Genomic DNA, 72,089 nt, shown 5'->3' on the forward strand with positions numbered 1-72,089 from the left:
GTCTGACACAGTAGGAGGCCCAGTGGGAACGAAGCGGCTCACGTAACAGACTGCTGGCCAGAGGGCCAGAAGCAAAGATAAAGGAGGAACGCGATGAATGCTGAAGATGCCGAGAAACCCCAGTGAGCCCACGGAGAATGAATGGGTTACCAGGGTGCTTCAGGGCAAATACCGTGTACCACACCCAACACAAGAAAGCCCAAATGAAGAAGGCGGCATAATTGATACAAATAAGAACATTGTAAAACGCTGAAGTGAAGGCGATAGAATCAATATGAACATTGTGAAATGCATAACTGAAGGAAATAGAATTGATACAAACATTGTGGAAAGCCTAAGTGAAGACAGTATAATTGATATGGATACAAACCTTGTGAAAAACCTGAGTAAAGACAATAGAACTGAGGTGAACATTTTGGAAAGTCCAAGTGAAGGCAGTAGAATTAATACAGAAGTGAACATTGTTGAAAACCTGAGTAAAGACTTGTGAAGAGGGGGTGTGTGACACAGTACTGGAAAAGTGTTGTTTTGTGGATACAAAAGAGACTGGCACGATAGTGAACCAAGCAAACATTGAGTCTGGGACTCGCACCCAAGAAAGTTGTAACACCCGGGCAGGAGCGTATTCGAGGGGTGAATGGAGAAGCGAGCAGAGAAGCAAAAGGAGTAGTGAGAAGAGACAAAGGGGTTAAAACCCCCATCTTGAAAGTGTGGACCTGTTAGGCGATCCTCTGCACACCAGTCCACTACACACCAGAACATTGCTCACATTTCCCCAACATCTCCTCCCACGGTTCGAGGCTCAAGTGATTCGGTGAACCCAAAGGACCGAAAACTCTGTACCAGCTATGGTGTACGGGCTCGATTGCAACCCTTTCTGCATTGGCAATTGCCTTGGAGAACATATAGCAGAAGGGGCGGGGTTACGTCTCCACGTCGATCACGTGATCCAGAGTGGCGTTCCTCACGTGACCTTGGTGGACGTCACATGACCCAGAGACGTCACATGACCCAGAGACGCACAGTATAAAGGTCTGAGAGACAGAACACTCATTGCTTCTCAGCTGTCTTCAGACTCTGTTTGGCGTTACGTATTGCTCCACTGTTACCTTTGATCAGGGAACTCTACCTCGGACCCGTTCGGATACCCCTTTGTACCTTTGCTTGGAACTGTTTACCTGTTGCCAGATTTTGGATTATATCCTGACTTGTCTTTGGATCATCCCTTGGTACCTCACTGAACTCCTACGCCATTTCCCTTCTGGGGATTCAAGTCACGCCGTCACTCCTACAGGTGGCTGATCCTACATCCACGCTAACCTACGGTTCTACTATTTCAGGGACCGCCGCATCATCTGAGTCTCGAACCTCTACTAGGTTTCCTGGGTTTTCCTAACACCCGATAGGTAAGACCTTTTAGATCCTTTGGTTTACTTAATATGTATTGTAATTGCCTGGTACTTAACCTCGTTCCTCTTTGACAGCAGCATCAGTGTTCCAGAGGTTCCGTGGATCTGGGAAGTCATCTCCCACCTGTGGCCTCAAAGGTCGTACAGCGGGTTTCTTTTAGTTCCCCTGTACGTCACTTGGGGACGGAGGTCTCATCGGTCTACACGACACTCAAGTCAGAACAGGACCAGTAATCAGTAAACACATGGAAAATGTCACAACCTTAGCCTTAGGCCAAGGAACTCGGGCTCTCTGGCCCTCGCCACAGTATTTTAACAAGGCCCAAGGGCCCTACTTTCCCCCTCTCGGGTCCCTTGGAGTCAGTCCTGGCGCCGTTGGCATCAGGCTCACATGGCAGGTGTGGGTTTCAATGGGCAATGGACTAACATGGCAGCCCCCACAAGGACCAATGGGGAACTGCAACCAGCAGTCTAGCATCCAGGGCAGGGCCCGCCCCGAAGGCACCTGGGATACCTGCTGGGTATTTAAACCACGCCCAACTCGAGGCACGCGCTTCACGTTATTCTGCTCTTGCAGCGTGACGTTCACCGGGTCCTGCTCAGCACCTTGGCCTGAACGGGCGAGAGATGGCGAAGAACCTCAGCCATCCTTACCTGCCCAGCTTCAGCTCCTCCATCCATCCGGAGTCTTCTTGGACATCATTATCTTCATCCAGCAACATCCCTGGGAAGAAGGACGAGAATAAAGACATCAAGTAAGCTTACTTACCAAACTCTTCTGGAAGGTTATAGCCCCTCGAACATCGTCCACCGGCGTCTGGTTCTGGTTGATCACTTCTTCCAGGATTCCTCCCATGACCTGCAAGGAACAACAGCACAGGTTAGACAACTTACAAGGACGCTCTCTGCGCAGCGCTTTCGCATCCTTACCCTTCCCGAGCTCTGCCACCAATATCAGCTCGTTTTCACCATCATCCCTTCAGCACCTGCAAGAAAGAAGGAGAAGGTTATTCGGAGCGACTACAATTACAGACATTTATTCTTAAAATGAAAGACTTACCTAAAAGTGGAGTCGCAGCCGGTCTGGATTCCAGGTCCACGCCAGTGAAGTAACTTGGCGGAACGTGGCCCGGCGACAACGCGCCCCTGCCCAGAACTGCAGGACAGAGAGCGCGCCTTAACGGAAACCAAGGTGAGAGAATTCTCAAGGGGAACCACAAGGGGAACACAGGGAGGTGGGTCTCGAGGGAAGGAGTAGTAGCTAAATCCACCTCTGTCTTCTAGAACTGATCTCTGGCAGCACGAACTCCGGAGAAGGTGCAGTGTTCCCAGAAGCATCCCTGACCAGTCGAGCGGCGTCCCTGTGGATACAAGGTGAGCGTTACAGAACACAAAGCCGTACTCAATAATCCACCCGGGCGCCTAGTATGGAAACCTCGGAAACAGACCAGTTGGCCCAATTGTTGGGGCAGTTACGCGCTGAGGTCCACTCAGCCCGACAGGAAACTAACGCCTTGCGGAGAGAACTAATTGTGGCCAAAGAACAAACTGACTACCTTGGCAGACAACTCCTTCAATCGCAAGCCGGACCAGCCCCGTTGCCGGGAGTCGGCCCCTCAACGCCAACTCCAGCCAGCAACCCGGTCCAGATCAACCTACCTGGAACAGTACCATTATTAGCTCCACCAGAAGGATTCTCAGGGGACCCCCGACGATATGCAACCTTCATGAATCAGTGTCGCCTCCATTTTCTGTGTAGACCTGGGGCGTTTAACACTGACCAATCGTGTGTGGCCTTCGTTTTATCCTACCTGAGTGGAAGTGCAGCAGATTGGTCGGTGCCGTTTATCAGCCGAAACGATCCCCTGTTACAGGACTTCAGAAGTTTTTAGCAGGAGCTGGAAAAGCTCTTCGCCCGGCGCCACCGTGGACAGGCTTTAGATAATGAACTCTTATCCCTTCATCAAGGAAATCAGGATCTGCTAGCGTACATCACTACTTTCAATAGACTGATGGTCGAAGCAGATTGGCCAGAGGACAAACGGACCACCTTATTCCACTGGGGTTTGTGAGGAGAGCTAAAGGACGTTTTGGCTCAAGTTGTGGACCCACCCCGGGATTGTGCCGAGTTCATTATGTTGGTGGTGCAACTGGATCGGCGACTGCAAGATAGGAAATTTGACCGTAGTAAGACAGATTCTCGTCCTATAGTCGTGCGACCCAAAGATCAAGCCCCACGGGGATCCGAAGGTGCCACCGAACACATGCAAATAGGAGGAGTCAGGCCTCGCTTGACCAAAGCCGAATGAGAAAAGAGGAGAGAGTTGCAGCTGTTCCTGTACTGCGGGAAAGCTGGCCACTTCCTTAAGGAATGTCCTGTTAAACCACCAAGAAGAACCGTCGGAGCGACGGATAAGGAGACCTCCGGTGAGGAGTCGGAAAACTGCCAAGCCCGGCAATTGTAGGGGTCCAATTGTCGAGCGAGGAGATTCAACTACAGACCTCCCATTTTGCTCTCCCCGTGATCTTAATCACCCACCAGCAGCCATCTAGTATGCACTCATTGGAAGCTTATTTTGATAGCGGAGCAGTGGGGAATTATATAGATCAGGACGTTGCAGCAAAGATGGGGCTACCACTCTGCCCTAAGCCAACCACTGAGACTGTAACCACCGTTGATGGCACCGAGATCGCCTCGAGTCCTGTGTCCGAATGCACCACCGAGCTCACTCTCCTGTGCGAAAATGGGCACCGCGAAATCATCACCTTTGATCTTATCAAGGCACTGCAGTTCCAGCTAATCTTGGGAATGCCGTGGCTAGTCGCACATAACCCATGGATCAACTGGCGTGCTCGCAAATTGGTTTTCGCCCACGGCTGCACACATACTTGCTACCCACAAGGACGGAAGGGGAAGCATGCTAGTTCTCCCGTTCGAGAGGGTATTGTAAGTGTCCTTGGAGGGGTCGCCACTCTGCCGATCCAATACCAGGACTTCCAAGATGTTTTCCAAAAGGAGCAAGCGAATACCCTGCCACCCCACAGGCCCTACGATTGCCAGATCGACCTACTACCTGGATCCCGGATTACATGTGGGCGTCTTTACGCACTCACTGAACCTGAAAACCAACACCTGAATACGTACCTGAATCAATACCTAGCCAATGGTACCGAAGAAGGAAGGAGAATTGAGAACGTGCATCGACTACCGTGCATTGAACCAAATCACCATCAAGAACCGTTATCCCCTACCGTTGATCCCAGAGTTATTAGATCAGGTCAAGGAAGCCCAGATTTATACCAAGTTGGATCTTAGAGGTGCCTACCATCAAGTGCGTATTAAAGAAGGGGACGAGTGGAAAACGGAATTCCGTACCAAGTACGGCTTATATGAATATCAAGTGATGCCGTTTGGCCTGTGCAATGCACCAGCTGCGTTCCAATACTTCATGAACAATGTTCTTAGAGAGCTCATTGATGTCTGTGCGTTAGTTTACATCGATGACATCCTGGTGTATTCGGCATCTGAGCAAGAGAACGTTAAGCATGTACGGGCAGTCCTGGCCAAGCTCCGACAACCCCACCTCTACGCCAAGCTGGAGAAGTGTTCGTTCCATGTTATGGAAGTAGAGTTCCTGGGCTTCGTCCTTTCACTTAGGGTATACAAATGGACGCTCACAAGGTCGATGCCGTCCTCAACTGGCCAGCGCCTAATTCAATCAAGGGAGTCCAGAGTATGTTAGGCTTTGCGAACTTTTACCGCCGTTTTATCCCCGGCTTCTCTCAAATAGTACACCCGATTATTTCATTATTGAGGAAATGCAACAAGACGTTTTGTTGGACAGAAGAAGCTGAAAAGGCCTTCCAGGAACTCAAGGCGAAGTTCATCACCGCTCCAATCTTGCGACATCCACACCCAGACCTCCCTTATATAGTGGAAACGAATGCATCCAGTATGGCAATGGGAGCAGTTCTACCACAAAAGGGACCCACACACTGGCCAACTACATCCAGTGGCCTTTTGGTCACGAAAGTTCTCGCCGCCGGAGCTCAACTACGCCATCACAGACAAAGAGTTACTAGCCATTAAGGCCGCCTTCAAGGCTTGGTGACACTACCTGTTGGGAGCCAGACACACCATCACCGTAATAACAGATCACCGAAATCTCCAATATCTAAAGGATGCAAAAGCTCAATCATCTCGGCAGCTACGCTGGGCCCTTTTTTTTGTTTTGCAGAGTATGACTATGTGATCAAATACCGACCCAGGGTTAAAAATGGCAAGGCTGGTGCCCTCTCTCGCACGGGCATCGATGAGATGGCGCACGTAACCCACGGACCCCATGGCCATTATCCCAGGGGACAGAATCTTGGGCATCACACCCACCATGACTCAGGACGAGCTTCTATATGAAGTCCGGCAAGTTTTTTTTTATTAGTGGCCACAAAGATACAGAACACAGTTACATCTTCATATTGCAGTTAAAATAAGAAAAAGGCGGAAAAAAATGTACATGATATATATCTCATCGAGGTGGTAAGTTTACATAGTTTCATCATCATCAGAAATCATGTCACACAAGTACATTCTGAAGGGTCCCCAAATATCTTTAGGTCTGCTCGCCGCTGGGCGGGTGAGGACAAACTGCTCTTCGGCCTCATTGACATACGTCAGTTCCCGAAGGAAATGTTTCATGCTGGGTGGCGCAGTACTCTTCCATTGTTGTAAAATGCTTTTTTTGGCCACTGCACATAAAACGTTAAATAGTCTCCTGTTTTTTCCGGAGCACTTGCCTATGTCCCCAAACAAATACTTCTGCTGGGTTAGTGTAGGGGGGATTTGTGTAATTTCTTCCAGCATATCCGCCACCTCCCTCCAGAACCGAGCCACCATCGGACATCCCCAGTACATATGGAATGAACCAGCCTGATCTGCTTTGCATTTGGGACATTCACCGGAACTATCTGGCACAAACTTGTCTCTTTTGGCCGGGGTGTAGTGTAGCCTGTTTATAATTTTAAACTGAATCAGGCGCAATCCAGCGTTCAAGGAAACCCTCTTGGTGAGTGAACAGTATCTGTTCCAAGTCTTGTCATCTATGGGGATTTGAAAATCTTTTTCACACTTATTTTTAACCAGGCTAGTCGTGGGGGAATGTGTTTGGACCACAGCGTACAGACTGGAAATCCCCAGACGGTCTTAGCTGTATACAAGGGTGTGTAGGGGGTTCATCAGGAAAAAACACCCAGTGTTTCTGGAAGGCAGATCTCATGCGATAATATTGAAGTATCCTATGTGGACCCCCACCGAATGCCCCCGTGATCTCCTGCAGGGTCGCAAATTTCCCATCAACAAACATATCGCCCAGTTTCATCTCTCATTGGGATCCCAAGCCTCGCGCAGGCTGCTGTTGTGTGTTGGTGGCATGTCAGGGTAATTCCAGAGGGGAACCTCAGGGTTTTAGGGGGACAACACTCCCAGTCTTCTAAATATAGCTCTCCATGCACCAACCGTGCAGCTCACCGGGTTAAAGTCACATGTGTCTCTATAATGCGTGTCAAAAATTAGGGACTGTATATTCGTGGGGTGTGTGGTAAATTCTTCTATCGCCATGTGGAGGGGCCCTCTGCCTCACAGTACCAGTATCTCGAGAATTGGGCTTGGGCAGTATAATAGTATAATTTAAAATCAGGTGCTGCTATACTGCCTGAGGAGTATGGTTCAGTCATTTTTTCCCATCCTATTCTTGGAGTTTTCCCATTCCAGAGAAAGGTCGCCACCATTGATCTAAGTCTATTAAAGAAGGGTCGTCCTGGCCATATCGGGATATTAACGAATAGGTATAATAGTTTGGGTAGGACTATCATTTTGAGAACTGCTATTCTACCATGTAATGATATCGGCAGGCGGTCCCATAGCAATAGTTTAGTGTCCAAGGATTGTAGTGTGTTATCGTGATTATCTGTGTATAGCGTGTGCTTTTTTCGTGAAACAAGTATCCCCAGATATCGAATGCTCTTTTCCGACCACTTGAGACCACATAGAGAACTGGGGCACCCAGTTGCCGATGTGAGAGGAAACATTTCCGATTTGGCTTTATTTATGGAATATCCTGAGTGTGCAGTGGATTCCTGGATCTCCGCCATAATCAGTGCTATGTTGCTTTCAGGTTCACGGACATATAAAAGCGTGTTGTCCGCATATAGGGAGATTAGTTCAGTAGCACCCTTCAGATTTATACCCTTATTGTAGTGTCTAAGCCTGATTTCAATCGCCGTTGGCTCTATTGTTAAGGCAAACAGTATAGGCGAGAATGGGCAACACTCGAGCCCCAGGTTTCGTGTACAGTAGTTTCACATATCTAATGAAATTAGGGCCAACACCAAATGCCTCCAATACCGCTAACAAGTAAGCCCATGACACCGAATCGAAGGCCTTCTCAGCATCTAGTGATATGGCTACTGCATTTCTCCCCGGGTCTATTTGGGCCATGATACCAAAAAGTCTGCGAAGATTAAGGGGTGAACAAGTGTAGGGACTGCTGGTAGAATCCTATTGGCCAACACTTTAGCAAATATCTTGGCATCCGTGTTAATAAGAGAAATGGCCTGTAGGACGGCATGTCCTGAGGTGGGCGACGCGGTTTAGGGAGTACAGTTATCAAAGCCTCTCTCATCGACAGGGGCAATATTTTATACTGGAGGGCTTCCTCCCAAACCTGAACCAACAGTGGAACCAGTTCCTCACGGAACTCCTTGTAGAATTCCGCACCCAATCCGTCTGACCCTGGGGCTTTATTGGATGCCAAGTCCTTAATCGCTTCAGCAATTTCCTCAGCTGTGACAGGCTGGTCCATTGCCAGGCGGGTCTCCTCAGAGAGACCGGGGCCGCCATATACTGAATTTCCCTAGCAGCTAGCCTGCCAAATTCTTGCAGATGTATCTGTATCTCAGCTAGTGTTGTCTTATCTTGTGTACGAGTATAAGCCTCTTCCAGCTTCCCTAATTCATTCTCAGTTCGGGTTAGTTCAGCTCTAACCCCTTTTAGAAGACCCACAGATTTGGATAACAGAGTCCCCCTAGCCCAGACCTTAAAGGACTCTCAGACCGTGGAACATCTATCAACCGAACCCATGTTATTGTCGAGGAACTCCGCAATTTCAATGTGTAGCCCTTCCACTACTCCAGAGTCGCCCAGCAACCCCCCGGGCATTCTCCACCTTCTGAGCTGTCTGGGCAATTATGAAATTCAACCTCAAGTATTACCGGGGAGTGGTCAGACAGTGTGCGAGACAGTATTTCACACAACTTCATTGCAGTGATCATAGCGGGGGATACAAACCAGTAATCAATTCGGGACTCGGAATTGTGAACCGAGGAATAATATGTGTATCCCTTTCTGTTCGAGTGTACCACCCGCCAGGCGTCCTCGAGGGAGAGCTGAGGTAGGATGTGTTTCAGAGTAAGAACAGACTTGCTAGGTGCCCTAATGATCGTACTGGATCTGTCTAGTCTAGGATCCATAGCAACATTGAAATCTCCACCCCACAGTATGTTAGGAACATCAATGGCAGCAATTAGTTGGTATACATTTGTATAAAAGGCTGGTTCGTCAATGTTCGGGCCATATGTATTAACCAGCAGCATTTGTTGTCCTGCAATCGAGCCCCACACCAGAACATATCTACCAAGGGGGTCAGTTTTGTGGCCTTCCAGCCGGAATCCCAAGCCTGGGTGTATAAGCGTGACTACCCCCCTGTACTGGGACAAATAATTTGTATAGAACCTTGACCTGCCCCACCCAGGCAATATGCATTCATTGCTAGCGTCCACAGCATGTATTTCCTGTAGCATAACAATTTGAACACCATGTCTGACAATGTAATTCCCCACTTTCTTAGTTTTCAACCGATTGTTCAAACCCCTAACATTCCACGACAGCAGTCTCACCATCAATGCGTGATCAAAGTCCTACATAGAAATGTTTGAATATCATCACAAACCTCTTTGATGCATCTCTCATATGCCATAGATCGTGTCAGAATCTCTGAGACCACTTGTTTAACCAGTAACCAATAAACATTTTCCCTCATAACTACCTCAGGGCTAAGTGTCCTAAGGTGGGGACCCCTTCCCATTTCAAACCATAAGTTGGTATAACAACAACAAACCTATCCATACCCGTTAACCAGCCTACCTCCCTCATCGTCACCCCCAACTTGACGATGTCTGCCCCTCAACTTGTGGAGTATTCCAAGGGTAGTCATGTTGCCTCACATGGCCACCAAACCCGGTTCTTAGCACCCCACCAATTCACAAATAATGGCCGTCTGTAGTATTAGCCTTTCACGGACCATAAGGCAAGGCCCCCAATAACTCAAAACAATTCTGCAAAGAACGTATATCTTAGTCTGCCGGACGGGGTCTGTTGTTTGGCGCCGGTCGGTCCTCTCTAGGAGGAAGGGGTATAGAGGACTCAATATAAGATAAGGCTTCGGTCGGATTTTCAAAAAAGTGCGCCCTCCCTGCATGTTGGATCCACATTTTGGCTGGGAACATCAAGGCATACGTGATCTGCCGTGCTTTTAGGAGTTTTTTAACCGGTTCATATGAATGTCTACTTGCCTGGACAGAGGCGGAGAAGTCCGTATATATGTGTATTCGATTACCTTCATAATGCACTGTTCCAGCCAACCCTTGCAAAATGAAGGATTGTGTCTCTGTCCCTATAGGTCAGGAGGCGAGCAATTATTATACGTGGCAGAGCTCCTGGCTTGGGTGCCGGTGCTAGGGTGCGGTGCGCTCTTTCCACCAGGAAATGTTCTGAGAGCGACTCCGGTCCAAATAAGGTTCTGAACAGTTCTTCCACATGCTTCTCCATTTGGCCCTTACCAAAGGACTCTGCCATTCAAACCACGCAGACGTTGTTTCTTCTTGATCTGGATTCGAGATCGTCACACTTGCTCTGTAGTTTGCTCATCGTGTCTTTTATGTGGGCGATGTCTCGACTGTGGTGGGCAATAGTATCCTCATTCACGCTTATCCTGTTCTCAGTCTCTGTGACACGTGCACTCTCTTTGTCTATTCTGGCCTTCATGGAGCCAATAGTGGCCACTATTTCATCCAGCTTGGTGTTAACTGCCAGGAACCCATTTTGGACTAGTGTGGCCAGTTTATCTTCTCGGTCTGTTCCTTCCAGTTCGCCAGGCGCATTGGCCTCCGGATGAGTGTCCACTGTCACGGTATGATTCGGCGTGCTGGTAAACGTGTCCATTGGGCCTTTTTTCTTACCACCGTGAGTTTTGGATGCCCTGTTTGCTTTGTTTGGTTCCCCCATGCTGGCGCGGAACTGCGAGTGTGTACTGAGTATGTTTTAGAAGCGCCGTAGGGTCGTGGCTTCCGAAGGTGGCCAGGGGCCTAAGTTACACACAGCCCCAAAGTATCAGGTCACCAACGCGGATCCGTAACACACCAATGGATTGTGTCCTCCCACGTGCACAGTGCCAACCGTGTCCAACAACACTCCTAGGCGCCCCGTCCAGCTCTGCAGCATCACCAGGTTTATCTGAGTGTTTAGGGTGCCCAGAGAGAGGCCGCGTGGCATCCGTATGGTGGCCGTGTGACACCCCACAGTCAACACAGAGTGTAATCCATCGGGTTTTTGGATGTGTCTCCCTTGATCACAAGCAATGTTTGCAGGCTAGGCGCAGTACACGGGGAATCAAAACCCCACAGCCATCACAATGTGCAGGAAATACGATGTCCATTGTAGACCGCCCAAACGACCATCACTGCTCGCACGGCCACGTAGCCAGTAGATCAATTAGCGGTGTGGATTCCATGGGCCTCATTACAACCTGGCGTTGGACCATGGTGCTATTAGCACCGTGGTCCATGCCGGATTCCGCCATGGTGGATGGTCCATTCCAAGGTTGGCGGGGTGGTAAATCCCCATTCACCATTGCCCCTTCCCCATTCCCATTTTTGCCCCATAGGGCTTAATGGGGATGGGGAAGGCGCTAATTACGGCACCGTAAATTACGGTGCCGTAATTAACACCAAGGTCGCTTAGCGCCTTGGACTTTAACGCCTGCAAAAAGGAGGCGTTAAAGTAGGAATTTGGCGTTAAGGGTTTAGGGTGCCGCAGCCTTTTACGGCGCCGTTAACCCCTTAACGCCAGGGTTGTAATGAGGCCCCATGTGTATCCGAGTGATGCATCCGCTGGGGCATCCAGCGCATAGAAGCGCTTCAGTTGATAGAGCACGGCAAGGCACCATCAAGAGCCGACTCCGCAGCTATTCAGACATACCGCACCCCTTGCCCCCGCATTGCATAGCCTATTACTTGAGTCTGTGGCTACGCCGTCTACAGGTCCATGAGCGGACTGGCGGGAGATCCGCAACTCTGCGCCGGGGGGGAGGAGGGCGGCGGGTGTTCAGCGGGTTGGTGCCGAGAGGTTCAGACTGTGCCCGGGCACTTGTTGAAGGTATCAGGCACCTTTATACAGCATTGTACGAAGAGCGCGGGCCGCGCAGAAGGGTAAGGTGCGAACTGCCAGCGCAGGCTCCGCCCACCTGCGGCCCGCAGATCCCTGCATCCACGGCACTTGGGTGAATACTCCTGGTGCTGTGTGCCGGCCTGACCCAGCGTGGCATGTCAGCGAATCTTTACATGGCCAGATCTCTGCAATCCAATGCAGCCGCAGGTCCAGATTTTCTCTGGTTGTGGACGGACCAACAGGCAGCCGCTCACGCAGGTTTGCAGTCTTCCAGACAGCCTCAGAACGGATCTTTTAGCGCAGGATATTGTGGTGGAGCAGGAGCTCCGGGACTAGGCAGCCATTTTCCTCGTGCGCAACAGCGCCCCCCCGAAGTCTGGCAAGTTTTAACCTAGGAGCAACTGCAAGAATGGGGTTCCAGAGGGGAACACTACTGTATTAAGGACCAACTGCCTTATTACAGAAACCGGCTGTTTGTACCAGTGAAAGAACTTCAAGAACAGGTCATCTCGGAGTACCATAACTCCCTCATGGAAGGCCACCCGGGAATTGCTAAAACCTTGGCTAAGGTGAAAAGAAGTTCCTGGTGGCCAACATGGCGTAAGGATGTAATTGAGATCATTTCTTCTTGCGGTATTTGCGCCCAGAACAAATGCTCCAAGCAAAAAACCCCTGGACTCTTACAACCTCTGGACATCCCATTGGCCCCATGGCACAGACTATCACTAGACTTTATTACCGATCTTCCTTCATGTCAAGGCTACAACACCATCCTGGTGATCGTGTATTTATTTTCTAAAATGGCCCACTTCTTCCCGTTCAAGGGTCTGCCAAATGCATCCGGTCTCGCCAAAATCTTTCCCGAGCACGTAGTGCGTCTGCATGGATTCCCTTCAGTTTTAATATCGGATCGTGGTACCCAATTTGTGGCCAACCTCTGGAGAAAGTGTTGCACATTGGCCCAAATAGACATCCGATTGTGCACTAGCCACCACCCCCAAACAGACGGTGAAATGGAGAGAACAAACCAGACTCTCAAGCAGTACTTGCGCTTCATGCTTCACCAGGCGGATGGGGATTGGAAGGATCTTTTATGGGTCACCGAATACGCCTATAACAGCTCGTTGCACAGCAGCACTGGGCCAACGCCGTTCTTCACCGTATATGGAAGGCACCCTCGCACTTCCGAACTAGACGTCCCTACAACCCTAGAAATGCTGGCTGTCATTACCCTCCACACGACCATCTCACAGACTTTCAGGAAAGCTCAAGAGCAACTTCAACAAGCCAAGACGTGCCAGAAGAGGTGCGCGGACCAACAGCACACTAAAGCTCCTGACTACCAGGTAGGGGATATGGTGTGGCTAGCCTCCAAACATATACCTCTAAAGGGTACTCACACATTTCGCCCATGGTTTTTAGGACCATACCCAGTTGAGTCCATCATTAATCCAGCTGCTTTAAAGCTGACACTGCCAGCCCACATGCGGATACACCCGGTGTTCCACGTATCTCTTCTGAAGCCGGTCAAGCCGGGAACCCAAATAACTACTCCACAAGGACCCGTAATTGTTCATGGGGAACCTGAATACGAAGTAAGGGACATCCTGGACTCCAAGTATGTGAGGGCAAAACTCTACTATTTAGTGGACAGGAATACGGTCTACAGGACAGTACTTGGGAGCCCAGTGAGTACATCCATGATCCATGCCTGCTTCAACGTTTTCATCGAGAGCTTCCCTCCAAGCCGGTGCCAGACAGGAGAACCACCTTAGGGGGGAGTGCTGGGATGACCTTAGCCTCAGGCCAAGGAACTCGGGCTCTCTGGCCCTCGCCACAGTATTTTAACCAGGCCCGATGGGCCCTACTTTGCCCCTCTCGGGTCCCTTGGAGTCAGTCCTGACGCCATTGGCATCAGGCTCACATGGCAGGTGTGGGTTTCAATGGGCAATGGACTAACATGGCAGCCCCCACAAGGACCAATGGGGAATTGCAACCAGCAGTCTAGCATCCAGGGCGGGGCCCGCCCCGAAGGCACCTGGGATACCTGCTGGGTATTTAAACCACACCCGACTCGAGTCACGCGCTTTGCGTTATTCTGTTTCTTGCAGCGTGACGTTCACCGGGTCCTGCTCAGCACCTTGGCCTGCACGGGCGAGAGGAGAGGAAGAACCTCAGCCATCCTTAGCAGCCCAGCTTCAGCTCCTCCATCTATCCGGAGTCTTCTTGGACATCTTTATCTTCCTCCAGCAATATCCCTGGGAAGAAGGACGAGAATGAAGACATCAAGTAAGCTTACTTACCAAACCCTTCTGGAAGGCTATCGCCTCTCGAACTTCGTCCACCGGTGACTGGTTCTGGTCGATCACTTCTTCCAGGATTCCTCCCTCGACCTGCAAGGAACAACAGCACAGGTTAGACAACTTACAAGGACGCTCTCTGCACAGTGCCTTCGCATCATTACCCTTCCTGAGCTCTGCCACCAATATCAGCTCGTTTCCGCCATCATCCCTTCAGCACCTGCAAGAAAGAAGGAGAAGGTTATTCGGAGCGACTACAATTACAGACATTTATTCTTAATATGAAAGACTTACCTAAAAGTGGAGTCGCAGCCGGTCTGGACTCTAGGCCCACGCCAGTGAAGTATCTCGGCGGAACGGGGTCCAGCGACAACACGCCCCAGCCCAGAACGGCAGGACGGAGAGCGTGCCTTAACGAAAACCAAGGTGAGAGAAGTCCCAAGGGGAACCGCAAGGGGAACACAGGGAGGTGGGTCTCGAGGGAAGGAGTAGTAGCTAAATCCACCTCTGTCTTCTAGAACTGACCCCTGGCAGCACGAACTCCGGAGAAGGTGCAGTGTTCCCAGAAGCATCCCTGACCAGTCGAGCGGCGTCCCTGTGGATACAAGGTGAGCGTTACAGAAAATGAATACCCCTTTTGAGGAAGAAGCTACAGTTCCCTGGCAGGAAAGTATAGCAGGGAAAGAAGGATTAAGAAAGCTCAGGGGTCAGAACCCCTCTGTAGATTCATGGAACAGTGATAAAAAGGAAAAGGGAGAAACCAAATCCTTTTAAGGATAATTGTCTTTTGAGAGAACTGTGTGTTTTGGGAAGACTCAAGGGAAGAGCCTTCCCCCTTGTATAAACTGGAACTGTGAAAAAGTATTATTTAAAGCCACTAAAAGACCTCTATGGGAAGGCAAATCTCCTTTGCTGGTGGAACATTCTTTATTTTTCCTTTCTACACCATAGAACTTTATTTTTGGAACTTTAAGCAGATGCAATAAGTCTATAGCTCCTAGTAATCCCTGCTTTCACCTTTTGGACAGAGTACTGAGGATGCTTTATTTGTTTAACATCCTGACTCAGACTTTCCTTAGTTTTGTTAAGGCAGGGAAACCCCTCATAGAGATAGGGATAGACAGGAATTTCTCAACCTCTCTTATTATTTTTAAAATAACAATGTATAACCAACACTTGGCCAAATCTTAGGGCCTCATTCCGAGTGTGGCTGTCCAGAAACAAGTTGCTGGTACAGTTAGCGGCACCTTGTTTTCCAGACTGCCACACTACGAGTCTGCCTGCCGTGCGCAACGGCCCTTGCAGGCAGACTTTTCACGGAAGCACCAGCACCGTTAGCAATGGTGCCGGTGCTTCCGTCTCCCTACTCCCATAGAGTCCTATGGGACTCCACAGGAAAGGGGAGTTACCAAATCTTCCGCCTGACTTCCGTGCTGCCGGGACTTGTAATGTCCCAGTGGCACCGGATACTCAAGCAGCGGATTCAGTATTTCCGGCTCAGTGGCAACCCGTCGGTTGCACTGGTGGGTTACCGTCGACCTCGGAATGAGGCCCTTAGTCTTGATCCCTTACAATGTTTATGTAAGGATATATATATACATATGTTTGTTTCTTCCCCAGTCGTTGAGAGGCACTTCCCCCTGTAGCAAAAAATTCCTCAGGAAGCCAGTGTTGCAATAACTTCTTTTTATTCGATGATACTGCGCAACACACAGCTAGTAATACAAAACCACACAGATTGTGACTCTCTCACAGTGTATGGCACAAACTTGTTTTGCGGTATCCTTACCGCTTGGTCACAACAAATAACCCACATACTGGTTTGGTTTAAAATATCCCATGTGACATGGTGTTAGTCAAAGAAAGAGGACTAGTTCATGTATATTTTTGTAAGACATAGCGTCGGCCATTTTAAGGTGGATCAGCCTTTGTTTTTAAACTCCAATCTTTCCAAATTATCACCCATACTGTATCTCCAATTATACATGCACTAACTCTCATTTATCATACATGTTACATTAGATTCTTCAAAATTAGACATCAGTAATCATGCTAATCACATTATATACTTTTATGTGGCAGGCAAAAAAATCTGTAGTTATTTTTAAATACCATTATTCAAAAAACATCATACAGTCGTATAAAGTGCATAGTGCAGATATTAAAGTGCATAGTGCCAGCAGCAAATCTATTGTATTGTATTCTATTGTATTTATTCTTGTGTCTAGAAATCCTAATTTGTTTTGCATTAGATATGTCTTACATTTCCATTATAAATGATACGTAATGTCCATCATTTCATCCAGTCACATATATATACACAATGGCCATTTCCACTGTTTCTGAGTATTCCAATTTCCATGTATGTCTATAGTATAAGGTGCATAGTGCTAGCAACACATCTGAAGTGTCTAATGCATCTAGATGTCCCAATTGTAATATTTCGTATTTCCTACAATGTTATTCTAGACAATACATAATACCCATCATCTCATCCAGTGATACACATATTGCATATACAATGCCCATCTCCAATTTATCTCAATATCCCGGTTCTACAAATATGTCTATGGCATAAAGTGCATAGTGCTAGCAGCAAGTCTAAAGTGTATAGTGCATCTAGATATTCCTATTCCTGGATATATCCACATTATAAGGTGCATAATGCTCCTATCTAATAAAAATGCTCAAAACATTTGTAGAAAACCTTCTGCCATAGAAACTCATTAACCAATCACATAGCTCAAATCTAAAAATAAAGACCGGCCTGTATTCGATACTGAGAGAGAGGGAAAGGAATCTGGATAGAATCAATGATATCTGACGGAAGCATATGCTGTTAGTAATAAGATAAAAACTGATTCTGGTGTTAAAAATCATTAATACCTGGCGAAAGCATGTGATGTTAAAATTAAAATATAAACTAATTCTGGAGTTCACATATGGACATCTTAAAGTCCCAATGGTGTATTACCAAAATCTATCTAAAATAGACTTAAAACTTACTCACATACAGACACCTTAATAGGTCTAAAATATCTTCCTCTTTCTAAACAATCCTGTCACATATCTCACCAATAAAAAACAATAATCACCCTGCGTGCCTGTCAAGAAAAAACCCAACAGAAGTCCCAACATTTCGACAAAAGCATCATCCTGTATCCCATACATATAAAAATGAAGAAAGACCTAATGAAAAAACAGACAGATGGGGAACAAGCCCGCCCTGACCACCTTCAACAATTAATCTTTTGATACCATCTTCATATAAATGTCCTATGTGAAATATTCTAAATCACATAGTATAAATTACAAAAGCAAAGACATATTTCTCAGACAAAGAATACAAGGTCGAAATTCGACATTCAGATTATTTGAATTACTGTCCCAAAAAGGTACACATTTCCTTATCGATGTTATGACCATTTGGATATTTACTTTCGAAATCTAAAATACAACAAGTTTCTTTCTGGCAGAGTTTCTTTTCCCTGTCACCTCCTCTTGGTTCCTTATCAATCTTATGAATACCAAAAAAGTAGAAACTCTCCATGTTGCCTTGATGATGGTCACTGAAATGTTTGGCCATTGGGTAATTTGGGTCCTGATGTTGAATGGCCCTCACGTACTGCTGTGTATACTATGTATTCAGTTTCACACGTGATTTTGTCCAAAATCGTAATTGAATTACCCAAAACCGGGTGTTCGTAAATTGCACAACTTTTTGCATGCTTGCAGATATTGCATCTTGTGCATTTGCGAAAACCCGGCTCATGTGTTGTAAGCCACATTTCTCGTGCAGGTGTTACATCATGTGTCAGAAAACTTTGAACCAGAGTATCTTTCAGAGAACAATTACGTCTGAAACTGATTTGCGGATACATTTTCAGATTCATTGCAAGGTCTTTATCCACCAATAAAATCCTCCAATGTCTGCGAAGTATACGTTTTATTTCTGATGTTTCATTGTCAAAGGTCAGGATCAATCTCATCATATCTTTCTCAATTTCAGAGTTGGTTAATGAACGGGATACTGCAAGAAGGCAGGATCTCTCCTGTTGTCTAGCTTTTATGTAAGCTTTCTCACTAACTTTCTTAGGATAACATTGATTTAGAAAGCCATTCGCTGCAGTTTTGCTGTCTAGATCGTAGGCCTTCAAAGTGGAGCTGTTTTGTGTAATTCTTACAAATTCTCCATAAGGACTGCTCCATATCAGATGCTTTGAATGGCTACTGGTTGCGTGCAAAGGTATATTTGTTCCAGTCGGTTTCTTTTGAAGTTCAGTTGTCAATGTTTGATCCACAATTCTAAGATTCACATCCAAAAAGGTTAGAAAGGTACAGCTATGTGTTTCCGTGAATCTTAAGTTGTGCTTATTTTCATTGAGAGGTTTCACAAACTCAAACTGTATCCAAGCATTTTTTGATCCCTTCCAAATTATGAAAAGATCATCAATATACCTTAGCCAAAGTACATCGTTTCAGTTATCGTGTGATTATGATCAGATCAGACTTTTGAGGCTTCCCATGCTCCCATCATTAAATTAGCATAGGCGGGAGCGAAGGTTGTACCCATCGCGGTACCTTGCACTTGTCTAAAAAATTCATTGTTGAAAATGAAAACGTTATTTGTTAAGCACAAGTCAATCATCTCAAGGACCATCTGTGTATGTTCCAAATAGTTCAAAGATCTAGTATTCAAAAATCCTTTGCATGCCTTCTTTCCATACTCATGCCCTATCGATGTGTACAATGATACAACATCCATTGTTGCTATTATATGATCTGATTCGCATGGCATGTTGTCAATATGTGCTAAAAAGTCTGTTGTATCTTTTAGGTAGGATGGAAGGAAGGACACAAAAGGAAAGAGCACTTCGTCTATGTACTTCGACATATTTTCTAAGACCGACCCCATTGATGAAACTATTGGTCTGCCTGGTGTTTTTTGTTATATATCCTTATGGAATTTGGGGAGAAAATAAATGGTGGGTATAACAGAATTTTAGGTCAAGCGAAACTTGCAATTGTCTTCAGTTAGGATGCCCTTGATTGCCCATTTTCAAAGGAAGTCCTTCACTTTTTCTTCCAATACTTTGGATGGATTGTTCTCAATTCTTTCATAACACTTTTTATCATTCAACTGCTTATAAGCCCCCTTCATATAGTTGTCTTTATGCATGAGGACTATTTTATTTTGAAATGTTTTTATTGGCATTTGTATCAAACAGTGCAACAAATGGCATGATTCTCCAGTTACATGCTGCACATATAGTGCAACACACAAACATAAACCAACAACATTTTAACAACAGGTCTTTGCATATTATTCCTCCAGGCCGTATTTGCTGCAAGTGCATTCACGAGGCGTCAACAGAGCGTTAGTGCTTCTCGTGTTGGGGGGCAGATTGAGTCGGCATGCCAGCATCCCAGTAGCAACATTATTACTGTGGACTACTCAGAACCTAAACCATAGCCTCCTGTTTTCACGGGGGGTTTATCATCAGGTGATTGGAGCATTTCCCAGACTAGTGCCTTCCAGGCTTCATATGCTGGGCTTGCCTTACCCCCAGCCTTGGAAACCCCTACAGCCCACACTCTAGTCTCAGCATCCGTCCAGTGCTCCAACTCGTTGTACCACTTTTGATACCGTGGCCCTCCCGCTGACTTCCAAGCCATTGCAATGGACCTCTTTGCTAATATACATGCCATGTGCATGACCTTAATTATGTGTCTATACTTGCCAATCCTCGGGTAGGACCCCAGGAGGCATTCCTGCAGCCCAGTGCTATCTTGTTCCAAAAACATTTTGTCTTTGGGCACTCCCAAAACATGTGGAGCAGCTCTCCTCCTTCCGAACTGCACCAAGGGCACTATGAGGTAGCCTTACTGTTAAATTTAGCAATTCTTCCCCGCGGTCATATATGTCCTGTATAGGACATTTAATTGAATAAACCTGAATCTGGCTTTCCTAGAGACCTCCCGGGGTATACCAGGACCCTAGCCCAGTCCCTTTCCGTTATATCAGTTCCCATATCAGTATCCCATTTTTGTTTTAGTGCAGTGCTTTTGGGGTAAGGCCCATCCATCAGCTGGTTGTAGATCCTGGACACAGGTTTCCATCCATCCCCAAGATTGTGTAGTACTGCCAATAGCGGGTCTATTTCTGGTTTTGCTGGCCAGTTTCTCCCGATCTCCTTCACAGCCTTTTTGATCTTGTGGAACCATAGAAATTGGCCTCTGGGCAGCCCATCTTTTTCTATCATGGACTCAAATTCCCTGAAAACCCCCTCTTCATAGACATCACCCCATGTGTAGACACCAAACCCCTCCCATAGTCTCATGTGTATTAGGTCCTCTTTGACTAGACAGACCTCAGCTGCCATTGGGGTTTCAGGGGAATATGGTCACTTTTTGTCAATTTTAGGGCCCTGTTCCAGACCTTCCTGCCCAGCATCACAATCATTGGTGTTGTGTTCAAGCACTTCAACAAGATCGAGAGTATTTATTTCATGTGCGCGGGGGCCACCAGACGTTTTACCAGTCTCATTTCAGAAGTGGCCTCAACATCAAGCCATTTGGCCACGTGACTGAGGTGCGCCGCCAGGTAATATATCTCTAGATCCGGCAATTGGACCCCACCTTCCTTATATGGCAGCATCAAAGTGGATAAAGACAGTCTGTGTCTGGCAGTACCCCACAGAAGTTCTCTCAGCAGTTTCTCAATCATGCGAAAGAATGAGGCTGGGATGTAATGGTGGATATTGTGGGAAAAGTACAGAAACCTCGGCAAAACTATCATTTCAGTTATAGCAACTCTACCCATCACCGATAATGGGAGTTTTGACCAGAACCACATGGACTTTCTGAGCACCCTTATCGCCAGTTTGGTGTTGTCCTCATGCATCAAGTCCAGGGTGTGCCAAATGTTCACTCCCAGATATCTGAATGATTTTGTCTGCCAGGTAAGCCCAACCTCCGGAAGCTCCTCCACTGGTTTCCCAGCCAATCCCGCTAATGGGAATATTCAGGATTTCTTCCTGCTGAAAGATATCCCAGAGAATCCTGCAAATCTCTCCAGCACTTCCAGCACAACCAGAACATTGAGGTGTGGGTCCCGTAGGTATAACAGCACATCGTCAGCGTAGAGGGACACCACATGGTGTACTCCTCCCACTGTGATTCCAGCGTCAAAAAACAGTTTTCTAAAGTATATTGATATTGGCTCCAGGCCCAGTATATAGAGCATGGGCGACAGGGGGCAGCCCTGTCTGGTCCCTCTCTGGATGTCCCAGGGGGCTGATACTATCCATCCGGTTTTTACCCTGGCCACTAGTGCTGTGTAGAGTAGCTCAACCCATCTGATAAAATGCTCACCCAGCCCAAAATCCTGCAGCGCTGCAATCAACCACTCCCAATATATGGAGTCAAATGGCTTTATGGCATCCAGCGAGACTACTGCATAGTGTTCCCGCCGGGTAGAAGTTTGCTCCACAATATGTTGTAGACGCCGCAGGTTTACTGCTGTATTGTGGTTTGGGATGAATCCACTCTGGTCCTCATGTACTAAAGAACCTATTGTCTGGAGGGGCGATTAGCCAATATAGTTGTCAGAATTGTAACATCGTAATTTAGCATTGCCAAGGGCCTATAAGAATCGCACTCATCCGTGGGTTTAATGGGTTTAGGGATCGGGACCACCAAAGTCTCTCTCATGGTGTTCGGGAGCACTTTGATCGCAAGTGTTTCCTGAAATAATTCGAGTAGTATCAGGGTTACCTCTGACGAGTATGTCTTGTAAAATTCAGGGGGCAAACCATCGCTTCCGGGAGTTTTACTGGTCGCCAACGACTTGATTGCTTCACTTATATCCTCAGCAGTCAATTCGCTGTTGAGCATTTTTCTGTGCGCCCTGTCTAGCTTGGCAGCCCTATCTCCTCCAGTGTATCTAGTATGTCCTGATGTAGCACTTGTTTGTCGTGGCGGTAAAGATGGGAGTAAAATTTGCAGAAGGTGTCATTTATAGACAGCTGTGTCGTGCGCAACTCGTCCACCTCGTCTTTGAGTGTCGTGGTTAGGTGTCTTGGGTTTTCCCTTTTGCACAGCCACGCCAACAGCCTGCTCGGCTTGTCCCCCTCAGAGTGTGCTCTGGTAGTCTTCCTTATGTAGTCAAATTTCGATAATCTATTCTAGGCCTCCTTGTTGATTTCCCTGATCGCCACCAGTTCCTCTTCCCCTTCCCGTGACCTCTGAGCACTGGCTTCCAGTTGTCTGATCTTTTCCTCGTTTACCTCTAGTTCCCTTTTCAGTGCCCGCCTGATGCCCCCCCGCAATAGTTTCCCCTCTCACCACTATTTTCAGAATTTCCAAGACGGTACTCCATTTCTCCACGCTCCCCACATTAGTGTTTATATACTCGAGCAGTTTATTGCAGAGCTCTTCTTGAAATGCGCCATCCGACAGAGCATCGGTCGACATTCGCCATAGTGGTATGGGGGGCCTGGGACCTTTCATTGACCAGACCAGCTGCAAGGGTGAATGGTCCGATATCGACCTACCCAGGTAGGCTGCAGATTCAATTTGGGGGAGTTGTGCCCTATCCACAAGTAAGTAATCTATTCTTGTGTATAGCCCATGAGGGGATGAATAATAGGATAATTCCCTGCTCCCTGGGTGCAGTTCCCTCCATACTTCCGATAAATCCAGAGCCTCAATAAACCGCCTGAGGGGCAACATTATGTTCCCCATCCCATTTTGTAGTGGGATAGACCTGTCTAGGTCGCAATCATGCACACAGTTAAAATCCCCTCCACAGATAAAAAAACAGTCACAGTATGGGGCCAGCGTACTGCACACCCAGTCAAGTACGCCGGGGTCCCATGATTAGGGAGGTAGGAGTTCACTATGCAGACCTCGTTTTGCTCAATACTACCTTTAATGATTAGGTGTCTCCCTTCTGCGTCAGATACCTTCGACAATAAGCGAAAAGGCACAGACGCATCTATCCAGGTATATAGTCCCGGTGCATATTTATAATATCCTGCACCAAAGCCCTGTCCCCCCAAGTGCCTCAACAGTTTTGCGCTCTCTACTGTGAGATGGGTCTCCTGTAACAGTGCTATGGAGATTTTCTTTCTGTTCAAGAAGGACTTAATCCTGTTTCTGCGCATGTACGTGCCCATGCCCCGGACATTCCACGTCAGAATTTTTATGTCAGCTGCCATTTTTATCTGGTTCTATTCACCTAGCATCCCCCAACCAGCTGCATCCCAATCGACCCTCGCCCCATTCCACTGCATAATTTTGCCTCCACCACTCGCAGTCCATCCCACCAATTCACGTAGCATTGCGAAGACAACAAAACTTTTTGACCATCTCCTCAAACAATAAATAACAAACATTAACCAACTGCACCCAGCAGTCGCTCCACAGAGACAATGCTCAGGTGCCCCTGCACCTTCTTGGCCCATCCGGGTCTTCCTGTGCGGGTCGTGTCCGGTCAGCAACAGGCTGACACTAGTCCTTTCGCGGAGGGTGTTCCATGTTGACTATTCATTGTTGCAATGAATTCTTGTGTTCTTAGTGGTAGTCCGTTCAGAGATTCTGTAGGGTGTCATAGACCTCAAGCGCCTGTCCCCTTACTGTTGCAGCTCCAACTATGTTACTGCTTCTTCGCCTACTGCCATGTTGTTGTGTTCCAGCTACTGGGGTCTCCAGGAAGACAGCTTTCCCCTTATATAACACTTTGAGCCTGGACGGGTACATTAGCATGTATTTGAGATTTAGCTGCCAAAGTCGGGCTTTAACCGGGATGAAGGAATTTCTTGCTCTCTGGACCGCTGGTGTGTAGTCCGTTTACATGGCGATTTTGGCATTATCTCTCCTGATCTCCCCACCTTCACGTGAGTGGCGGGGTATAATTTCTCTGTGCTGGAAATTCAGGATCCTAGCCAGCAGTGGTCGAGAGTGTGATGCAGGCAGCAGTCTTTTTTGTAAGGATCTGTGAGCCTGCTCCACCGCGAAGCCCTGTGAAAGTCGGCCGGCACCTATTTCCTGTTGCAGTAGGGTTTCTACAAAGTTCGTGGGGTTGGATCCTTCCATCACCTCAGGCACTCCTAAAATGTGAACGTTGTTGTGCCTAGATCGTCCCTCTGCATCTTCAGCCCTTTCTTCTAGGGTTTTGTTACGCCTTTCCAGGTCATGTATCCTGGCCTGCATATCTTTCAGTGTGTCCGTAGTTTCCTTTTGTCCGGCTTCCGTAGCAGTTACCCGCTCCGTGAGATTGCATACATCTTGGCGCATCAATTGCATGTCCGCTTTGACTTCTTCTATTTTAGTGTCTATGAAGGAACGTAAACCAGCAATGGCTTCCAGCACTTGTTTGTCTTTGTTGGGTGACTCTGAGTTAGCCTGGGCTGCATGGGCCTCATTGGCACTTGGTGGCTGATCCCTCGGCTTAGTCGCTGCAAAGGATTCCATTATGGTGGGACTGCTCTTCTTTTTAGTTGAGGGCATGCTGCATGCAGTGGGGCCAGGCAGTGCTGGGTGTTGAGCATGTGCAGTAACTCGCTAGGTGTTGTGAGTCGCAAGGTCCCACCACAGACCTGTTAATGTTCCCACGGTTAGTCAGGGCAGTATGCCAGGAGCCATCTTTAAATTATCCACTGCTATGCTCACGGGGTGGTATTGTGCGTCCCTTTGCCGAATAAGGGTTTGCGCCAGCTGCAATATCTTTGGCATTATTGGAGTCTAACTGTAGATGTGGTGCCTTCCTTGGCTACTTGTCTGCTAATCGCGGTAACAGGGTTTGCAAGTTTGGGTGCAGGTGCGCTGTTGGGTTATCGTTTCGGTGCTATGAGGGCCCTCAGGCATTGAGTGTCAATGGTATAACAGCTGCCAGTGCCCAGGCCCTGACTGAGCCACCAGGTTTCCACAGAAGTGGGGTGTGCTATGTGAGTCCATTCCCCTCCTATGCCTTTCCTATTTGCCAGTAATTTCCATTTGCTAGCGGGCACGTATCGTCAGCTGCCCCAGGCACAGCTTCCTTGCCCAGTAATGGGAGACAGTGGGTTGCAATGCAGGCGGGATGTCACCCACCCACGATAGGTCCCCTCTGGGTCCAAGGCCAGTGCTGCTAGTATGCGGCGCCCCCAACCATGTCCCGGTTTGTTACCGCCCAGAATACCGTGGGCCAAGGCAGTAGAGGTTGCAGTGTGGGTCGGGCAGCTATTCACTGTTTGATATCTCTCGCCAGGCTGGGACAGTTTCTGGGTCAGTAATCCACTGCTGGTTGTCCATACAGTCCTACAGACCGCTCCTGCAGCTCACAATACAGGCATTTTTCAATATCCACATGTCTGCCATAGTGTTACGTGCCTTCGGGCGTAGGGTATGCTTCTTACTGTCAGTCTGAGCCCCACCATCGCCCTTGGCTCAATCCCTAGCAGCTTCAAACGCTTTCCTTGATGCTGCAGCCCGGGTAGCTGCGCTCGCCCCACGTAGTGATGGGGGCGCATCGGGACCGCCAACCCTGGGCAGCGTCCCGCGTCCCTCCGCTTCAAGTCAGCTGTCCCCGGCGTCCCCAATTCAATCGCTCGCCGGCATTCAGTGCCAGGCCATTCGCACCGGAGAGGAGCTGCGGTCCCACCGCCCGCCCGGCAGTCAGCCTTGCCAGTGGCTCCGACAGTCGGTTTCTGCCGCCTCACCAGTCTCGAGGACCCCTGCCGATGTGGTCGGTGTCCTCCGCCCCACAATGCGCTCCGGTAATATAGCGGGTAGTCCGGCCAGGAATAGCAATGTCGGAGGATGCATCGGACCACACACAGCGTCTGCAGTGGGACTCCGCTTAGGGTCTGCCCTTCTCCCACAATGCTCCGGGACGCTTCTCAATCCACCATCTTGCGCGCACGGGGGTCCGCTTTCAGCAACCTCGTTTCGCATGAAACAAACTCAGATTTTCTCCGTTCCTTCGATCGCCGTGTGCAGAAGCGCTTCTTCTGCTGCCTGGTGATATTTGCAGAACACGGAATTACAAAGAACTGTAGTCTTTAAGGATCATAAAAGGATCTGGACAGGAGCTTCACCGGGGCACACCTTCACTCCATGAGTTCAGGCCACGCCCCCTCATGAGGACTATATACGTCCTTTGTCAGAAGGCTTAATAATGCATTTAGTGAGAGTCTGTAATTCTTTCAAAGCCATCTTTTAAACATTGTACAACAGAGTTAAGTAAAGGTTAAACCAAAAAAAAGTTAAAGTCTACAAACATTAGAAATTATAACATTTAGGTAACAACATAATTTAAACATATTTATAAAAAGAATTATATTAAAATCAAATATCATGGTAACCTTACCTCGCCTGTTTTTGTTTTGTAATATTTTGGTTGTGTTGAAAATATTTTTTTAGTGAAGGTGGTACCGTTAAGTAGTCCTGTTTTTGTTTTGTTTAGGTTGGGTTGTAGAATGTAGTGAAGATGATGTCATTTGTTTATGAATATTTGTTTGTAATACTTAAAAATGTGAAATAGATTTTATAGATGTGCGTTTCTAATGTGTATTACATGTTTGCTGCTTTTATATAGTATTTAAATTATGCATTATTTATATAAAGCAGGTCCACAGGCATTTCAGGTCAGTTACAGGTAAAGCGCTTTATTGTAGTTGCTTCAGGTTACAATAAGCTGTATTTTACGAGCCCACTGGCCCCCATCACCCAGGCAAGCGCTCTTCAACTGCCTACGTGTAGAATCTTTACACATAACATTCTCTCACTCATACCACAACATTCTCACAGCTTTCTCTCTTACATCATAAGTTCCATGCACCCATCCAAGCACATTACAACGTATCTCCCTTCCTTTCCAGATTCCTCCTTACATCATCAACCGGCACTTTACAACACATCTCCCTTCCTTAACAAGCATCCACACAACATTCGTGCTCGCACATAAGGGTAACTTGCTCACGTAGATTGAACCATGAAATTCCTGTAATCGAGAAGGGGCAGTACAAATCCCTCTGAGACAACCAAGAACAAGAGGATGCCACATGCTCTTACCCTCACACAGAGAATAAAAGTCCCTCCCAAACAACTAACATTCCTCCCAGCGCACATACCATGTAAAACTAGATACTACAAATACACTCATCTATCACACCCACACCCTTTTAAAGAGTGGTGTAACTCTGACTCAAAACGGGCGAGAGCCCCTTCTCCTCCGACTATGGGGGTCATTACGAGTCGGGCGGTAAGGGATACCGGGCACCGGTAAGGAGACCGGTGCCGGTAATCCCTTACCGCCCGATTCCGAGGTCCCTTGGAGGGAACCGTAAGGATCGTGTGGTCTGACCACACGTCCCTTACGGGTCCCGCTAAGGGAGCAGGGTGCTAATAACGGGCTTGCCATTCGTGAGCCCGTTATTAGTGCCCTCCCCATTCCCATTGAGCCCTATAGGGCTCAAATGGGAATGGGGAATGGTTTGTTCAATGGGGATTTACCGGTCCCGCCAGGGTCGGACTGCACTGGTAAGTCCCCATTGAACAAGACCAGTGCCGGACACGGTATTGGAGGCAGCCATGGCGCAAATTGTGCCATGGCTACCTCCAATCTCGGAATGAGACCCTATGTCTCATGCAAGAGAATGTAGCCCATAACCACAAACTTGCGCACCTTTTTAACGAGCAGTGTCGTTCCATGGTGACTATACACTCACAGTCCCACCTTCTTCCAACTACTACCTCACACCGTAGACATAGATCCTTAAACCTACTTACTAAAACACGCACACCTTTTTATAGAGCTTTGTCGCTCTGCGGACACTGCAGCCGTACACTCATAGCATTGCCACTTACCCATGACTACTTCCATACACCGGAAGCAATAGTCCCATGCTTTTACCACATACTCACACAAATGGCATTTAAAGAGCACAGTTTCGCTCCACTAAAACCACACACAGAGGCCTGGTGCAGTAACATACACTCTAAGAATACATGTCACTACTTGTGCACATCTCCTGACCGATCTTTTCAATGTTTTCAATATTCAACACACAATATCAAATATTTTCCAAAACACCCACGCTATGACAATTAACCTATTGACATAGCCCTAAAAGCCCATAGATGACAACCCAGCTCTACACCTGCAAATACTCAAACACATTGGGGCTCATTACGAGTCCAGCGGTAACCATGCTGGTACTACTGGCAGGTTGCCGCCGGACCTGTAATGATTTACCAGCACCTGACTTGCCGGTAACACCGGGGATTACAACCCCAGCGTTCCGGAAAGTCAGGCGCCGGTAAATTGTAATTCCCCATTCCCATAGAGTCCTATAGGACTCTATGGGAATGTGGAACACGGAAGCACCGGCACCGTTAATAACGGTGCCCGTGTTTCCGTGATGGTCTGTTTACCGTGGCCACTGTGTCCGGCAGGTTTCGACCTGTCGGACACAGCGGCTCCGGCATGCAGACCTGTAATGTGCCGGTCCTGAAGCAATGGTGCCAGTTACCAGCACCATTGTTTCCGGACCGGCAGGCTCAGAATGAGCCCCACTATCTCTTCTTAAAGACTTGCCCACATAATCAAGTTCACTACACTACTGCATTGACACATTTTTTTTACAATAAGTTTTTATTTGCATTTTTAAACATAAACATCTTCCAACATGAAGGCCCCCCCGTTCCTCCCCTCCCTCCCGCCCCCAGATCCGGGTACAGTCTTTGCGCTGTCACGGTTCCTCGAAATGGCCCAACTTTAGTATTGATGGTGTCTTCTGGGTCTCTCTTCTTGTTGGTTTGCCGATGTAAGTCTTTCATACGTCGCCTTCCCCCGGGGTACTGTTATTCTGAGGAGGCTCATAGACCTACGGCACCATGCTCAGCGCGCACCGTCCCTTAAGTATCTCAGTAAGCTTGACCAGTCTGTACTGAATCTATTGTACTCCCATTGTATTGAGTAGGTGAGCCATTCCATGGAGACAAAGGACCAGATTTTCGCTACCCATTCATGTTCCTTAAGGGGTCTTTTGCCTTCAACTTTGTGGCCAGAACCAAAGCTGCTGCCATCATCATGATAACGTAGAGTTTACAGCTTGGCTTTGTTTTGATGTCCTCTAGGACCCAGTTCAGAACTATCATTGCTAGTCCCCTCTGCTTTTGACCCCTAGGACCTGCTCAATTGCTTCCTGTATGCCCCTCCAGTAGTGGTCAATTTTTGGGCAGTCCCACGTTATGTGGCTCCAAGTACCCTCTCCCCCACACTCCCTCAAGCAAAGTGGTTAGGTCCCTGGGTAGATCCTATGCAACCTGACCGGTGTTAAGTGCCACTGAAGTATTCGTTTCAGCCATATCTCTCTGACTTGGAAGGATCTCGATAATTTAGAGATGTGCGCCCATAGTTTTATCCTGTTAAGTCTCCATGCCCTTCTAATCTGTTAGCTGGGAAAGTAAGCACGGCGTCGCCAGTTGCTCACCGACGCATCCGCGATCAAAGACTGCAGTACAAGACCAAAGACTATCATAGCAGTCAATTGCCTCCATTACCGCGGATGCAGCGCAGGGCTTGGAAGGTAGCCTGGCAACGCTGGCGTCCTCTACACTGCAGGAACACTCGCCCTGCTGTGACGGCATCACGCAAGCCGAGTCACGTGATGCAGTCTTCATAAGCGCCTCCCTGTACAAACACCGGCGCTTCTGAACTTTCTTCGGTGGCGTTCTGGACTTGACTCCTGTTTCCTGAACATAGTTGTTTCCTGATCCTTCTGGTGTTGACCTCGGACTGCTTTGGTTACTCTTTGGAAATTGTCTTGTTGATCGGCTGCCTTCCTCCTCTTTGAACTCGGATTTCCCTGATTTGCCTTGGATACTGAATTGGTCTGCTCTACCCGCTCCCTGCTCGACCTCGGCCTGACATTGGATATTGCTTTCGGATTCTGATTTGGTCTGCTTGCTCGCTCCCTGCAGGACATCGGATTGTTATTAGACTTGCCTTGGATTGTTTCCACGCCGCTACCGCAGCTTGAATGACTTTGGCCTTTTTCTTGATTCTGTGAACTTCCTCGCCTTCGTCACTCACAAGTACACGGACTAGAGACTTCCTTTGTGTACGTCGTGGGCTGTTCCTCTTGAGCTTTGCACCTGAGGTTCTATGGTCTGTCCCTTCCTTATCCGGACCTGTGTTACCACTAGGACAGGAGTCCAACACGACTGCAGGTGTCCGCTTTACCAGCCGGTTAACGTCTTACCTGGGTTAGCAGGTTAGTGGCATTTGTGTATGCTTTTGTATTTTCCTTATTGTTATACAAAGTCTGATACTTGCCATTGTATATCAGCTGGTGGTGTGTCCTCCGGAATACCGAAGTCTACACAACCAAGGTCTACCTTCTACGGCGCCTGGATCATCGGTCTCCTGTCTTTCCAGTAATGGACCAATCTGGTTGTTAATTCTAATAGCCAGATAGGTACATTATTTGGAAGACTTCGTCAACTACACGACGAGGCAAGTCGCTCCATATCAAGTGCTCTGTTGATCTGACATATCCACTCTGTCTCCTCTATAGTGCATCCTGTGGCGGTTTCCCATTTTTCCATATATGCTCTAGTCAGAGGGGGCTCTCCCTCTCTTAAGTGTTTGTATATGTCTGTGTTTATATACTTCTCGAATCGGGTTAGTTGACGGGTCCCTGCTTCTTTCATGGAAGGATGTACTAACCAATCCCTTAGTTGGGCGTAGCTGTAACTATCCTTTTCCCCCAATCCGAAGTCAGACTTGCAAAGTTCAAAGTGTTTGACCTGATTGCTGTTGAAGATGTCTCTAACTATCTGGCATCCCCCTCGCTACCAGGCCCCAAATGTGGGTGTTTTGTGTCCTGGGGCGAATTGCGGGTTGTCAAAAAGGGGTATGTATGGGGAAGGGTGGGTTGAAAAGTGAGCTCTTTTTACCACATAATCCCACGCTTCTCCCACCGTTGACAAGATTGAGCTACCATACATTTGCGCCGGTCTGTTTGCCCTAGGTTTCCACAGGATTCTCTCAAGGCCCCCCCTGCGACTGCCCTATCCATGGGTCTTCGTATTTTCCCCCGGTTGTCCTTTTGCCAGTCTCATGATCCTCGTTTGAGCGGCCGTATAGTAGGCCCTGAAGTCCGGTTCCCCAATTCCCCCTTGGGCCATTGGGGTTCTCATTAAGTTGGTGGCCACACTCGTTTTTTTTTTTACTCCAACCAAATTGATTTTTTGATTTTGTGGAGGGACCTGAAGAAGGCCGGCGGAATGCGGATCAGGAGGGCCGTGAAGTAATATAACAATTGTGGTAGTACTACTATTTTTAGGACATTAATACGCCCCATCCATCCTATTTTTAGCGGACCCCAGTCGATCATTTTGGTTTTAAGCTTTTCCAAGAGGGCTGGATAATTTGCTTGGTATAGTCCTCCCAGCGATTTTGCCAATTTTACCCCTAGATACGTTATCTATCGATCTACCCATCTGTACTGGAAGGTCTTTCTGAGGTATTGCTCAGCCTTAGTCATGAGGGTGAGGCTGAGGATTTCATATTTGCTTGTGTTCACTTTTAATCCTGCCACTGCCTTGAATTGGGTGAGTTCTACGTCTACCGCCTTTAGGGAGGTGTCTGGTTAGGCCACTGTCAAGAGCATGTCGTCCACAAAGGCAGCGACTTTGTGGGTGCCCTCCCCAAAGGGTATTCCCGCTATGTTCTTGTTGGCTCTTTTAGCTGCTAGAAGGGGCTGCAGGTGTAATGCGTATAATATGGGGGACAATGGGCATCCCTGCTTCGTGCCTCTCCTGACAGCTACTGGCTCGGATATTTGCCCATTGACGGAGAGCTGGAGGATCGGCTGTTGATTGTTAGCCCTGACTCAGGCCAGGGATTTAGGCACGAGCCCCATCTTGATCATGGTTGCAAATAGGACTCCCCACTCCAGCCGGTCAAAGGCTTTTTCGGCATCCACTGTGAAGAGGAGAGGAGGGATTCCTCTATTATGAGCCTTCTCGATTAGGTGTGCTATTCTCCTAACGTTGTCTCCTGTCTGTCTGCCTCTAATGAAGCCTAATTGGTCGGGCTGAATTATTTTGGGGAGGATCTGATAGAGTCTGGACGCTAAGATTTTTGTGTGGATTTTCGCGTCAACGTTTATTAGGGCGATGGGGCGATAGGACCCGCACTCAGTGGGATCTTTGCCTTTTTTCGGGTATTAGGATCACCTTCACCTCTTCCATTGAGTTGGGCAATGCACTGTTCGCTCCTATGTGGTTAAATAGGTTAGTGAGATGGGGTATTAGGGTTTCTTTGTGAGTTTTATAACATTCTGCGACAAAACGATCTGGCCCCAGGGATTTATGGGTGGGTAAGGAGTTTATTGCGGCCCTGACCTCGTCTCATGTGATCTTCTGCTCCAGTACTTCCCTCTCCACCTCCGATATTTGTTGTAACTCACTTTTGTTTAAATAGGCTTCCTGGCGTGTCGGTGATGGATTATTTGAGCTATATAATTTGGTATAGAATTGGACAAACTCTCTCTCGATGTCTTTATTATGGGTACTCATCAACCCTGCCCTGACTTTGATTTTTAAGATTGTTTTGTCATTTTCTTCCCTCCTCAGCATTCTGGCTAGGAGACGGTCTGATTTGTTAGCTTTAATATAATATTTTTGTCTGAGGTGCAGTAAGTTGCGCTCCGCCGCCCTTGTTTGTATGAGGTCTAGTTGTCCTTGTATCAACCTGTACTCCCTTTTAATGGCTGGTGTCTGTGCGGAGCCCATCCTAGCCATTATGTCCTTTAGTTTCCCCTCTAGTTGGGCTTCTTCCAGCCTCAGTTCCCTATCCCTTCTTGTTTTTATCGCTTTGATTCTCCCTCTGATTGTTGCTTTGAAGGCATCCCACCATGTCTGCGGCGTGGTGTCCTAAACCTTATTATTCTCAACAAAGGACTCCACTTCTTCCCCTACTTCCCGAGTAAGTGTTACATCTCTAAAGAGCGGGGCCGGGTAACGCCACCTCCACAGGACTGGTGGACCCCGGTTTCTTTTTAAGGTGTGGGTTATTGGGGAATGATCTGAAAGCGTTTGCTCCCAGTGTAATGTCAATTGCTTTCCTGATTTCCTGATCAAAGCACTGGAGAGCCATGCATAATCGATGCTTGAGTGTGACCAGTGTGCGTGGGAGTAGAAAGTATAGCCCTCCCTGTGCCCCTCCAGTTCCCTCCATGTATCATTTAACATCAACTCCTGGAGTTTACGCTTAAGGTCTCCAGAGGGTTGCACCAGTGGGCCTTGGGGGATTTTACTCCTGTCTTTAGTAGAGTCCCAGGCCATGTTAAAGTCCCCTGTCAGTATGATGTGGGATTTCGCAAACCTCTCTAGGCGAGTGAGTTTTTTTTGGATGAAAGTGTCTTGGACTGTATTGGGTGCATATAATGTCGCCAAAGTGTAGGCCTCTCCCCTCCCTTCCAGAGCTACTGCTAGGTATCTCCCCTGGTCATCAGTTTCCTTCCTCTGTATGGTCAGGTCCAACTCGTCCTTCAGCACCAGCAATACGCCCTCTTTTTTACTAGATTGTGTGGCCTGATTCTCGTGTATCCTCAGAATTTTATCCTACGTGTATCCCAGATTTGAATGTGGGTTTCTTGTAGAGCGACTATGCGGTTGCTCCCTTCTCAAGTATCTCTCCACCTTTTTCCTTCTGATTGGTGAATTTTGCCCATTGACATTTAATGATATGATCTTTAGTTTATCAGCGATAGCCATTCTTGTTCCCTCGGGTTTGTGCTGAGTGCGTCGTACCCCTTATGATTTTGTGGGTGCCCTTTTGGGTCCTCTCTACTTCCTGTTGTGACCTCTCCCCTCTGGTGTCAGTTACCCCCGGATCCATACTACGTTCCCCTCCCTCTCTTCTCCCTTCCCCCCCAACTGGGCAGGTTCAACTGGCTCTTGGCCCCTCTAGCATTGTGGTTGCGAGAGTTGAACCCTAGGCAACCCCTAGGTTTACCCCACGCGGGATCTCCCAATCCCATTCCAATGTCCCATCCTGCCCCCCTCCCTGCAAGATCAATATTCACAACCTCCAATTAACATTGAAGCTCAGGCACTTAGCTTAGCGTACGCCCTCGCCAGGCGAGCAGTCTCAATGGTCTCGCTTCTTCGACTTGTTCTTTCATTTTGTGCCCCCCGCAGGACTTCCCCGCTTGTCCGTCTACATCCTGATCGACGGGTTCCTGGTGACAAGCTGGTATTCCCCATTCTTTGTTCTTCTGGGCTTTACCGTAGACCATTCCCATGGCCTACGGGCGTTGGTGTCATGGTGCGTGCTCCAAAACCCCTGGAACTGATGGGCCCACCCCATTCATTGACACCCAATAGGGCTTATCAAGCCCCAAAGAAGTGTCCCAGAACCTCCCGGACTCAGTCCTGGCGCCGTTGGCGCCAGGCTCATAAGATGGTTTGAACCATATGGACTACTTACTCAGCCTAGTGAGGCTGAGCCTTTCTGCATATCCAGGGCGTGACCGAGGTACTACTTTACCTGAAAGGCAGGGTGTGGTAAAGGGACTACTTGCCTGGAACTACTTGCAAGGCTATTTAAGCCACACCCTGCAGGCAGAACACGCTTCGCGTTATTCTGCACTCCTGCAGCGTAACGCTCAGCGTGCCTGCTCTGTCCTCGAGCTTCTACAGCCACGCTCGTTCTGAGATTTCCATCCATTGGTGCTTGAAAGAAGAAAGAGAGAAGAACAGGTGTTGTTACAGCGACAAAGGCCTTAGCTGCAATTCTCATCCATCGGTCTTGCCTTCAGCTGATCTTCGGATCGCCGTCCTTGTTGGGAAGAGGGCATCCGCGCAGGCATCCAATACTCACCCAGGGAACTGCATTCCTCCGGAATACGTCAGAGTGGTTCTTCCATTCTTCATCCTGGGGCCGCGCCGCGCCTGTATAGAGGGAACAGAAACAGCAGGTTAGTCGCGCACGAAAAACAAACGGAAAATTATTCAGCCATCCAGCGCCACTCACCCACGCTAATACTCACCTGGAGGTAACCTGCTCAGCATCCTAGGAGAGTCGATTCTTCATCCAAACCTCTGTACGAAACCGCGCCTGCAAGAAAGACAAAACACGTTTAAACCGTGGGAAATAAAGACATTGAGACTTACCTGCTTAATCCAGATATTCCAGACACAGCAACAGCCACTCTGGACCAGTGAAGTAACTGTGTCCGGGGAAAGTCTGAGCTTACTGCGCCCCTGCTGAAAGTCGAGTAGGACAGAGAGCCAACCTCACAAAACTCAAAGGTGAGCCAGAAGAGGAGTTGGGCATCAGGAGGTTGAATGAGGTGGGACCAATCCAGCCCCACTCAATAGCTAATATCTTGTTTCAACATTGCAGACAAACACCTCCTGGGGTGATAACAGGGGAGAGGACATCATCATACCACCAGAGCTACGCCAGTGCAGACATCATTCGTACGGCTACGTGCTACGCCCCCGTGGAGACCAGGTGAGCATGACAGTTGGGTTGGTTGGTAAGCAGAGGGGACTCTGAATGTGCTTCTTCTTCAATTCCCAGAAGGGTTGTCCCTTGCTCGCATGTTGTGACTTTCTGCTGTTTCCCCTGCCAGTCGAAAATCAGTCCAAATGGGTGTGCCCATCTGTACCATATTTCATGGACTCTCAGGAATGCTAGGACGGGGCCCATTCACCTCCTCTTGATGAGGGTTGCTTGCACTAGATCTTGATACAGGAATATTTCCGTGCCATTGTATGTGATCTGCTTTGCTTTTCTGGCATTGGCTAAGATTTTTCTTTGACTGAGTAAATATGTAAGGCCGCCAGGACGTCTCTCGGTCTCGCCCCGGTTCCCGCCAGTGTGTGCCCACCCAGTGCACCCTGTCGAATTGGATCGCTGCGCCTGCTTCCGAGTCCAACAGGTCTCCGAAGATGCTCTTGAGTACCTGGGGTAGATCCTGGTCCTGCATCTCCTCTGATAAGCATTTGACACATATATTAGATCTACTGGATCGATTCTCCAGGTCCTCTGCCTGCAGTTTGAGGTTGTGGGTGGCCGCAGCGAGGGTTTCCAAGAGGGTGTCAGCTTTCCTTGCATCTTCTGTCAGTTCCTGGATGGCACGCTCATTGGTGTCCACCCTCTCCTCTATTTTGTTAATGTCTCTTTTTATTTCCTGTATACCCTTGGACAAGTCTTCCCTCAACGTGTCCGTTTGTTTCTGACCAGCCGCAGTGATTTTGTCTATTGTGAATAATAGCATGTGCCACACTTGGATGGAATTGTGAATGACACACTTCGATGAAATTGAGAATGGTAGCAGGTGCCACACTTAGAATTGTGAATAATAGCATGTGCCACACTTAGATAGAATTGTAAATGATAGCATGTCCCACACTTAGATGGAACTATGAATGGTAGCATGTCCCACACTTAGAATGAACTGTGAATGACAGCATGCGCAAACACTTAGATGGAATTGTGAATGATAATGTGTAACACACTTAGATGGAATTGTGAATGGTAACATGTGCCACACTTTGATGGACTTGCAAATGGTAGAATGTGCCACACTTGGATTGAATTACGATTGGTAGCATATCCTTCACTTGGATAGAATTGTACATGATAACGTTTCCCACAAGTAGATGGAATTGTAAATGATTGCATGCGTCACACTTAGATGGAGTTGTAAATGGTGGCAGGTGCCATGCTTGGATGAAGTCGCAAACATTGGCCTGAGTCGAATCTAGATAGAATTACAAATGTTAACATGCCCCACACTTGGGTGGAGTTGCAAACATTATCCTGAACCACATGTAGATAGAAATGTGAATATAAACGTTAACATGCCACCAGGCATCCATGTGTATCCGGCTTTCCTGTTTCCCCTGTCTCTATGTAACCGTGTGTCGCCGCATTCCCCGCCATCCTGTTTACGTGTCTGGTCTCAGGCAATTCAAAGAGAACCATCTTATCCCATCACTATGCTTACTCTCTACTATACACCATCATACAACTAGAACACAGCTATAACCCTGACTAATTTGGCCTAGCTGTTCACAACATACGAATATGACCCCTTGAAGACCTCATCACCCTAATGAAACGCACCTAGCCGAGCACATTCCCACCTGTTGCTCACATATGCTTCCTTCAGGCCTGACACAGCCAGAGCCCAGTCTGGGTGCCCACCCACCAGGCTGCACACATTCAATTGATATCTTCAGCACCACACCCAAGGCTAGGATGCAGCTACCATCAAGCAATTGCATCAGCTGCACACATAACTGGTGCACCCACGCACCCTACGACTCTACCTCTCTCAACTGATCAGAACTACGGTTCCGAGGGCGTTCAACCTACCAGCGCTTTGAGGTCATACTAATGATATATAGAGCACTATATAAATGCCAAGTAACATAACATGACATAACATACTATTTCGGCTAGGAAATGTTTGAGTGAGGTGTGGGTCACCGATCTATTTAGGTCTTCCTGGGTGAGATCTGCTTCTGGTTCCGTGGCCCAGTCCGTTGTGGGGAAACCCCGGCTGGATCAGTCTCTTTGGCCTATATCTTTGCTAACAGTTCTTCCTGCGTCTTTTTGGTGTTTTTGGACAGTCTCTTTATTCCTGTTTTTTGACATTGCTAAGCAGGATTGATAAGGTTATGTCCTGTGGTTGCTGTGCACCGCACTTGGTTTATACAGGGGTCGGCTCCGGACTGTTTGGTCTGCAGGTCCGGGTACCTGGGTGTGGGCCCCCGTCCCTTTGCGTCTTCTAGTGTCCCCTGAGTGGTGGTACCCTAGTGTTTGTACTAGAGCTCTGGGCTTTGGGGGCTCTCTGCAGTCCCCCCTGGCTTCTCCAGCTGCTTGTGTATGCCCTGGCCACTCTTGGGACCAGCATCCTGTGCTAAGTGTTCGAGGATCCCCCTTTCCTTTGGGATCCTTTCTTTTTGATATGCCTTTCGTGGCAGAGAACGGATACTCCCTACTTGCCAGCTTACGTAGGGGGATTCTCTGATGTGCCTCTGGGCTTTCTGCGGTGTGTTACCTCTTTGCTCCGAGCGTCCACCACTTCCCCGGTTTCGGTAAGCGTCTTATCAGCTTCTGAGTTTCTAGTCTGGCTGCCGCGTCACTTAGGGGGCCAAGTACCTCCCTTAGGTCACCTTTGTTCTGTTTCCTGATGTGGCTGGAGGACTTAGTTAGGGCTCCTCTTGCCTACGTATTCCCTTCCACCGAGTGATAGGTGGATTCAGTGGACTGAACAATTGTATTTGGTCCTCTTCTGAGGGCTCGGCGTCCCTTTTGGGGTTTGGTGAGCGTCAGTAAATGCCATGCCGCATTTCAGGGACCCTGCTGAGTATTCCTGATCCTGTTCTGTTTTACGCAGCCGGAGCTGGGCGCTCTGACTAGACTTGCATGGCTCAGTGTCCTTACACGTTTCCCGGTGCCGGTAGTAAGAGCCCTGTCGAGTGAGCCGGGAGCTCTGTTGCCGTCTGTTGGTAATGGGGTTCCCAGTGTCCCGTCAGCAGGGGTGGGGGGCGGGCTCTTGTGGGCACGGCAGCCTTGGCCTTCTCGTTCAGGATTGAGGTAACCCCCCTCTGTCTGGCGCGCCTTTATTATATGCAGTGAGGCCTGCTCCATTGGTGTTGTCCCTTCTAGGGTGCGCCGGTTGGCTGGTGGCTAGGGCCTTGTTCAGGGCCCCCAGTCCTTCTTGCTTCCTCGTGGTAAGGCCATTCCCCCCGGGGGCCGGGCGCTTCACTAGAGATCCTCCGGTCACCTGGGCGTCAGGTCAGTTGCAGGGCGGGTTTGTGCCCTTGATTTCAGGTATTGCCGTGTCTTCACTGCACTGCTGGTCAGCTGCCTTCCTTGTCCATCGGCATCGGCGGGGGCAACCTGGCCAGTGGGATTTGCGGTGCCTCCCGGCGTGTCCTCCTGGGAAGGAAGCAGGAACGGGGACTTCTCCCCTTGCAGCTGGAAGGCGGGCTCTTAATGCTCCTTTTCCCCCCTTGGATGCCCCTCTCCGCTCGGGGGGACGCCAGTAGCTGCGTCCGCTCAACGTCCCGCGGAGTCAGGATCTTCGGGCTCCGGCTTACATGGTCCCCGGGATCCCTCCTTGTCCCGGTTACGAAAGCAGTGTCTGGAATTATTTTGCTGATTTTTGGGCTTCATCTCATTCGCGGGTTGGGAGCTCGGAGCCGCAGTGTTCACAGGTGCACGGCCATCTTGGAATCTCTTCATGACACATTTTGTTTACCTAAAAGTTCCTGCTGCTATGAGCAGCTCTAACCTGAAAATCCTCAAAGGTTAATGCTACCAACGTTGAAACCTCCTGCAATGCTATAGCAACCCACAGCATTGTCCATACAATGCCACCATTCAAAACACACACTCAATGCAGCAAACATGATATGTTTCCTTTAAATTTCAATCCTGCATGACATATTTCATGTCAAATGACAGGACATACATAAATATTGTGTCCTGGGCCCAGGCATACCATTGCTGGGGGCACCCAACTGGCTCACCTCCAGGGGATATGTCAGGCTGGCTCACTGGCACGCAACAGCCCCTGGGGTCTAGGGGCACCCATCACACACATTGGCAGGGGGCCTATCATGCCCTGATAGGCTGTGATCACACTGACCCAGACCATGGCCTGGGGGCACCCACGCCGTGGAAGCCGGAGTTGCCCAGCAGGGGCTCCGGAGCACAGCTGCAGAGTTGCCTCTCAGGGGCTCTGCTGAATACCAGTGGAGGGGACAGTTTTGTCCAGCAGGGGCACTGTCATGGTAGGGGGCCTTACAGATCAGGCCCACTGCATGTAAACAGAGCGCCAGCACTGCATGCAAATAAATACTCATCACACTGGAGTCAGTTACTCGTGACTGCCTGAGCGGGAAACCGCTCGTCCCTTTTTATTCAGTTAGTCACACGGTCAATGACATGTGACATTAGCACGAGCCCTGGGAGGGGCTTGTTCTTTAAAAGGGCTGGCACACCACAATAAACACCTGACGTGAAGCAGACACACATATGCAGGGTCACCGTAGTGTTACGGAGTGAAGCACACCCCGTGCGCATGGGCGAGCCATAACAATGGCCACGCATGCGCATTGAATAAAGGGGATCCTGTGCGCGTCAGTCACCGCCAGGCCCATAAGTACCAGACGTGTCTGTGTCATTTGTCCAGGTACGGTGGACCTTGTTACAGGGATGTCCACGGGGCATACCACTACACAATATTGGTGACGAGGACGGGCCTGAGTGGGGAGAGAAAATATCAAGATTACGTTTTGATCTCAGAGTATGTTTTCTCGGCGCTCACTAGACACTGTCACCTGCGCGGCACACGCGAGGCGCCATTTTGTGAGATAACGGTAGAGGCCCCTCACGGGGTCCTCGTGTGCCGTTAAGTACAATTTTTGGACACACTACAGCTACTCCAGTGTCCCATAGAGAGCTATGGTTTCATGTGCAGTTGTTCACATGTGTGACATTCTATCTAAGGAGGTGAGTGGAGGACCTTACATCACCCCACTATCCAGGGGCCTACAGGACATCACACCCTCATCGGGGGTGTCATTTTTCTGCCCACATTGCCCCAAAGCAGATTTGTGCTGGGTGAGCCTGCCGTACACCGGACAGGTGCGGGCAACTAGGCTGTGGTGCTGACTTGTGGCCTTTATAAAAGGAAGAGGTGCCTGTGCGGTCTGCAGCAATGGAAGACCAAGACAATGCTCAAAGCGCCGGAGCGCAGGCTCCACCAGTTCGGAGACAACAAGGTACATTAGCACCCATGCCCGAGTTCGACATGTCTGGTCCACCGTCGAAACTAGGACCCAAATGGCTTTTATGGATCAAGAAGTTAAAATGTACGTTAGGGCCACCGGAGGGACCGAGGATAATGCCAAGGTAGCAACCCTATTGTATGCTGCCAGATCCAAGGTTCATCACATATTTGAATCATTGAATTCCCCAGCAGTAACATACCTGGAAGTCAAAGACGCCATCAAAGAACATTTTTTGACCCTGGCCAACCAGGACTTTGACAGGTTTGTGATGTGCAGCGAGAGACAGTTGGGGGGTGAGACGCTGGATCAGTTTTGTGGGAGGCTGTGACAACTGGCCAGCACCTGTCGATGAGAGAATGAGGAGGGGATGGTGCGCAGCCAACTCCTCCAAGGATGCAGCTACGTGAAGCTCAGGCGCCAGGTGCTCCGAGAGCCAGGGCTAATGCTAATGCAGATCCTAGACATGGGTAGGGCATATGAACTGGCGTAGAGCAGAGGAATGAGGATGGACACAGCCATCCGTCCAGGGAAAGGTGAGGAGGCCTACGCAATTGGGGGTACTGCAGCGAATATGCCCAAAGACCGCAATGGGCCCAAAGGAAACCGGACTCATCCCAAAGGTCCAACCTGCAGCAACTTTGTCAGTATTGCGGGTATGACCATCTGCACGCCAATGACTGCCTGGCAAAATCAAGGGTGTGCGGGCGCTGTGGCATGGCAGGACATTATGGGAGGGTATGCAGAGCAGCCAACCCACTAGGCGTTTCAAGAGGGCCGGCCAGGGCTGGCAGTAGTGGCCCGCGGAAACAGAAAAGCGTGGCCGCCATAGAACAAGGAGTGCAAGATCTGGAAATAGCCGAGGAAGAAGAGGAGGAGGAAGAAGTTTTCTTCATTTCGAACATTGACTCAGGCTTGAGAAAACGATGACAACCCAGTAGTGGCGTCCAAACCCAAACAACCCGGGGCAGTGCGCATCTGTGTGGACATGCGGCTGCCCAACATGGCCATAAAGCGGGAACATCATCTGACGCCGACACTCGACGATGTGGTGGGAGAGTTGCAGGGAGCGAAGATATTTTTGAAATTAGACCTTCGCTCGGGGTATTACCAACTCGAGCTACAGCCCGACTCCCGGTACATTACCACCTTCACTACCCACGGTGGTCTCTTCCAGTACGAAAGAATGAGTTTTGGAACCTCTTCGGCCACAGACGTTTTTCAAAACGTGATCAGAGGTTCCCTGGCAGGTCTCAAGGGTGTGCTCAATCTTAGTGACGACATTGTTGTGCACGTGGCCTCTGAGGCGGAACATGTGAAGAGACTGGAGAAGACGCTGGAGAGGATCCGGGACCTGGGGCTAACTCTCCATCAAGAGAAATGCGAGTTTTCAAGGACAAAATCGAGTTATTTGGTTTTGTATTTCATGCAGGGGGCATATCGCCTGACCCAGAAAAAGTAAAAGACATTCAGGAAGCTGCCTCCCCCGAGACACCATCCTACGTGAAAGCTTTTTGGGGATGGTAAATTATTGTGGACGATTTATCAGAGACCTAGCTTCCCTCTCAGAGCTGCTCAGGGCACTCACAAGGAACGACGCCACGTGGGAGCGGTCCGCCCAAGAGCAAAAGGCATTTGACACCATTAAGGTGGCACTGACCAGTGATGAGACCATGTCGTTCTTCGACCCCAAGAAGGAGTCAGAACTGGTCGTCGATGCCAGCCCTGTGGGGCTTAGAGCAGTGCTGTTGCAACCGGATATGCAAGGGTTTATGCGACCCATAGCATATGCCAGCAAAGCCCTGACTGACACTGAGAAAAGATATTCACAAATTGAGAGAGAGGCGCTAGCCATCTTGTGGGGCTGCAAACACTTCCGTATATATATCTTTGGAAAACCTGTGTCAGTCATTACAGATCACAAGCCCCTAGTCCCCATCATGACCGGGGCATCCTCCAAGTCTCCCCCAAGGATTGAAAGATGGATGTTAGCCCTAATGGAATACGGAGTGAAGCTCCAATACCGGCACGGCACCAACAACCCAGCGGATTATCTTTCCCGACACCCCAGAGCCAGCTGCTCGAGCAATGGGCTGGCAGAAGATGACTGCGCAAAAGTGGTCCGGCATGTGGTGGAGGCTGCCATGCCGATAGCGTTAACTCTGAGTGAGTTGGCAGATGCATCTCAGACGGATGAGTGTTTTCAACTTATCCGAACTGCCATGGTCAATGGGGACTGGAAGCTGGCACTGGCAAACACCTCACCAAGAGCGAAAGGCGCACAACAAGACCTGCAAGCGCTGTGGCGCACCCGCAATGAACTATCCTTGTCTGATGAAGGGCTGCTACTGAGGGGACAGCAGATTGTGGTCCCGCACCTGCTTGTAGAGAGGGTGCTGCAATTGGCTCACAGCAGTCCTTAAGGTATGGCCAAAACCAAGGCGTGCCTAAGAGCCAAAGTCTGGTTCTCAGATCTGGAGAATTGTGTAGACGAGTATGTGCGACACTGCATCTGGGGCCAAGCCGCTAGCCCGGTAGCGCAAGAGCCCTGTATTGAATCCATGGAGAGAAGTGACAAGCCATGGGGCACGGTACTTGCTGACTTCGGTTCCATGGGGAGAGGTACCTACTTTCTGGCTGTAATAGAAAAATGGTCTCGGTACCTGGAGGTGGAATTGGTTGAATCTACCGCAAGTGACAACACCATTCAAGCGCTGGAGCGGATATTCCCCACGCATGGTTTTCCCTTCAAGTTATGTTCAGACAATGGGCCCCCATTTCAAGGCCATCAATTTGCGTGGTACATGGAGGAGTGTGGAATCATGCACCGGAAGGTGACGCCATTGTGTCCCAGGGCCATGGGTAAGCTGACCGTTTTATGCGCACTCTAAACAAAGTGTTCAGAATCACCCAGAGCCAAGGAGGAGAGTTAAGAAGGAACTTATATCAATTCCTCCTCGAGTACCGGCTACACCCCACCAGTTGACGGGGAGGCCCCATCAGAAGCCGTATTCAATCAGTGCCCCAGAGGACTGATACCAGAGACTGAAGGGCACGACCCAGGGACCATTGATGATCAGAGGATCTTAGAGGAACGACAGGTGCGAAATGAGCATGAAAATGTCAGAAGACATCTCCAGCAGACCAACATTTTTGTGGGGGACACTGTCTTTGTGCGCAACCGCCATCCGGAAGGAAAACTATCCCTCACCTAAGAGCCCAGTCCTATGGGCGTGACTCACATCAACGGGTCAATGGTGATGGCAGCTGACCGAAGAGGAACCGTTAAAAGGAACTCCTGTTACTTAAAGAAGGTCGACACCCGAACGGCAGTGGAAAACCCTATCACAAGTGAACTTGCGACCCCGCCCGCCAGTCCAGCACCCGGAAACATAGAAGATCGAGAATGTCTGGCACAAGTGGAATCTCTGCATCCGTCAGGGCACGAGGACAGAGGGTACCCCAGCCGGGAAGGTTGCAGGTGCCCGGCCCAATTCCGTGACTTCATTATGGACCCCAATCCCTGAGGCCCGGCAGGGACGGTAATGGCCCACGTTGGGCCCATAAGCGTGTTGTATGTTTTGCACTTATGTATGTGCCCCAGTTGGGTCGTTTACTGTTGGTTATTTCTTGCTCAGTTTGTTCTCTATGAAAAACGAGGGATGTTACGGAGTGAAGCACACCCCGTGCGCATACGTGAGCCATAACAAGGGCCACGCATGCGCATTGAATAAAGGGGATTCCGTGCGCGTCAGTCGGCGCTGGGAGCCCGTAACTACCAGACGTGTCTGTGTCATTTGTCCAGGTAGGGTGGGCCTAGTTACAGGGATGTCCACGGAGCATACCACTACACAATAACTAGCACTGGGCGCTTCAATTAACCTTATTATCTCATGCTAGCACAGCTAAACGCTCAGCTGTTCTCAAATAAACTTAACACTCAGCTGTTGTCAAATACACTTTCTCCTGCGCTGCTCTATATAAACACCCACAGTACCTCAGTCAATTGATCAATCCTTGCATAGCTGCAGGAAAACACAGTTACAACCTGCATGACACATTTTACTTCACTGGCCAACATTGAGATCATCGTGTTCCACCGACCTGCCGGTGCCCGCTGTCACTAAATTACACTTTGCTGAATTATGCACTACTTATCATATCCTGGGAAGCATACACGGAAATGCACTTCTCTGAGCTGCAAGCATCTCCTTGACAACTTTTCCAGTGTCTTGCCTTTCACGTTGGAAAGACGGTGCAGGGTCCTTTCTTCTTGTCGGCCGTTAGCCCTACACTGACGTCATCATTCTCTGATCGATACAGGGCATGCACAGAACTCTCCTCGCTTCCAATGGTTGTCCCTTGGAGGTACGATCTGTTGCAGCACTCTAGCGCTCTGCTTTCCATCCAAGATACTTAAATTCAGTCCTTTGGCAACAGCTGCCATCCACGCAGCAGGCGGCCTTAGGCGGATCAGCACAGCGCTAATGGGCTAGTGGCACCTCTCCTTGAAGACACCCCTTCCTTTGCCCTGAGTTCTCCTTGCTCTATAACTTCAGCTTCCTTTGCTGGCTTCCGTTTTTCACATTTGGAGACAACTTTTCCTAATTATGGTTCAGAACACTTTTCAGCTCATGCACTCTGCCATTGCCATTCTTAGATAGCGCAGGGCTTCCCTGGCGCTCGCTTCCTCTGCTTGTCCTAGGGAATGCCTCTTCACCCTGGGTATTCTCCCTTTCGCCAGGGTGAGACTCTGCTTCTCTGCCCTGGGCCTTTTGACTTGTGCTGGCACCCCTGTTTCCTGGTCACTTACTGACCTTATGACATGCGGCTTGCCGACTAATCAGCTCTGGGTGATGGTACTACTTCTGCTTCTTCACCGTGGAGCCTACTTCACTTGTATCACCCTGGGTATCTTCTGCTTTGCCCTGGGTGACTTCTGCTTTACCATGGGTCTTCTTACTGGGTGATGCAACACCCCTTACTTTGCCCTGGGTGATGGGACTTACTTTTAGGGGCAGTGGGCCCTCTTCTTTTTCTGTACCCACCCCCACCCCTGCAGCAGACTTCGCAGCTCAAACCTCTTCCGCCACACAGGTCCGTTTCCATGTCCCTCGGGGAGACCCGCTCGTCACCACTAATATAAAGCAAGTCCGCAGGCACTTCAGGTCAGTTACAGGTAAGTTGCTTTATTGTAGTTGCTTCAGGTTACATTAAGCTGTATGTTAGCAGCCCATTGGCACCCATTACCCAGGCAAGCTCTGTTTATCTGCCTAGTTGTAGAAACGTTACACATAACATTATCTCACTCATGCCACAACATTCTCACAGCATTCTCTCTTACATCATAAATTGCATGCATCCACCCAAGCACAATACAACAGTTATTTAATTAGTAGATATTAGATAGCATAAATTACATTTTTGCATTTTAGTTTATTCAAATTATAACTATTGTAATTTAAATGTTGATAAGTTTGTAACTTTTATAAGTTGTGTATATATTTGTTATCTGTTAAAGTAAATGCTACTAAATGTTATTAATATGTAATTGATTTTATGTAGTGTGTTTTATTAGTATGTGTACTTTATGTTTTATGTTGTTTAAAAGGTGGGGATTGGCTTGCTCTCCAATGGTCCCTATCTGGTGTGGAGTCTCTCAAGGGGAATGATTATTTATTTATATTTATTTATGTATTTGTAGGTCGCCAGAGCCCGCAGGCATCAGGGCGCCAAAACATTCACACAAAAGAGACGACCATCAAGTGACAAGACAGAGGAACAGGAGCGGAAGTAGAGGAGAGTAAATTACTCAAAGAGGAGGGATTTTAGGGACAGTCTGAAAGTCCCCAAAATGGGTTCCATTCTCAGCGTAGTTGGAAGCGAGTTCCAGAAAGCAGCAGCTTTTATTGAAAAGGATCTTCCCAATCCCTTTGCACATTTGTACGCTGGGCAAGTGATCAGCCTTTTATTAATGGAACAAAGAATTCTAGGTGGATGATTTTGTGGAATTGATGTTTTCAAATAGGCAGGGGCTTGTCCATAAATACATTTATGGAGCATGGTTCCCACTTTGAAATTGATTCTTTCCTAAATGAGGAGCCAATTAAAGTTTTGTCTGTGCTTTGAGATATTTTCACGTCTTGGGACAATTTTGACGATGCATACTGCATCATTTTGTAATATTTGGCATTTCTTTAGGCTAGAGCTTGAAGCTCCAATCAGTAGGGAGTTAAAATAGCCGAGACTTGAGATGAAGGTAGCTCTGGCAATAGTAGCACTGTTCATTTCAGAGATGTAAGGGTGAATATTTCTAAGGAGATAAAAATGGTAATTACAATTTTTACTCAGCTGGTTGACATGTGCCTCTGAATTCAGGATGGCCTCTAATTGGACACCCAGTGTTTTCACCTTAGACCGGGATGATGTTGTCTCTGATTCTAAAGCTCGTAAAGGCAGGGCTCAATTTCGCCCGGGCCTGCCTTGAGACAAAGATGAGGATCTCTGTTTTGTTACCATTCAAACAGAGCTAATTGACAGGCATCCATCTGATGGTAAATGTTAGTGAGAGATTGATTGTCAATTAGATGGTCCCTGGTGGATTCTAAGACTAACTGGGTGTCATCCGCGTAATTGGTAAAAAATACACTCAGTTCGTCTTGTAGGGAACAGAGAGGCCTATTATATAGATTAAACAAAATAGATGGGGGATAAACTGGCCCCTTGAGAGACTCCACACCAGATAGGGACCATTGGAGAGCAAGCCAATCCCCACTGAATTTTAGATTCACGTTCAGAGAAGAAAGACTGAAACCAATTGATGGCTATCTTGGAGCAAAGTCCCAGGTGATGTAGGGAGTGTAGGAGGCGCTTGTGTTCCACCAAATCAAACGGCGCTGATAGATCCAAGAGAACAGACAGCCCTGCTTTGCCCTTTTCGATGATTCCCAGCATATGTGACTGCAGGTCTAGTAATGCTGTCTCTGTACTATAACAGGGTCGAAAGCCGGATTGTCTGTCGTGGAGGATGTTGTGAGTTTTCACGAAGGTTTGAAATTGCACACAGGCAAAGTTCATCGAGGAACTTGAGGAGAAAGTGACTATTTGTTATGGGCCTAAGGTTGCCAGGGTCCTTTGGGTTTCGATCAGGGTTTTTTAGCAATGGAGTAACCAAAACAGTTTTAATTGACCTGGGAATCCTGCTCTCTCTACAAGATGCGTTAAGAAATATAGTCAACAATGGAGCAAATAGGTTTTTATGTTCCAAAATTAACTTGGGTATAAGAATATTTTTCGAGCAGGAAATTGGATGCATGATGGATAGGAGTTTCAGCATATCAGGAACCATAATACATAAGTGCCAATGCGGGAGAGAAAGTTTCTTTGAATGAGTACCGGTCTTGTCAACTAGAGAATGCCTAGGGAGGGTTCTTGTTGTTGAAGAAGGAGGGTATGAGAATGGCCATAGAGATTGCTTTAGAGAGAATGCATGTTGCATCAGCATTGATAGAGGATTCTTTTGTCAGATTGCAGCACCATACAAAGCTGCATGCAATCTTGGAGATTTCGAATTATGTGAAGAGATTTTTGTGTTTGTATATATGAAAGATAGAAATGGCTTAGCAGTTGCATTATGTAGAGAACGTGGAGGCAAAATGCTTCACAGAGTTGACATCAGCTTGAATTATGACAGACCTTTGTCAGTTCCTGAACTGCTGTACACTTAATGGGAATGGCCAGACACTGAGATGTTAGCATTGCTGTCTCTGAGAGGCTAGAACAGGTTACATCTAGAACGCATTGTGAAGAGCAGTGTAGTGAGAAATGAATAGCTTTGCCTTGTTTGAGAAGAGTTTTACTGTTGCATGCCAAACCCTGATACTGCACTTTTTTCTTGATTTCTTGAGTTACATCTGATGTGGGGAAACTGATCCAGACTGACCTGTTGACCCAGACTGATGCAGACTGATCGGGATACAGACTGGCTATGACAACTGAACATCCCTGCCAAGCGATGTTGCCGACAAGCAGCAAAATCCGTGGAATGCCGTTGAGGCCTTGAAGTTTGAACAAGATATCCATTCTGCTTCGAGAAGTACACAGAGATGAAGCTTGCTTGCTGGCTGATTTCCAGGTTTCCTGAGATTTGCCTCGTAGAATTCCCTGCACATCGATATGTTTCCTTGATGTGTTTCTGAAATGGGAAATGTTTGCCACAAGTCCGTTATGCGAGCTGTTTGCATAAACGGCGACAGAAGAATTTGGAAATATTTGCCTTGCCTTTGCCCTAATGTGGGTAGAGGATGGGGCTGGAGGATATAGTTACGTATCGAAATGCGTTCCCCGGTGCTTTGCTTTGCTTTCATTGAGAGAGGGAAATATTGACCCTTGTTTGGAGCAACATGAGGGTTTGTTGAGATCTGTTTGTTCTGAATTCTTCAGAAACCGCTCTTTGCGAGAGTGCCATGATACAATCGGTATCAAAGGCTAGATGGGGAGAGACCTTTCTGGACTAAGGGTGAGTCAGGAAAGTGCCTACAGATTGAGATGAAAATTTACGCAGCACTAACATGAAACCAACAATCTGTTTGCTCCATTTTGCTCGAAGATGCCTGCTTGCAATGCAGTGAGAAGTGAGCAGTGATTTGATCCCATGAGTGAGCCTATGTCATTGAGGCTTCTTGGAAGACACTGAATGTCCAAACCACATGCTGGACACTGGAACTATGCTATTCTATGCTACACTATGCTATGCCCATGTAAGGGTTGTGCAGATGTGAAGACGTGCCCAGTTTTGCCATGAGGAGGCCATTGGTCAGCTAGAGACATATGTAATACCTGTCACCTGCTAATGACTGGAAACAATAAGAACTGTCTTTTCTGTGCAAGAGAATGTACAACATTAGAAAAAACTGATGATTGCCCATGTCCATGTAACACATGCTACACTTGCTATGCTATGAATTGCTATGCTTTGTTTTCTTTTTGAGTACATACGTTTTATTAGATATGATTAAGTACACATGCTTGAATAGAAATATGCATTTTGAGCACTAGGATGAGATATATCCTGATATCCTGCTACTTGCTATTTGCTAGTTAGACAAATTGCTATGCATCATTTGGAGAAATGTACTCAGGTTATTAGAATGAATGCACCACGTTTTGTCAGCTTTGCAGTGCTTGCAGTGATCATTAGGATGCTGCCTGCGTATTGAATACTAGAGCTTGTCTAGTTTTTATGCTATGTACATGATTCCAGAGATCTGACTCACTTGCCAGATATGTATTGCCTGATAGATTGCCAAAGATTTGCCTTTTTGCACTGAGAGAATATTGCACCATGTTAGTATGCCTTAGTATGCCTGAATAAGCTAGCTACACTATTTGCTTGTTTCATATCCATGTTTTGACTGACATACATGACAGCTGCCATGTTCCTAGCCACATACTTGTCCAGTATTAGTATCCTAGGAATGGATTAGAGCACGCAAAAAAAGGGCCATTTGTCAATCTGGATTTTTCTATGGTTTGTTTAGCATGGCCTACTCCATTCAGTAATCATTCATTCATGCATGCATTCATTCATCTAGAATAGGCTATGTCTGAGCACTATAGTTTTGCTCTAAGCTATCATGGTTCAGTATATGCTGAGAACCATGCAATTATGTACACTTGTCATTTATAGCACAATATAGTGTGCTTTTAGGCGCTAGATATCTGCTTTGTGTTTCTGTCCATACGATTATGCTCCATTCTGAGCGCAGAGAGGGAATTGTTTTCGCAGCCGAACACACAGTGTAAAATGTTATCATAACGAAAATGAGTCTTGGCAGACTATCAGAATGTTTAGACAGAAAGACGACCTTGCTGACTGCAGAGAAATGTTTTCGATCTGCAGGAGAATGCTATGTTTTTGTTTTGCAAATAAGATTGTCTCGGGAGCGAAGACAGGATGTTGCACTGGGATATGATGTTCTGTTCTTAGAATAATGTAGAGACATGTCACCATGACAGTACTTTTATGCTTGCTATGCTGAAATTGTAGAATGCGCACATGTAACCATAGAAATGAATGTGCGTCACAGCACTACAATGCTTCTGTATAACAGAGCATACATGGCTGTTCTGTTCATAGGGTTAGTTAGACCTGTGAGACTTGTTAGACTCATGGGAGGCAGTAATTGCTGCAGACAGTGGCTGTAGGTGGAGTTAGAGAGCTGGCTAGAGAGAGACAACAGCAGGTTGAGAGAGATGGGAGACACAGTATTAGAGAACTGGCTGTGTGGGAGAGAGCATTGCTAGAGTAGAAGCTGGGAGGGTTAGGGTAGCTAAAAGCACTCATAGGTTACAGAGTGCTGATTGCTTGTTTGTTAGTGATTAGTGACATTTTGCAATGCACAAAGCAAAATGCATTTTGCTTTGAAATGAACCGATTCCTGTGTCTTTGTGATTCTCTGCTGTTTTGTTTACATAGAAATCACATAATACATAACTGCCAATGCATTTCGGATTAACCTTCTTCAGGGCAGTATATAGGCAATATTTAGTACCACATATCTATTATTCCATAAACATCATATACTGGTTTAATGCTAATTTCTTTTGTGTGTACGACCGTATACACAGAAATCTCGTGTGACTGTTTGCGCGTGTAGCAAAAGCCGAGTGAGCCGCTGTGGCTCACTCGGCTTTTGCTACACGAAGAGAAATGCATTGGCACTTATGTATTATGGGCAACTCGAGATGAAAACTCAATTCAGAATTTTCATGATAACGTCACTCTAAAGAAAATAACAGGAATGTGAATTAAACATATCCAGTTACAAAATATTCATTTTGAATTAATTTATTGCACCTTGAACAAACTCCTTGCGAAGCTTTCATTTTTTAAATTTGCAGCAATCTTATGGGGCAAACTGAGAAGCGCCATTCTTAACAAGGTGTAAGAACTTTGTTTTTTTGTTTTCAAGGGAAAACATTGTCCCCATCTCTATAAGCTGGCAAAATGGTGCTATTACAATTGATGTCATATACTTTCACTGTTTCACCTCTCCCCATCAAATCAGAATGCAATGCTAAGTACTGTGGTGTAGAAGCATTTCTCCGCTGGAACATTGTCAAGTATACATCATCAGAACTGCACTGAATCATTGTGTACATTTCTCTCAACACATCTACTCCCAACAAGTTCTCTCCATAATGGCATGTCTGCAAGTGGCATTTCTCTGCAAAGGCACCAGCAGTAATGGTTACCAATTCTAACATACACCATATTTCTGGCATACATGTAACTCCTACAGACACATTCTGTTGCCTTAACATGGCAATATCTGGAACCACTGAACTGTCAATGGAACATGTCTGTGACATAGCACCTATCACACTTGAGTCTACCCTAGGTAACTTCTTCTCCTCATGGGTAACCCCTATCTCCTCATTCTATCGCACTGACTGGTGCACTGATTCTGGGACTACTGCCCAATTCTCTAACATATTCTTCACTCTATCCCTTATTGCTCTAAGTCCACTAATGTATAGAGTCATCTATTTCATCATTTTCTAACCCTCCAGGTTTATTCTCAAACAAAGACTCACAACCTGTGCGAGTTTCCAAACAAACTTCAGGCATCAATAAACAAGTCGATCTAGCATGGCAAATATGTGCGCACATTTCAAAACTACTCAAAACAAAGTTGGATTTCAAACAAAGGCGGAAAACTAGGTCCTGTGGAGCATGCTCACCAAATTCCAAAGATTCCAAAAGAGAGTCACAATCTCCCATCAAAGATGAACTCCCTGATTTCTGTGCCTGGTAATCTCTCCTTCTCCAAACAAAGATGCAAACAGCAAACAGCATCAGTATCATAGCTTCAACGAAACGCGGTTCAAACCCTCGTTGTAGACTTCTCACTCCAAGTGGATTGGAAGCGACACAGCTGCTGGCAAGTCCTACTTGACAGTCAGAGATCCTCTATCCCATCCACGTCCTCGACTGTCTTTCTGTGAAGGCCCGACGTTGGGCGCCATTTTGTGAAACTAGAAATGTTGTACTGTGATTTCTATGTAAACAGAACAGCAGAGAATCACAAAGACACAAGAATCGGTTTATTTCAAAGAAAAATGCATTTTATTCTGTGCATTGCAAAATGTTACTAATTACTAACAAGCAAGCAATGAGCACTCTCTAGCGTATGAGTGCTTTTAGCTACCACAGCCCTCCCAGCTTCTCATCTAGCAATGCTCTCTCCCACACAGCCAGTTCTCTAAGACTGTGCTCTGAGTCTGTCTTCATCTCTCTCAACCTGCTGTTGAGACGTCCCCTCTCTCTCTAGCTAGCTCTCTAACTCCAGCTACAGCCACTGTCTGTAGCTACTACTGCCTCTCATAAGTCTAACAAGTCTCACGAGTCTAACAAACCCTATGAACAGAACAGCCCTGTATGCTCTGTTATACAGAGGCATTGTAGTTCTGTGATGCACATTCATTTCAATAGCTACGTGTGCGCATTCTACAATTTCAGCATTGCAAGCATAAAAGTACTGTCATGGTGACATGTCTGTACATTATTCTAAGAACAGAACATCATATTGTGGTGCACATCCTGTCTTTGCTTCTGAGACATTCTTATTTGTAAAACGAAAACATAACATTCTCCTGCAGAACAAAAACATTCCTCTGCAGTCAGCAAGGTCGTCTTTCTGTCTAAACATTCTGATACTCTGCCAAGACTCAAACACTGTGTGTTTGGCTGTGAAAATAATTCCCTCTCTGAGCTCAGAATGGAGCATAATCGTATGGACAGAAAATCAAACCAGATATCTAGCGCCTAAAAGCACACTATATTGTGCTATAAATTACAAGTGTACATAATTACATGGTTCACAGCATAGATTAAACCATGATAGCTAAGAGTTAAACTATAGTGCTCAAACATAGCCTATTCTAGATGACTGCAAAATGAATGCATACATTCATTAATGAATGATTACTGAATGGATTAGGCCACGCTAAACAAACCATAAAAAAATCCAGATTGACAGTTACTTGTATCTGTCTTCCTGTTGATACCATGCCTTCCTTACACCACCTCCCTCACCAACATCACAGTACATCCCAGCGAGCATGCACATGTCAGACTTATCTGGATGGAGAAGCTCATGACTACAGGTACCACAATGCAACATGCGAAAGCAATGCTGACAAATGACCACATTGCATCACACAACAACCCTGCCAGTAACACAGGAATACGCCCATGTGTGTCCAGCCCACAGTGGCGACCCAGTGGCCCCAGAAGCATAGGGAGGGCCCAGGGGAAATCCTGCATGCCACATGCACAGTGGAAATACACTGCCACATGACAGCCACCATGTCAGCTACACATGTCACTGACAGACACCTTACGTAACATATGCTGCAAGGGAACAGGGTGCATGTGCAGCAGAAACAATGCATGATAGGAGTGACACAGCATGCACAGACATAGAATAGACACATGCCGCAAAATGAAGGCCTATCTGCACGCACAAGATGTCCATTGTCCTGGTATTGTGTAAGACCACACCCACACTTTACACTGTGATTAATGGCTGTGCCTCCCCCATACAGGTGACACCGGATACCCACAGCTGCACTGGCTAATGACCCCTGCGCATGATCCACAGGCACAGCAGGATATTGCCTACAACCCCGCTCACAGCAGGACCCATGTGTGCATAGAGCATACCTTCAGCCTCCTTAAGGCACATTTCACCTGCCTCAACCATACCGGTGATACTCTGATGTACACGCTAGCGAAAGTGGGTAAAGTGGTGCTGGTGTGTGCCATGCTGCACAATATCTGCCTGAAGAGAAATGCTCTGCTAACCCCTGACGTGGACATGTCACCACCAGAGGATGAGGATGCAGTGTCTGTGGCAGAGGCAAATGCATGCATTGGCAGAGATGACGTGAAGGATGGGAGACTGGCTCGCCAGGGACTGATAGACAATTTCTTCTGACACATTCACATGGCACAAGCCATGCACAACTGTGTGACACTCACCTCTATCAATAAACACGACAATGACACAATCAGGAATGGCCTCACATTGATGAAGGTTAACAGTATGATATGATGTGCCCCAACTGTTCCCCCTACCCCCTCCCACCACAAACTCCTCAGCACACTATCCTCCCTACCTACTCCCACCACCAACTCCCCATCACACTATCTTCTCCCTCCTCCCAACACAAACTCCCCAGCACACTATCCCCTGTCCCTCCTCCCACCACCAACTACCCAGCACACTATCCCCTCCCTCCTTCCACCACCAACTCACCAGCATGGCGACTCAGGGCAATAAGTGTCTCAATGTTAATTATAACCGTGGCCTCTTCCCCCCCATGCCAGCCCTCAGTGATCTTGAGCCCAAATGGCGCTGGGACCGGTGCCTTGGTATGCTGTGCTGTGACTCCTCAGTGGGAGTCATCAAACTGGAGGCTATCGAGCCTGGCCACCGATATGCTGGAGTGTGACCTTCGTGCTCTGGTGCATGGCCCCTGTGAGTGCCGAGACCCTTTCAGTCATCTCCCTGACCCTCTGCCCATACACCGTCAGGGCGGCCATACTGGCAGCTGCCACTGCCCGGTTTCTCGTTGTGGCCTGCACAATCCTGCGGGTGGCCCCTTGTAGACAGTCACGGATCGCCTGTATGTGTTCAGAGTGTGTATGCCCTATTGTCTCCATCTACCTCTCTAGCCGCTCCATCTCCTCCAGCCTCTGCAGCATGGTGTTGCTTGGTGTTGTGTTCCGTTATGTAGGGGGGCTATGCTTTGGGTCTGGGCTGTTGTCAGGGGAGCTATAGGAAGGAGTGTCAATGTACGGCTCAGGTGTCTGTGCACGCTGGCGGCAGTGTGGGCTCTCGGGCGTTTGTGGCCCTTCTGTAGGTGTTGACACCGGGCTGGTGTTCTCTGCAGTCGCCCTTCATGGAGGTGTCTCACTGCAGGACATCCACGTCAGCGTTTCCTGTCTGTGCCTTTGTGTGCTGGTGCTTGTGGTGGCTGCCCTTGAGGGACTGGATGCCACTCCCAGATGGGCCTGCCCCCTCATCCTCCTATGATGCCTCTGTTGATGCATGAGTGCCTGTAGGGGACATAAGAAATGTTGTCAGGCATGGTTCTACCACGTGTGTTGGCATGCAAGACACATTTGCTATGGTACAGAGTGAGACCCCACACATTCGGGCAGATGGGCATGGTTGGTCAGGGGAGATTGCATGTGGGCCCAGTATTGTGGGGAGGGTTGCAGCAATGAGTGTGTGACACATGACCAGTTGGTCTTTTGTCTCTGTGAGGGGAGGGCAGGGTGTCCATGCTGGGGAAGCTGATGTATGGCTTGCATGCTTGTGGTGTTTCATGGCCCCACATCCCCTCCCTGGGTGGCACTCACCTTGTGGGGGTGAGGGTGGTGGCTTACTCCAATGCACTGGCATGGCTCTATGAGGCACTGCTGTGCAGCCAGCAGGGTTGCGCTGTGGTGTACAGTGATTGGCTAGCTGAGCCCATATCGGTGTAGGGGAATGTGTACTTTCATGTGGTTTGTCTGCCATGCCAACATGGGGCAGGCTTACTGGGTCTGGAACTTGCTGGTGTAACTGCTGCACAGCGTCATAGTTGCTCACGCACCATAATCTCACTGGCACATGGTTCACCAGCAGGGGTCTGGTGTGCATGGCACTTGGATGGGTCGTTTGCCACCCTTTCCCACTGCTGTAACACTCAGGGGTGCCCTTTGTGCCCTGCCCCATGGCTGCTGTGGAGGGTGGCTGATGTACCACCCCGTCACTTCACCTGTTGGCATGCCTGGTTTCTGGGTCTTCTGACATGTGTCCCTGTTCACTGGGGCATCTTATACTAGACTGTCATTTGTGCATGCACTTGTGCTGGGGGGTTGATTCTCCTCCTGCCTCCCGGCTGCTGGCACCCACCTCCGCACCTCTATTCCCTCCATATCCAAGACCATGTTGCACTTTTCCCACCAGGCGTTGAGGACCAATGGTTCCACATTGCCTCCTCCAGTTGCCAGGGACTCCTGGCGGTGCTGGGACAGCATTCTATGCACCTTGACCCTCAGGTCATTACACTGCTTCTGGCATTGGGCTTTGTCATGGGGACCCTCGCAACAGCACTCACCTTCTGGCAGGTGGCTGTCCTGCGCTGTCCTTTGGTCTTATGCTGCCTACTGCCGTATATCTCCTCACAGTGGACAATGACCACATCAGTGTGGACCACCAGCTCCCCCTCACTGAACATGGGTTTTCTGAAACGATTTTCAGGCACCTTGCCTCTGGTCCTCTCCTGTGACATTCGGGCTTGTTTCCAGGTCCGGATGGCTGCAGGTAGTGGAGATTTTGGATGAATTGTGTTTTAAAAAATGGCCACTGTAATGCTTCCCATTCTGGTGATGAGAAATGTTTCCGCAGGCGCTGTTAGCACAGGGATCACCGGTGGTAGCGCTATTTGCGCTGATACTTACGTGGTAACCCTGATTTCTGTGCTGTTTCTGCCAGGCACTAATAGCGTTACCACCAGAGTGGGGTGTGCTTTCACGCCAAGTTGTGATGTAACGCTAATACCGATGCACTAGCTTGAAATGTTTAGTTGGTTGATTACATAGTACACATTTGTTATCTATATGACTGTTTGTGAACAGACATTTAAATGGGATTTTCTTAACATTAGGAAGATGTAACAATGGAAAATGTCATTATTAAAACGGGTTGCATGTTGGAAAAATGACATGACAGGTACTGATTTTTATATGTATATTTTATTCCTATTGTATTATTAAGTACATTATGAAATATTGCCAACAAAAATTCATAAGGATTGTGCTGCTGGTTGGTGGCAAAATAGGTTTGTTGCAAATTTGTAGCTATTTCTGTAAGAATAGGAGTACAACTATGTGCTTTTTGGGCATTAAAGTAATGTTACTTATTAATGATTGTACAGATAATACAAAAGTATTGTTACTTGTAAATGTTATGTGATCAACCAAAGGTTTTTGTAAGGGTGCAAAAGTAAGACTCTGACACAGAGGGGTCATGATGTTGGCTATAACCCTTTATTCAAAGGTGAAAAAGGAAAAGAAAACCCTAACTCTAAGAGGTCTCCCTGCTTCATTGGAAATAACTAGTGTCAGAATGTCCAAAGTAAAAGTCCCTGTGTCCAGTATCAAAACCCTAACTCTGTCCCTTACACACTAAGCTAATTAAATCAAAGGATATGTCTTCTTGATCCAGAGGGGTGACTCATTTCTCCCGGACAAAAGGCAGTTCTAGTCTTGATCAGATTCTCTTGATCTAACTACAGCCACTCCTTGGCTGTCAGAGAATTGTCTTTCTTTCCCCAGCCTTCCTCAAGCTTACAAATCAATTATTTGGGCTCCCAGATCCTGGTTGGTAGCTCTGGCTTACTCTCGCCAGCTATTGCGCTGAAGAAGAACTTCCTGGATACTCATTCCATACTGTTATGGATTCTCGACCCTTGGGTGCAGACCTTGCTCCCCCTCACCAAGTGCTGCACTGCAGAAGCGTTGCCTGGGCGCTCTCTCCAAGCTGTAGTGAGTCAGACAGACTTGGTGCACTAGCCTGCCACACGTTATGTGGACCTCCAACTAGCTCCCAATTCTCCTTATCTGGATGCGAGGCCGAGACCTGCAATTTTGATTATATTCTTTCCTGCTGTAATCATAATTATAATTAATTATAATTGTTCATTCAAAGCGCTCTTAATATCAGCGAGTGGTTTCTAAGCGCAGGATCAGGATTCAAACCTGTGCTGCGCTGTGTTGTCTTGCTTCCAAGACAAACGTGTTGCCCTTCACCTATCCTTTCTCAGCTCAGACTTGATTTGTTCTCTTGGCAAGCCTTAGTACAAGTCCATGTACGTTTTGGGTGCGAGTCCCAGATTCGCATTTCTGACTTTATTCTCCCTTTCTGTAGACTTGGTTCACTCTTCTGCTAAGCTTTAGTACAAGTCCATGTACGATTTGGGAGCGAGTCCTGGACTCGTGTTTCCTGCCTTTGCAAAAACCTCCTTTAGGTTTCCGAGCCCCTGTGGCTTCCTGTGTACCTTGTGTTATGGCTTATGTAAGTACTGGCTCCATTGAGGCAGCTAGGTTCGTTCACGGCACTCCAGTAACTTTCCGGAGCTTCCTTCAACCTGCAGTGGCTCCGCAGGCTTCTTCTGCTTGGGGATGACATGCGGGTGCACCTTTGCGGTTCCCCGGTCTCTGGAATGCCTAGAGCCTTGGTCCGCTCCTGGGCCAGGCGGTCCTCACGTCCTGATCCAGCCCTGGACTCTCTCTCCTTCTTCACGGTGTTCCCTTCAGCGCCTGTCTGCACATCAGGCTCGTCCTGGCTGTCGCGGTTCCTCCAGGCAGGGCTTGACAGTCTGTTAAGTCCTTAATTCGTTTGAATCTTTCTTTTGTCAAACACTCTTTGTGAACCACCAGACTGGTGAAAATGTTTCCCTTGTGTAGGTACTAAGTGAGTATTGAGATGGTAACTCACTAGTACTCCTCTTCATCTCAGTACTCTCTATTTGAGTTAACTTAGCAAAGTAGATGGGGCATGAGGGTAGGTGTGCAGAGGAATGAGGAGAGGAATGAAAGGTGGGGTAACTCTGGAAAGGGGCACCATGGTCATGTGCTTGGTGGGAATACTGCATTCTCCTGATTTGGTCCTCACTGGTCCCAAAGGGGGTGTCCCCTCTTATGTGATCCACCCGCTGCTTGCCACCTCCAGGGGCACTATCGGGTAGTGGCCTCACCACCCTGGCCTCATGGGAAGAGGATGCCCCTTCGGAAGCAGTGACGACATCATGGGATGCTTCACATTGCACTTTTAACAGTATATGCAAAGTTACATTAGCATAACAATTTACCCCAGTATTATTAATAAATCCTGGAGGGTTATTTGTAAAACCTCTGTCCTAAAAATACTTTGAGTGCAGTTTTTTACTTTTATTTGTTACTTTGGGATTTACTTGCTGCAATTTTAAAAGTGTGGTTTTATTTTTTAATGTAACTGATTTTATTAGGATTCGTATATCAATTGGGGGTAAGTGACTAGCATACATTACATAGAGTCTGTTATATTCTTTAATGCATGGGATTTGAGCTGTGATCTTTTGGATATCCATATTTACTATAAATAAACCAGTGCATGTTTGCACTCTAGCATGTTTACACTCTAGCTAAAGTAAGTTAAGTAGGAACGTAAAGTCATTTTTTGGTGTAAGTTTTACTTACCCAATTTCTTTTGAGTTCAGTAAATTTAGCTTTACTGGCAATTTTATTTTTAGCTTAGTCAATCAGCCCCACAATATATATATGAAGGTAACTGACACCTATTTACGAAAAGGACTTATGACAAAAGCATAGAAAGGCAGAAGTCAAGAAAAAGAGTGCATATTAAAGTGGAACCTCTGTCCAAAGGCAGAAGTTACGCAAAGACGAAAACACGTCAATAACCCAAGCAAGATTTAAAAAATCCATATCTCTGTGAAATAATTACAGAGAAATACACAAAAACACCCACAATCACCACAAAACCACCCAAGAGAATGCACACACAAAACCCAACACATGTCCCGGAAAACACCATAGAACACATAAAGCACAGATACTGCCACATTCTATGTTGAATCAATGCAATGATCCCGTAAAGGAACAACACCCCCATGCTAAACACACAGGCAGTGTCAGAAAACAAGACACACCTGAACAGCCCACACACACAGCTGCAAGACATGCTCCACAAACAAGGACAAACCAACCCATACAGCGATGATGCACATCAGCACGCACATCATGACATCATATGTCCCTACATGAAGGCACACAGCACCACTCCATACCTCCCACCTCAGGGGATTATTCCTGCAGCCTAGTGATAGTGCTCTACGTGCAGCAATGGCATGATGCTGCCACACAACAGCTGAGGAGGAGACGGTCTTCCGCACCAAGTTTACTCTTTTCGGCATGGCCAACACTGAGGTATACGGAAGGTTTTGCTTCCCTCTGCACGCCATCATGGACATGTTGCGGGAGTGGGAGGGTCATTTGCAGCCCACCACCATATGTTCACATTCCATAGGGGCCCTTGGCTGCCCTGCAATTCTTCGCCACTGGCTCATTCCAGGGGACCAGTGGCATCACTGGAGGAATCCCCCAGGCCACTGGGGAGTGGTCAGAAATGTAAGCCGGACACAAAGTTGTCATGTTTTTGGTTAAAGACTTTTATTCAACTGAAAATGGGTTGGGAAAATGCCTTTCTGACCCTATTCAAAAGAAGAGTTTCCCTACCTAAAAACCCCAAACTAAGGCTTTGTCTGTGTCAGGATGTCAGAAACTAAAAAGCTGTCCTTGTGTCCAAAACGGCCTATCCTGACCCTCACACTAAAACCAAAATAAGAAAGTGAGAAAGGAAATGTCTTCAACCTGATATCGGCAAAAAGTGTTCATAAATGAAAATTAGAATGGGTGGTTCCCTTAGCCTGCATTCTTGAATGGGATGGCAATGTCTCTTTACTAACAGTTCCTTTGTGTCACTCCTTGATTCACAATACTCCTGTTAGGCAACAAGTCCTGTAGCAGTATTTCTTTAACACAAGTTTCTTCTTTGTCTAAAAAACACTGTCCTTCTCTAACATTCTTGTAGCTTTGCAAATCGCATTGGTATGCTCCCCTACCAGGACTCTTTATGCACTTCAAACTGCCCGGTGTACTCTCCTGCCAGGACTTCTCTTATGTTTCCAACTGCCTGGTATACTCCCCAGCCAGGACTTCTTATATAGTTTCAATTGGCTGACATCCTTTCTCTGCTAGGACTACTTATGTGTTTTATAGTTCCTCTTGATCATCAAAACTGCATATACTGATCTTGGCTCGGTATATCTAGTTGCTGCAAAGTTCGTTCAAACTTTTCCCCACACTTGCATCTCATGCATTCATAGGTTCTTGGGGCTTCGATCTGCACTTTGCCTTTTCTGCTTTCAAACAATATTCTTTTTGTTTCTGTATCAGCAATCTCATACCATTCAAATTATTGTTGGCCCAGTTCCTAAAATGCCCCAGGGTCCCCACTTGCTTTGGGCTGACTCACCAGCTCTCTGTAGTGTCTTCAGTCTTGTTTGCGCTCCTATGGCATGGCTCTGCTACACGCCTCCCACTCTGGGTTGTTCAGATGTCCTTCCAGCTTCCTACGTGGCTCTGCTGTCACAAGCCTGCTTCCCTTCTGGTCCCGGTAAGCAGAACGCTGCCTCTTTGAGCTGCTGAGCGCCAAGGAACTCTCGCGTGGATCCCGATGTCTCCACGGCACATTCTGCTCGTGCATTGCCTCTCTCCTTCCTTGCTGGCAAACTCTGCTACCCCGCCGCACTGGTTCATGTCGCCAGTGTACGCAAGCCTCTGCGGAAGATCCCAGGTCTTCTCCTGAACCACCACACATCATAGTGCAGTTGCCATCTTTAAATATCCACGCACATTGCGCTTCAGTCTCCTGCTACCTGGTACCAACTCCTTCATCCTACACGTCTCAGTACTTAAGTGGTTGTGGGAGCTGGAGTGCATGGCTGTCATTGGACATACAGTATTTGGATAGTGTAAGGAGTCCGAAATGAGAGCAGGAAACAAGGAGGCCATGTTTTAACAAGAAGAGATTTGTTAAAAGAAAATGGGTTGGAAAAATACCTCTCTTGCCCTATGCTAAGGAGTCTTTCCCTGCCTTTGAACTAAAACTAAGGATTTGTCTGTGTCAGGTAGTTGATATGTAAAGCTGTCCTTGTTTCCAAAACATCCTAACCTTACCCTCACACTATAACTATAAACAAAACACAAAGGGCGCAAGGAAATGTCTGTGAATTGATATTGGCAAAATGTGTTCAAAATTGCTTCCAACAGAAATGTGCTCCAAGGTAAAGATCCTTGGACCCAGGGGTTTGTACCCTTTCCCTGGTTTCTTGATTGAATGGCAAAATGTGTCTCTTGTAAATAACAGTTCCTTTGTTAGACTCACAAGGTTCTTGTTTGAATACTATGTTCTGTAGCAGTCTCTCTGTACTGTTTCTTGTAGCTTAATAGATGTCACACCGCTCCCCGCACAAGCTACGACGCTTCCTACACAGACACGCCCCCCCACGTCCACAGCCCCGTCCCAACCAGCACCCAAACACACATGTCCCGACAGGGGTACCTCATTACCTTATCAGGTGTCACGCTATGGGGCACGACGTGGCATGCTCGGCAGGACTGGAGTTTATCGCCCTTCAGGTGTGTGGCAAAGGACTGGAGTTTATCGCCCTTCGGGTGTGTGGCAAACGAACTGGAGGCTCCATCACAGAAACGCACGGAGAACTGCGCGACCCAGCGCGACCCGGAACACGTGACTCGTTGCCTAGCAACTCTCGATGCTTGGGCATACGTGTCACGTGATAGTGGTCACGTGTTCCTTCCCAGGGATAAAAGGAGTCCGGTTACGGAAAGCGTTGCTTCACAGCTGTTCTCTCTGGATCACGTGTTGCTTGCGCTTCGTTTTCAAGTCTCCTTACCTCGCCAGACCCCTGCTCTGTTCTACGGATTGCTCAGTGCCTAACTCTTGTCTGCTTTGTCTGCTTTGGAACCTTGGATTATTTGGTTGACGAACTATTTTTGCCCTACGGATTGCTTGTGTCTCACCCCTTGCTACCACGGAATTTGGATCCACCGATGCCGACCTACGCTCTGCCCTACGGACTGCCTTGTGTCTAGCCTCCTGGACCGCTCTGCTACTCTCTACTTTTCACAGCACAACGACCCTGTCCTAAGTGGTCACCTGCCCGTCTCTGCTGCCACGTCTACTCGAACCCGCTGTTCCTTTCTGAACAACAGGCTTTCGGTTCTCTAGGATCACGCTCCTAATCACAGGTATATAGTGTCCTGGGTGTATTCACGAGGTATTTACATACTGTACAGTTACCTAACCTTATACCTTCCTTTACAGCGCTCCAGGGGTTCTTCCGCTTGTTCCTGAGTCCTGGCTCTACGGACTACCTTCTTTGGCCCTAAGCATCACTCTGGCGATATTATTGTGGTTGTCAGTTTGATACTTGGGAACAGAGGGATAGCCCATACTCTGCACGACCAACAGCCGCGTGACAGACTGTGAAGCCTTTGGTCATTCAGAGTATGAATCCCTCCACCGGGGACCCCGTGACCGCTTTGATGCAAGCAGTAGCGGCCCTCAGGACCGACATGGCAGCTGCTACAACAGCCATACATGACCGTCTTGATGCCTTACAGAGCACTCGTTACCCGTTACCCCCAGACACCGAATTCGGGGAGGCCGGTCCCTCGGATCAGCCAGCACCTACCCCGGCCTCTGCACCCACGCCTATGTTGTTTCCGACACCCGTTCCTCTTGCTGCCCCAGAACGCTACCAGGGGGACCCTCGGAAATACCGAACTTTCATTAATCAATGTAAGCTCCACTTCTTGTGCAGACCCTTGGCTTTCCCTGATTCAGTCACAAAGGCTGCATTTCTTCTATCACATTTATCTGGGGTAGCAGCCACCTGGGCAAATCCAATGTTGGAAAACGACCACCCCGCTCTGTATGATTTCGACCTCCTCACAACGGAAATGGCCAAGGTCTTTAATACACACCATAAAGCCCAATCAAGGGATCTGGAACTCCTGGACCTAACACAGGGTAAGCTATCATTGATAGAATACATAGCTAGGTATAACCAGCTCGCCGCCGAGACTTCCTGGCCGGAGGAGAAAAAGGCGATCGTGTTCTACCGTGGCTTATGTAACACCATGAAAGATGCGCTTTCAGTGGTTCCTACCCTTCCTTCGGTATTTTCGGATCTGGTGGATCTCGCGTTACAGATAGATGCAAGGAGATCCGAGAGGAGGACAGAAACAACGTTCACTAGCCAGTCCGGTCAGGCCTCTTCTGCCACACCTTCCGAACCCATGCAAATAGGTGGCATCCGAAGCCCGATAACACCGTCCGAACGTGAACGCCGGAGGGCGGATAACGCCTGCTTTTATTGCGGGTTAAATGGGCACTATGTAAGGGAATGCCCCCGACGCCCTAAGAACAAAACCCTGGGTTTTCAGAAGGCTCGCCCGTGATACAGGGGGCACCGGCGAGCCTGTCTTCAAACACCTCTGAACCCGCCTTCGGCCCTGTCAGACCAGTGATAGTCCAGGCCCTTATGAAACCTACTAGGGAGGTCGCACATGTGGTCCATATAGTGATTGACTCTGGGGCCACTGGTTGTTTTATCGATATCGCCTTGGCCCATCGTCTCAACCTACCCCTGGTCAGAAAAGAACCCCCGGAACCCATACATGCTGTTGACGGCAAGTCCTTGTCGTCCGGCCCCGTTCAGTTTCAGACCGCACCCTTGGAAGTATTGATTTAGAGCACCCACAGGGAAATCATGTCATTTGACCTTATCACTACACCACAATTCGGTGTCATTCTGGGAATACCCTGGTTACGACAACACAACCCGCTGATCAACTGGGGGACAGGACAGGTCACGTTCGAGTCAGAGGTGTGTCAGCAGTTTTGTCTTGTGGATGGCGACACGCCCTCCTCTCCTGCCAATATCCTGGGCGCCATGGCCTCTACTCACATTACTGACGCAACCTCCGAGACTGGGCCTTCACATACTGTGGGGGCCATCCTGGCTAGTATCCCCATCGAATACCACGAATACCACATGGTTTTTGATAAAGCCACGGCGGAGGGTCTCCCTCCACATAGGCCATACGACTGTCCGATTGATCTGGTTCCGGATGCGCCCATACCCAGAGGGAGGATCTACTCATTGTCCCAATCAGAGGAGCAGGCCCTCAATGATTACATCCATCAGGCATTGCAATTGGGTCACATCCGTCCATCATGTTCCCCTGCTGCCAGCCCGATATTTTTTGTGCCAAAAAAGGAAGGCGACTTGCGTCCATGTGTGGACTACAGGAAGTTGAATGCCGTTACCATAAAAAATAGGTACCCTCTCCCCCTCATCTCCACATTGCTGGACAGATTAACCAGGGCTACCATTTTTACCAAGTTGGACCTAAGAGGGGCCTACAACCTGATCCGTATGCGACGTGGGGACGAGTGGAAGACGGCCTTCTGCTCTCGGCAGGGGTTATTTGAGTACACCGTGATGCCCTTTGGGCTTTGCAACGCCCCCGCAACTTTCCAGCGGTTTATCAATGACGTGTTCTCTGACGTCCTGGATACGTACGTGGTGGTATACCTGGACGATATATTAGTTTTTTCGCCCTCCATAGAGGAACACATTGTTCATGTCAGAGAGGTCCTCTCTCGCCTTATGGCGAACGCCCTGTTCGCCAAGCCGGAGAAGTGCATTTTCCATTCAAAGGAAGTGGAGTTCCTAGGTTTCCACATCTCCCCCGGAGGTCTGTCTATGAACCAGACCAAGGTTCGTGCTGTCATGGAATGGCCGACTCCGACGAACGTTAAACAACTGCAGTCCTTTCTTGGTTTCGCTAATTTCTACCGACGGTTTATCGCCGGCTTCTCTTCCATTGTTTCTCCACTGACCGCCCTGACCAGTCCTCTTGCCCCGTACTCTTGGACCCCCACGCAGCAAAGGGCGTTCGAGGCACTCAAATCCAGGTTTACTTCTGCCCCGGTCCTACAACACCCCGATCCCGACCTCCCCTACGTCCTGGAAGCAGATGCCTCTTCGTTTGCACTAGGCGCGGTGTTGTCCCAGCCATGTCCAGCCACGGGCCGGTTACATCCGGTGGCCTATCATTCTCGGAAATTCACAACAGCCGAAACTCACTACACTGTAACCGAGAAAGAACTGCTGGCCATCAAGGACGCCCTCCAGACATGGCGACACCACCTCATGGGGGCTAAGCACCAAACGGTGGTTTATACAGACCACAAAAACCTGCAAGACCTGGCCTCCCTGAAATGCGTAAACAGTCGGCAGGTCCGCTGGCACTTGTTTTTTGCTGCCTTCGATTTTGTTGTGAAACACAGACCAGGCCTCATCAACGGCAAGGCTGATGCTTTGTCCCGATCTCCCGGTGGTGATTCCTTGGTTTCGTTCCCAGACACTCTCTTAGGGAAAAGCCATGTTGTCTGCTTATGTACGCCCTCGCCACTCATGCTCACCGCTATTAGAGAATGGGTTTCTCAATATCCCCATACGCTCACGGAATGGGACATCACTCTCCAGGATGGGCTCCCTTTCATTCAGGGCAAACTATTCCTTCCTACATGCGATGCACGCAACCAGGCGCTGGCATGGTCGCATGATGCGGCCATAAATGGCCATCCCGGGCAACAACGCACCCTTGAATTGTTACAACGCTGGTGCTGGTGGCCATCCATGAGAAAGGACATAGAAAACTATGTAAACACATGTTCCATATGCGCACAATGTAAAACACGTAGAGGACGGCCATTGGGGTTACTCCTGCCATTACCCATACCTCCCAGGCCGTGGCACACCATCTCGATGGACCTCATTACTGACCTACCTCGCAGACAGGGTTACGATACCATATGGGTTGTCGTCGACTCATACACCAAAATGGCCCGTTTTATTCCCTGCACAGGCATACCATCGGCCCCAACACTAGCTCGCCTGTTCTTCAAAACGATATTCTGTCTTTTCGGTTTACCACATGTCATCATATCAGATCGGGGATCCCAGTTCACGTCCTGCTTCTGGCGTGCTCTTACCAGTCTCCTGAGAATCGATGCTCACTTCTCTTCGGCGTACCACCCCGAAAGCGATGGGCAGACGGAGAGGGTTAACCAAGCCCTAGAACAGTACCTGCGCTGTCTGTCCCTCCAGTACCAGGACTCTTGGTTCAAGCTGCTTTATCTGGCTGAGTTCGCATACAATAATTCCCGTCATTCGGCCACTGGGTTCTCCCCTTTCTACTCCCTGTACGGGCAGCATCCTCGCGCCCTACCGCTCCCTGACTTCTCTTCTGCCACTCCGGCTGCTAACGCCTGCGTGCGTGATTTAGCAGGTGTCCATGCACATACTCTGGTCCACCTCCGCGAGGCTCAGTCGGTGATGAAGGCCAAAGCGGACCGCAAGCGGGCCGAGGCGCCGGTGTATCATGTGGGCGATCGGGTATGGTTGTCGACCAGACACCTGCGGATCCCTGGTTGTCGCAAGCTGTTGCCCCGCTTTGTGGGCCCCTATCGGATCGCCAGAATACTCAATCCCATGGCCCTGCGCTTGACTGTTCCGCGTGCTTGGCGGATCCACCCGGTTTTCCACATCTCCCTCCTCAAGCCGTTCCTTGCTTCCACTCGCATCCTTGTTCCTCCCGCCCCGGTTTCTGTGTCTTCCCAGGACGTTTTTGAGGTCAGTGCCATCCTCGGGTCCCGCTTCCATAGAGGCCACCTACAGTACCTGGTGGACTGGCTGGGTTATGGCCCCGAAGACCGGTCCTGGGTTCCCTCCCATGACGTCCAGGCCCCTCTTCTGGTGTCGCAGTTCCATAGGGATAACCCGGCTTGCCCACGGGGTCGTGGGCCATTGCGGGGGGAGTCTGTCACACCGCTCCCCGCACAAGCTACGACGCTTCCTACACAGACACGCCCCCCCCACGTCCACAGCCCCGTCCCAACCAGCACCCAAACACACACGTCCCAACAGGGGTACCTCATTACCTTATCAGGTGTCACGCTATGGGGCACGACGTGGCATGCTCGGCAGGACTGGAGTTTATCGCCCTTCAGGTGTGTGGCAAAGGACTGGAGTTTATCGCCCTTCGGGTGTGTGGCAAACGAACTGGAGGCTCCATCACAGAAACGCACGGAGAACTGCGCGACCCAGCGCGACCCGGAACACGTGACTCGTTGCCTAGCAACTCTCGATGCTTGGGCATACGTGTCACGTGATAGTGGTCACGTGTTCCTTCCCAGGGATAAAAGGAGTCCGGTTACGGAAAGCGTTGCTTCACAGCTGTTCTCTCTGGATCACGTGTTGCTTGCGCTTCGTTTTCAAGTCTCCTTACCTCGCCAGACCCCTGCTCTGTTCTACGGATTGCTCAGTGCCTAACTCTTGTCTGCTTTGTCTGCTTTGGAACCTTGGATTATTTGGTTGACAAACTATTTTTGCCCTACGGATTGCTTGTGTCTCACCCCTTGCTACCACGGAATTTGGATCCACCGATGCCGACCTACGCTCTGCCCTACGCACTGCCTTGTGTCTAGCCTCCTGGACCGCTCTGCTACTCTCTACTTTTCACAGCACAACGACCCTGTCCTAAGTGGTCACCTGCCCGTCTCTGCTGCCACGTCTACTCGAACCCGCTGTTCCTTTCTGAACAACAGGCTTTCGGTTCTCTAGGATCACGCTCCTAATCACAGGTATATAGTGTCCTGTGTGTATTCACGAGGTATTTACATACTGTACAGTTACCTAACCTTATACCTTCCTTTACAGCGCTGCAGGGGTTCTTCCGGTTGTTCCTGAGTCCTGGCTCTACGGACTACCTTCTTTGGCCCTAAGCATCACTCTGGCGATATTATTGTGGTTGTCAGTTTGATACTTGGGAACAGAGGGATAGCCCATACTCTGCACGACCAACAGCCGCGTGACAATAGATCACCTAGTGTACTCCCGTGCCAGGAATCTTCATACAATTTTAGCTGCCTGGTATACTCGCCTGCCAGGGCTTCTTTAGTTTTTTCTGAATCACCTGGTATACTCCCCTACCAAGTATCCTTATTCCACTTCACAGTTCTTTGGCTATACCACAATAGCACATGTCGTGAGGACTTGGTATATTTTGCTCAATTCAAACTTCTTCCCCACATTGGCATTTCATTTATCTGTATTTGATTGGAATTTGTCTTTACATTTTGCCTTGTCTGCATTCAAACGTTCTTATTATTGGGATTTGCTTTTATGCTGTGTCTTGTCTGCATTCAAATATTCTTCTTATCATTGGGATGTGCCCTTATACTTGGCCTTGTCTGTTTTCAGATATGCTTCTTATTAGATAACACTCCCCCCACAGTGGCATCTCATGCATCTATATTTGTTTGGGGTTTGTTTTTGTACTTTGTCTTGATTGCATTTAAATATGCTTTGGGTATTTCCTATACCAGCAATATCATATTGTTCAAATATTTAGAAGCTCGGTTGTTGGAGCGCCCTTCAACAGGCATTGGTGGGCAATGGACAGGATCTTGAACTTGATTCTGTCTTTGACCGGTAGCCAGTGGGCAGAATTCTTAGCTTCTGAGATGTGGTTGTGTTTGCAAATGTCAAGCGCTGCTCGGAGGGCATTGTTCTGTATAGCTTGTAACTTATTCAAGTATTTTCAGATGTGCCACTGAAAAGAGAGTTACAGTAGTCGAGTTTTGAGCCGATAAGAGCACGGGCTACCTCGAGCCGGTTCCTGGATGACAAGAAAGGTTTACTGGCGTTAATGAGCTTGATAGCGAAACCTGATGACGAGGCAATGTGGTTGACCAGTCGAGGCATGCTTAGTGAAGAGTCTAGGTACACGCCCAGAGTTTTTACAGAGGTGGCGACAGGGATGTTACGGCCGTCGATGGTTAAAGTTTGTGTGCTTGGCTTAGTTTGGCGAGGCGGGCCTGAGGGCCAATGATGAGAAGCTCTGTTTTTTCCTCATTTAGACAGAGACTCTGAGAGGCCATCCAGGGTTGGCTAGCTTCGTAGATTGTGTTCAATCTGTGAGTGTCCTGGGAGTGGTTGCTGCATAGAGTGATACACATTTGTGTGTTGTCGCCATAATTAGTGTACGAAATTCCTAGCGCATCATGGTGATCGAAAAGCGGTTTGGTGTACACATTGCACATTGTAGGGGAGACACAAGAGACTTGGGGTACTGCGCAGGATGTGGGCGTAGGTTGGGCAACAGCATCCCCAGTGAAGACACAGGAGGTTCTGTTTGCTAGGAATGAAGCAACCAATTTGGCAGCGTTCAGTGAGAAGTAGGCCGAGGATGTCAGGGGAAGGCAGAGTGTTTGGTGGTCAAGGAGGTTGAAGGCCGCTTAAAGGTCAGCAGTAGGAGGAGGGAGAGGTTGCCATGGTCATTAGTATCGTCTAACTGGTTCTTGAGGTCTAGAAGGGCTGTTTCAGTCCCATGTTTGGGGTGGAAGCTGGATTGTCAAGTGCCCAGGATGTGGAAGGATTCAGGGAATTCCTGGATTTGAAGGAAGGCGACCCTATCAATAATTTTCAAAAGTAAGGAACAGTGGTAATGCGTTGGTAGTTGGTGCGGATAGCCGGGACAACCAAGGGCTTTTCCAGCAGAGGGGAAATCCAGGATTCTTTGAGGGAGGACGGAATGGTGCAGGTGGCAAAGGAGGTGTTGATAGCAGAGATGAGAGGAAGTAGAGGTTCAGCACATTCTTTCACAGTAAAGGCTGGGCAGATGTCTCCTTAACAACGTGAGGGATTAAGACCTTTGATGTTGTTAGCGAGGGTGGAGATGCAGGTGGGTTGGAATTGGAAGACGGGGATGTCTCTTGGTACTTCGAGTAGAGGGGCAAGAGGGATGGCGGCTAGCGTTTGAGATAATTTGGTTTGTATCTTGGCTTGCAACAGAGATTTTGCCCGTGAAGCTGTCTTGGATGTTGTTGCACCATGCGCTTGCTGTCTTTCAGGATGGAGGCTGTGGGGGCGATGGGGGGTCTCTAGCTCTAAAAGGATGGAGAACAGTTTGTGTGAGCTAGAGGATGCCTTGGCAATTTTGTCATTGTAGACAGTCGCTTTGATGGCATGAATGGTGCATTTGTAGTGGAGGGATGTTTCGAAAGGTAGGCTTTGTTGTCTGAGGATAGGTCTTTATGCCAGGCAGCTTCGGCTGCTCGTTTATTAGCTCAGAGGTCTTGAAGATCAGGGGTGATCCTTGAGTTGCAGTGTAGAATGTTTTTGGCTTTTCAGACTTTGAGAGGGGCCAGGAGGTCAACAGTGTTCCTTAAAAGGGTATTGTAGTAGTTTACTAGCGCGTCCGGGTCTTGGACGGAGAGTAGAAGG

General features: G+C 48.2%; 1 long non-coding RNA gene across 1 annotated transcript; it reads left to right on the plus strand.

Moving 5' to 3' along the window:
- Window positions 1–19,048: 19,048 nt before the first annotated feature.
- Window positions 19,049–51,857, plus strand: LOC138566877 (uncharacterized). Its single transcript, XR_011302048.1, has 2 exons — window positions 19,049–19,192; window positions 46,729–51,857. It is a non-coding gene; the product is annotated as an uncharacterized lncRNA (long non-coding RNA).
- Window positions 51,858–72,089: the final 20,232 nt, after the last annotated feature.

This window comes from Ambystoma mexicanum, chromosome 2p (genome assembly GCF_040938575.1).
Source record: "Ambystoma mexicanum isolate Mex_15411 chromosome 2p, UKY_AmexF1_1, whole genome shotgun sequence".
NCBI classification, from domain to species: domain Eukaryota; kingdom Metazoa; phylum Chordata; class Amphibia; order Caudata; family Ambystomatidae; genus Ambystoma; species Ambystoma mexicanum.